Raw genomic sequence first — 72,089 nt, forward strand, 5'->3', positions numbered from 1 at the left:
TGGCAAGCCTTCTAAACAAGAGACAGAATTAAGTGTTTTTATAGTGGTAGCGCTAGTTGTCGAATTCATTGGAAAGACAAATGGATATCTACTGTATGCATCGAAAATAATTAGCCCCCATGTGTTCCATAAAGGACAGCAAATCGATGTAAATGCGTTGCCAAGGCCTATCAGGTCGACGTCTATTGAAACATTCCTGGCACAGCACTGCCTGACATCTCAGCATGTGTGACAGTGGGCAGTCACCTGTTCAATCTACTTGTCAAGCCCGAGATGTGTACAATGCTACAGCACTAGCTACTTATTTCTAGTGATTCCCCAATGTCCTCTACGTAATAATTTAAAAACATATTCGTGGAATGATGCAAGAAATGACTCACATTTGTTGATTAGAAGTATGCAATAAAATTACACCATTTTAAGAGAAAGGCTGCTGTGTTTCCCACAGTATTTGCAGATTAATATATCTGAAACTGATTTCGGATTATGAGGTCAAACTATCTGAATGAAACTCTTTAGGAATCGTAGTGACTGATCCTGTTCAGTAGCGTGTGCGAACCACTGATAATAAACGGGAATGGGTTGCAGCATATGCAAATCAGATTGATCAATCTGAAGTCAAGGAAGTTCTGATGCGTCGAATTCTGGATCATTTCCCATAGGTAAGCGAGACTGAGTGTCTGCGTTTGCATGTTATGCTTTAGAGCGAGAGAGCATTTCGTACATATAATTTGAAAGTAGTAGCGACCATCGTTACAGCTTCTGTGCTGTATGATAAGGCACATCTTTTGTGAGATGGAAAAGAGCAGTCTACAGCTTGTGATCTGTCATGAGAAAAAATTTTCTACCATGCAGATATTGATTTCGTGACACCATAGACAATGGTTAAGACTTTCTTTTCTGGCAGACTGCTGTTGGCTTGGACCTTTTTAAATATCTAAGATGTGAAAGCTAATGGGGCTTTCAATGTTGTCAACTTTGTGAGATAAAACATCCCCTGTTCAATATGATGACGCGTCAACTAAAAGCAGTACTGGTTTTTGGAGATCAAAATGAATAAGCCATGGATGACCAAGCAATGCATTTTTCAGCTTTTGTAATGATTGCTTGTACTATCCAGCCCTTTGAAATGGAACATTTTTACATTGGAGGCGAAGCATAAGAGCAACAACTTGCGCTGCATTCAGAGTAAATATGATATACACTGATAAGCCAAAACATTATGACCACTGCCCACTGCGATACTTGATGCTGCCTGGAGGTGTTGTGATCATGTCACATGGTGACAAAAGTATGTAAGCAGCGCAGATGTGGATGGAGGATCACCCTAGTGAAGATATAGGCTGCAAGTGAGGAAATCCATGGAGATAAGTGACTTTGACAAAGGGCAGATTATTATTATGCAGAACCTGGGACCACGAAAGCAGTGAAGATGGTCGAATATTAACATGTTGCTGTTGTGAGCATCTATGGAAAGAGGCAGAAGGAGAATGAAACTACCATTAGGCTCTAAATGGTAGGATGTCCACGACTCTTCGCAGAATGTGAGGTTCGGGGGCTTGTCTGCTCTTAAAATAGGATAGATGGTGATCTGTGAAGTATCTGCTCAAAGAGCTCAATGCTGGTGCGTGCACAAGTGTTTTGGATCACACCATTCATGATACATTGTTGAACAAGGAGCTCCACAGCAGATCATCCCTATTTGTTCACATGTTGGCCCAACGACGTCGTCAGTTTCGATTGCAGTGTGCAAGAGACCATCGGGATTCAACTGTCGACCAGTGGAAATGTGTCGGCTCTTCAGGTGAAACATGTTTCTGCTTCACTAGGTCGATGTTTGTCTCCAGAAACGCCGTCATCGAGGTGGATGGCGCCTCGAAACGCGCAGTGCGCCATGGACGCAGGTTGGTGGGAGCAGTATTGTGCTGTGAGAGACATTACCCTGCGCTTGCATGGGACTTACAGTAGTAATAAAAGAAACGCTGACAGTTGTGAACATTTGCATCCCTTTGTATTGAATGTCTTTCCCAACAGCGATGTCATTTTCCAGCAGTGTAGCTACAGTGGTTTGAGGAGCAGTATAGTGAACTCACATTGATGCTTGGTGACCAGATTCGCCTCATGTAAATCCTATGGAACCCATCTGGGTCGTTGTCGGGCTCCATCACTGAGAACGTAAATCAGTGTCCTGTTATATATGTGAATTACCTGCACGTAGATGTCTAATGCCACATACCTCCACAAACCTACCAAGAAATTGTTGGATCCCTGATACACATAATCAGTCATATATTCTGTTCCAAAGACGAACAAACAAATTACGCAGGTGGCGACACTGTTGTGGCTGATCAGTGTAGTAGGTCAGTTTACCCAGAACTGCCTGTAGTTCTTATGTATTTTGAGGAGGAGGTAATCTCCAGATGGCGCCAAAGTGCTTAGTCGATGGACAGGTGCCTTGGGCTCAATGAGATATCCCAAATACTCAGTTTCAGTACTGGAAATTGAACACTTCCGCAAATTACACTTAAGCCTGCGTCATTTACAGCTTTGAAAAGAGATTCTCAATTTCTGAGATGGTGTTTATGTGTTTGCCTGGACATAATGATGTCATCCAAAAAATCTGAAGATTACCAAACTTTCGCCACCACTTGTTCAAGAAACCATTGAAATAACACAGGAGCAGATGCGCTTCCATTTGAACGCACCGGTACTGACACAAGCTGACACTTGTACTGATCACCACAAAATTTTTAATGCCTTCATCCACAGGAAGTTGAAGGTAGGCATGAGATAAATCAGTTTTAGAAAAGAATTGTCCACCTGCTAGGTGATCCATAGGCTCCTTTATTTGTTGAATAATCATTTGACTCTTACCTATTGTCTTACTGTAAATGTAAACTCTGTCCACAGGCCTTAGCAGACCCCGCAGTACGGACCATCCGCGGTGTCATCCTCAGCCCATAGGCGTCACCAGATGCGGATATGGAGGGGCATGTGGTCAGCACACTGCTCTCTCAGCTGTATATCAGGTTCCGAGACCAGAGCCGCTATTCCTCAATCAAGTAGCTCCTCAGTTTGCCTCACAAGGGCTGAGTGGATACCACTTGCCAACAGCGCTCGACAGACTGGATGGTCATCCATGCAAGTGATAGCTGAGCCCAACAGTGCTTAACTTCGGTGATCTGGTGGGAACCAGTGTTACCACTTCAGCAGGGACGTTGACAACTATTGTTTTAAAGGTGGCCAAAAATCTAATTTTTTATGATGACCGAAGGAGATGTCCATTGACTATCAGAAATAGGTTTCAAGACACCAATTTGTTCTAAGCTGTTGAGTTCAGAGGCAACTTCATTGCGAATGGCTTGAGGCACTGGACGTGCATAGTAAAACTGTAGTTACGCATTCTCATTAAGTATAATGTGAGCGTGAAAATTCTTTGCTACCCCAATGTACCATCGAACCAGTGTCCATATTTTTCACTCAGTTGGTGTATGCTAGCAAGAGAAACTTGCATATGAATAACATGCACATTGTTCTTAATATCTAATCCAAAGAAATCAAATGCATCCATACCAAATATATTAAGATTTGTGTAAGGTTGAACAACTGTGAATGGCAAAGATACAGTCCAATTTTGATATCTTGATTTCAGAGTGCACATCCTGGCAGAGATGATTTCACCATTGTAGTCTGTGAGACACAGATGTGTCCCAGTTGCCCATAGTAGTTTTACTGAGCAGTGTGACTGACGTATCAGAAATGATACAGAGTGACTGCAGATCTGTAATAATATGAATAGTTTGCAATTTTTTCCTGAATATACTGTCAGTTCCAACTTTTGGAAGTCTGCTTTTATCTGTTTTGTGAGAGACAGAGTCGTTTCATTTTTGTCCATGTAAGGAGAGCCGATTGCAACTAGCCAACATTTGCATTCTAGAGCGTCGCTTTGTGAGTCATGTCCTTATGTCTATCGTTTCTGTGTGTATTGCCAGGAGTAGCAGGTAAAGATTCAGAATGTGATATTATATTAATCTCGATTTGCTCAAATCTAGATGGAAGTGGAATAGAGGGTGTTCCGATTTGTGACAGTGTAAGCATTCCACTTGGTGCAAGAAACAGTGTTTGCGAGCTTGTGTGACATAAAACTTGACACTCGACTTTGCAGCTCATGAACTTGCAGTATAAGTGACCAGGCCCCTTATGCCCATCTATGTTGTGGTGTGTGGGTACTGTCAACACGAGCTGTGTAGGGTAGAGCATGCTTAGAACTAAGCTTGACCAGTGCTGCAACAACAGGCACTTGAAAGTCAATTTGCGCGAAATCTTGTACTTCCTGAACTTCGATTACTTTAAGTACTTCATTGTACAAGGACTGTGATGCTTCAGAATCTCAGCTTGTATTCTGCTGTCTGCAAGATTCTACATAATGACATCGTGAAGCATTTCCTCGTGAAAAGAAGCTCCACAAGTTCAGTTAAATTTACAGTTCCTAGTCATGTCCTTGGGTTCAGCAATCTATTCCTTGTAAAACTGATGATGTGTATGATTAACTTTGAAAATAGTGGCAGCTACATGAATCTGTACTTCTAAAATGTCATCAAGTTTTCTAACGACTTCCCCATATGGTAGGATTTGGAGCTCTACTTAGGGGAACAGCTTAGGATGCAGAAAAAAGAAAGAACGTTGTGCGTCTCCTGTGATTCTGTAGGCTGTAAAGGTTGTTCAAGCTGGCTGCAGTACTCTGTTAATTCCTTTTGTTTTTCATCAGAAAGAGAAGGGAGGAACTGCCACCTGGTCACCAGAATTCTGTGCTTCAATAGTAGTTTGTTGTCCTTGCTGCGCATATAGCAGTACAGTAATGCTCGAGAATAACTCTCGAATTTGTTGGCTCTGAATTAAATATAACTGCAGAGAGTGTTCAGTCTCCAGAAGTTGCCAATGCATACGAAATTTAAATCACTTCAAGATTAGATATAAAGAATTCATAAACACTCTTATAATAATGAAAACCTAAAGAAAACCAGGCACTTTCCGCTGGTGGCTGTTTCTAGAAAAGAACAATTTCAACTCATTCCACCAACACTGAAAGAAATATTGGTTATTTTAGCATGCAGAGATGTTAAATCACCTTCCATAGATTTATGTAGTCACAGATCACAAACTCATCACTATAAATATCTGTTGTGTCCATTAGTGTAATAAGATGGATGAACACACTGGAACACATATAAAGCCCGGTCCACACGCAACGATCTGTCTGCGCAGACATCGGCGCAGATGTCTGTACATGCAAAAGATCGCTGCAAATGTGGCGTGTTCACACGACAGCCGGCCGAAGTGGCCGTGCGGTTAAAGGCGCTGCAGTCTGGAACCGCGAGACTGCTACGGTCGCAGGTTCGAATCCTGCCTCGGGCATGGATGTTTGTGATGTCCTTAGGATAGTTAGGTTTAACTAGTTCTAAGTTCTAGGGGACTAATGACCTCAGCAGTTGAGTCCCATAGTGCTCAGAGCCATTTGAGCCATTTTTTCACACGACACAAACCCCAATCTACTACTCGCCCGCCATCTGTCGGTGTAGAAAAGAAATATCAGTGGCAAGCGACTACGCTCCCCATAATCGTCAAAAATTTAATTCAGTTATTTTGAAATACAGAAATGGAGGAAGTTCTTTTGTGGTCTGTGTTCGCAACTTGTGTTGCAAAAAACATTCAGACCAACCGCAGGAAACAGAGAAAGCGGTAAAAATGGTGTATACAGTGGCTGCTAAAGCGAAAGCAGTTTTCTCACGTAAATTTACTGCGAGAGCTGCAGGGTGAACCTAACGACTGGCGAAATTATTTGCGGATGGATGTCGAAACTTATAATTATCTCTTAAAGCTTGTAATGCCTCAAAATGGTTCAAATGGCTCTGAGTACTATGGGACTCAACATCTTAGGTCATAAGTCCCCTAGAACTTAGAACTACTTAAACCTAACTAACCTAAGGACATCACACACACCCATGCCCGAGGCAGGATTCGAACCTGCGACCGTAGCAGTCCCGCGGTTCCGGACAGCAGCGCCAGAACCGCTAGACCACCGCGGCCGTGTAATGTCTCATACTATGAGAAAAAATACTTGTATGAGAAGGGCAATTTCTCCTCATGAACGGCTGGCGGTAACATTAAGATTCCTAGCAACATGAAGGAGCTACAAGGATTTGGAGTTTTCAACTGCAATATCGAAACAAGCGTTGAGTGAAATAATACCCAACACATGTGAAGCTATTTACGCTGTCCTGAAGGATGAGTTCATGAAGGCAAGTCAAGTAAATTAAGTCTGCCAAGTTACAGATAATATTTTTGATGTTGTAGACGTGTTTGAAACACAGTAGGCCTATATTATTAGAGATTATATACCTACATGGCCAATGAACTATGGTTTACTTTGTTTCTGAGTAGGCATTTTCAGTTCACTACTGTGTAGAAGCAACCTGTTACAAACTTTTGTTACAGGATACAAAACTCCACTCTGAATTCTAGATAGAGTTCGCAACGATTTTTTTTTTTTTTTTTTTTTTTTTTACTGTTTCTCTGTTTGCCGAGGCGTCAACTGCCCGCAATTTTTCAACTAGAGCATTGTATGCTGCTGTCTGTTTGTGTCGGTCACTATATTCTTTACTTTTAATCTCACACAAACATGGGTGGTTTCTATATATTTCAATGAATTCGCTTACAAACTCTCGAGAACACTGACGAGTATCAGCCATTTTAATGCCCTGTGCGTACAAATACTGAGCAAACAGCTGTTTCGCGCCAGATTTGCGGCGATCTCCTGTCCACACGCTCCAACTTGTCTGCGCAGATGTGGTTTGAACCCACAGATTTGAGAGGTTTCGCTCAAACCTCCAACTCCAACTTCCAGGTTTGCACACACCTCAGGTTGGTGCAAATCTTCTGTACACACGCAACGATCTGTCTGCGCAGATGTCATGTGCGCAGACATTTGCGCAGACAGATCGTTGCGTGTGGACGGGCCTTAACACTATATGAGAAGGATTAAAACATAACTGTATTTATTTACAATATATTCGATACAAGCACACATAACTTTGTTTCCTTGAGTCTCTCTGCAGTCTTATACTCTGTTCCACAGCCCCTGGTTACCAATATTCGCTAGCAGCTGGAATGGCAGTGATATCGAACTAAGTTCACAAAGTCTCACTGGCATGTGTTGTGTGCATAAGATATCACTGTACTATTGTCTGCAGTCTCTGTGTGATCAGAAAGTAGTCTAATAATAATAAAAAGATAATCCGAGGACAACCTGAGATGAAACTCTTGAGTGCAGCAGTTTAAAAAGACACGCAGAACAGTAACAATTGCAGTCAGTGTGGTGGTGTGAATACGGTGTCCTTTGGTGTCATGTGTAGCACTACATGGCGGTGTGCTGCATGATCTATCTAACAATGACTCATGACAGCCGATTTAAATGTTCCTTTTGCAAGGATGAGAGCAGCATGGGATACGCTGAGTGAGATCGACGAAGACACTATCCATACCATGAAAAACACATCAAACATTATTCACAAGCAACATATAGAGCTTTTTGCCACAGGATTTTGATTCCATCTAAGTATCAAATAACGTCAAAGTAAAATGTTATTGATGCAAAGTGTAGGTTGTAGATATCTGACTTCTTTTGTGGAAAAACTCTCGTGGAGAAAATACTCAGATCGTCAAGGAACATATGCAATGTGTCACTAAAACAAAACAAACAATAAAATGAAGACTAAGAAAACAATTAAGCATGAGATCACTACTATAACGTAACAAAGTGAAGCAAGAGTAGATTAACTTCCGATGTTAGCAGACGATACCATTCCTCCTTCCCCCCTCCCTCGCCGCACCGCTCTCGCAGACACACTAATATCAACGTCATAAACTTTCTCCCCGAGGAACCTACATTTTGAGGTCCCTTTTCCGTTCCGTTGACGGCTTGTGCGAATGCTACCACTTGAAATGCATTATGGAATGTTTTGACGTTCCGTTTCTTTACGTTCTGTCAAACATGAATCGACTAGAACCAAAGCCATCTCGTCTCACTAACTTCATCTCAAAATATTCCTTACGACAACTCTTGATGTCGCCCTTCTATTTTTGAAGGTGTATGTATATGCCACCATTTGAAACTGATTGTGGTATGTTTTTTACGTTCCTTTCCGTGACGACCAGAATATAGACCGAGTCGCATTCTGAGAAAGGTCTATGACGGTTATAAAATAAGTTTTACATTACTTTTTTTCAAACGTTATTTAAGAAGCAATTTGGTACTTCGTACGGTAGTAATCTAACAAAGATATTAAACCGTTCTTACGTCGAATTTTCCATTGATCTTTGCTTAAGTCCACGCCAGAGTGGTCAGTCTTCGTTTCCGCTGCCTTTGGAAAGGTCTTTAGCATCGCGTACCCGGCAGGTTGGCTTTGCGGTGCTGATACTGAAAAAGCGAGGAGGTATTTTAAAGGTAAAGATTGCAGCTGAACCATTTTAAATTGTGATAATTTTTGTAATGAGTGTGAGGGAAATTTAAATTTCAACTAATTAGCCATGGAAAAGGCCAATTCCGTTGTATGAAAACAGGCGAGGCAATGACGCCACCAGAATGGCGGAGGTATTCATTGGATCTATAACGCAAAATTATGTTTGTTGTATTTTCTGTAAAAATAGTTTAAGGGAGGTTATCGGCGTTATTAAATGTATATTTAAAGTAGATTTTGATGAGTTTTTAGATTGAAATATAGTCTACTTTAATTTTTTACTTTTGCCGCCATTTTTGTTCAGTAGCGCTATGATGTCGTGTCTCTTGCCGGAATTATCGACGAGATGTACTATTTCTCTCATTAAAAATTGTTTCGAAGGAATTTGTTACACTTCATTTCATGTACATTTTGATGGATTTCTGAGAGATTCAGTTGCAGTGGGAACTAATTTAGTTACCAGTTAACTATATCCTGCCAGTGGCCTATAAGTGTGGGAGTAAGATTTTTTGTTCTTACGATAGCCTTTTGTTGACCAAACTAACTACACAGAAAATGTATTTACTGCGAAGCTGATGTGGATTGGACATACAGGTTGCATTGTTAGGTCCCACAGCAAAAAAAAAAAAATTGCCACTTCATCGGAACTACAATTCGTGCGTTGAGTTTGGGAAGCTTATTCATAGGGGATCGTGTCAGTGGTTTAGGATTATCGGTACAATACTGTGGAAATATAATAAATCAAAATTATGTGTAGGGCAGGAGTTGGGCGGTGGCCGTTATGAAGAATGTGTAGTTGGGAGTAGCCCCCCCCCACCCCCCCTCCTCCTCTTTCCGTCGTTTAAAAGAGTAGATGAAATTTACCTCGTGTTCTGGTCAGACAAGTATATCGTCTGTGGCACATTTACAGTAGGACTATGGCTACAAATCAGCATTTCACATCTAAGATGTCTTTGTGTGGAGGGGGGGGGGCGGCGGCGGCAGAGTGTTGATTTACACTAAATCACATTACTGGAAGTATATTTTTGTTTAAGGGCTTATAATATGACAATCATGCAATGCTTCATACTAGTCCATTCGTTTTAAATTGCAAGAACCTAGAGGAAATGTGTAATACAAGTTTACACACAATTTTTATAGTAACTTGCGTACCAAATGAAAACAGATGATTGGCTGGAAGATTGTTGGTGACTTAAAGATGCATTTGAGTGGTGTAATGTGTATCTACCTTTATAATATTTGGCTTTAGTCATTTACCACTTTATTGGAATTGGGCATGTAGGGTACTAAAGCTGTTAATGAATGCTAAATTTGGAATGCTGCTTGTGCCAGCAGCCATCAAACAATTTGTTCCTAATACTTTCAATTAACTGACAGAATTAAGTTCCATCCTTGATTTTGATGTAGGCTAAATTGACGTGTGCTGTGCAAAAATTTCTTGTATATTCTGCACAATAAAGCTGTAGTCTCTTCCAGACCACTTTTTCGGAGACGGAAAAGTAACAAAGAAATCTTAAAAGTTTGGCATGCCACATATCCTAATCTAATGGAGCTAGCTGCTTTGGGGCATGGTAGTACAACTTTTTGTGCTCAGCACATGAACTATGCAAGTTAAGTTCCAAAAAGAATGCTTTTGGTGTAATCTCAGTTTCAGCTTCTCCGCTATATGGTGAGTGGTAACTTTTCATAATATTGTGAAATTTTTTTCTAATGTCTAAAACTGTTGCTTGTGGCAAACTGTATTGCCACCCTAGGGTCAACGAAAGTGTCAAGCTCCACCCATCGGTTTTGACCCATGACTTAAGGGTGTTGTGAGATGTGGCTTCATGACGGCGCAGAGTTAAGTTTGTGTGTGTTCATAGATGTCGTTTTGTTGCGGTTGGTGGTGTGTTCAGGTTGGTGTATTGGGTTCATTTTGGTATTGCTGTTTGTCCTGCAAGGTATTGGTTTAGACTGTGTTGTGCCAGGAATTTTTCATTGAGTTTCTGTAGTGTCTAAGTTATTGTAGTGCTGTTTGCTATATGTCTTAGGTTCGTTCGAGCAGTTACCAGAAAGCGCCAGACAACAGGCTGTATTGTGCATGCGCAGCTAAGATGACGTAGGCAGCCCGTGCTTCGTGCTTGCTCTGTTCATACGCTTTTCGTCGTATTTCTTGTGGAATTTTGTGCGTTGCGTGGTGGGGCATCACGTGACCATGTGCAGCGCTGCAGCATGTTGTTCAGCGGACATACTGAGTTGTACTTCGAGCAATTGTTTTATCATATCCCACACAGATAAAGGATGCAAATAAGGAAGCAGTTCTTGGCTAAATATCATTTCAAAATTAGAGACTCCACAGCTCTAAGTACCATAAAATTTTGCTAAGGGGTGACTTTGACAGATTTTTTTAAATTCGTTGTAGCATTTCCAACAGGTTTGCATCTACACAGCACTGCAAAAAGCTAGGATGGAATACAAATTTCTTGCAAAAAAAAAAGTTTCTTGTGTAGCTTACACCGGAATAAAGGAGAATAAATTTCAATATTCAAAATGTGAAAAAATTAACATGGTTGTCTGTGAGGCAAAGAAACTGTACAACTGACAGTTTATATTCTACTCTAGGAAGAAATATGAAGCCATCTGGCGAGTCAAAACGATAAAACACAGTATGTGGCCAGTCTAAAATTTAGCATAGAATGTCATTCTATAAATTTTAAGACGTAAGCACAAATTAAGAAATAACTTCAGGCCTAGAGGAAGTACTAGACAAGTGCTTTGTGATCGAAAAACACTGTTTCACAGAAGGCAGATTTGTGAAATTCTGCTACGGCTGTCATTATATTTGAAACAAAGTATTTAGTTCAAAACTATTGACCAAATTTGCCTACTTAGCTTCAAGTCAATGTTTATGTATGTTCGTACGTACATTGCATTACGAGATCTTACAGTGTCATAAAAGGAAAATAATATCAGAGACTACTCCAGCAGTATCAGAATTTCATAAACTATACTAAAATGCTTCATTCCATTCTAATTGCACGTTTCTATGTCCAGACGCACTTGGAAGTACCTGATATTCAGCTTTTCATGTGGTTTTTGTGATACCAATTTTCTTGGAGGTCCAGTACTGTATTCTCATGCTTGGTGCTTTATTATGGTATAAAGTCATTCGTCCCAGAAAATGAAAATTTGCACTTTATAATGAATGAGGTTGAAAGTAGCAGATAGTGCGGAATGAAACACTTAGTTTCAAATAAACTGCCTCAGTGGAAATAAATTAAGAGAAGCAAATTTCTCTGTAAAACAGACAGAAATAGCTTCATTAAGACATTGATGGTTGATCACTTATAACAAGGAAATCATATATCAGAAAATTGAAACTACGAACTTATTTTGGTCTTTCATGGTTATGAGAATGTATATTAATTCACCTGATGGTTCCCAGCCACAGAAATCCGTTTTAAATTCATTTGACGTGAGAGCTGTAAACAGAGACATGGAACACATACACAGGTCACATCGGGAAGGACCCCCCAGTATAACTCAGCTTGCTCTGCGCACGCGCGAATCTGGCAGCTTGGGCGTGCCATTAAAATTTTTCCGTATAGCTTCTGGCTACTTGCTGCTACTGCTCATACAGCAAACAGCCACACTTCAAGGAGCCAGAAGCGGGAGGAAGGCACTGCTCGTATGCGAATTCAGCTATGCGCACGAGCCCGCTGGCAACTGCTCATGAACCTCTTGTGTTCATTTGGTTAATTTAATTTGTGGCTGCTTTCGTTAGGTGTGGATATGACACTCGTTGGTGTGCGGAAATGGGGGCAATGCGTTGTCCCTTATAAAATTTTTGCAATTGTATATGTTTGTGGCTTTGTGAGATTGTAGCGGCTGACCTAGAGTGCAGCGCCAGAACTTTTTTGTGGTAAGTAGTCGTTCTTTTCAGTGTACCTATGTTTTGTGTGTTAAGGTGGTTTGTGGGGTACTTCTGTGTTGTTTGGTTGGTGGTATCGGTGTTCTGCTATCGTGACTTGCTGTTGACCTATGTAGGTGAAGGGAAGTGTCAGATTCCAATGCACGGTTGTAGCTATGGGTGTTTTCATATTCAGCTGCCGTTGAGCTACATACGTCAAGGGAAGTGTTACATTCCAATTTTGCTTGCCTAGGCATTCGTTTTGTGGTACCAATAATTGTGGCGGTGATGTAATTTTTGGAGGCTTATAATGTGGTATCGACAGTCACAGTTGAGCTGTAGTGACTGATTCCATAAGATATTGTGTTTAGTGGAATTTTGTGTTAATTTATTTCGTCGTTTTGTGTCGTTTGGTATGGTATTCTGTGTTTGTGTTTAAATTTAGTTATTTCCCCACTCAAAAACCCCCAATTTCCTTTGCTGGTCCCGTTAGTTTGATTATGTATTTGGAGGAAGATGTGTTGGTTTATCTGTTTTCATCTATGTTGTCATGTTTACATAGTGTCATTGGAGTCATAGTGAATGGTTGTTTCTGCCATGTTGGTGACGTCATTGGTCAAAGCAGATAGGTGGAATCGGATGCTTATAGTCCCGCCACCCTATTATTGATGCAGCTGGAACTGGAGTGACTGCAATTTCTGTTCTGGAATCCAGGCCAATGAAATGATTGAGCAGATCCATGAGGATATATGAAACCATTTTCAGACACACATAAGCAATGTGCTGGAACATTCGCTACAAAGGATAATGTATCATTTGGTACTCCCTAGAACTGAAGTTGCTTCTCACAAATTGACACAAAATGGTGATGCTCTCTAGTACCAAAAACTGTACATCTGTCCTCAAAATGCTCTTTATAAATTTATGTATCTTCAGTTTTTTTGTATATAAATTCAGTGCCGTGCACATTTGCTTTGGGCAATTCCATGTCAAATCAACAATTGCTACAACCTGACACTCAGATTTTTTGAAATTAAGTATGCATATGTTGTCGTTGTCTTCAGTCCTGAGACTGGTTTGATGCAGCTCTCCTTGCTACTCTATCCTGTGCAAGCTTCATCTCCCAGTACCTACTGCAGCCTACATCCTTCTGAATCTGCTTAGTGTATTCATCTCTTGGCCTCTCTCCACGATTTTTACCCTCCACGCTGCCCTCCAGTACTAAATTGGTGATCCCTTGATGCCTCAGAACCCTTCTTCTAGTCAAGTTGTGCCACAAACTCCTCTTCTTGCGAATTCTACTCAATACCACCTCATTAGTTATGTGATCTACCCATCTGATCTTCAGCATTCTTCTGTAGCACCACATTTCGAAAGCTTCTATTCTCTTGTCTACACTATTTATCATCCATGTTTCACTTCCATACATGGCTACGCTCCATACAAATACTTTCAGAAACGACTTCCTGACACTTAAATCTATAGTCAATGTTAACAAATTTCTCTTTTTCAGAAACGCTTTCCTTGCCATTGCCAGTCTACATTTTATATCCTCTCTACTTCGATCATCATAAGTTATTTTGCTCCCCAAATAGCAAAACTCCTTTACTAATTTGTCTCATTTCCTAATCTAATTTCCTCAGCATCACCCGAATTAATTAGACTACATTCCATTATCTTGGTTTCTCTTTTGTTGATATTAATCTTACACCTTCCTTTCAAGACACTGTCCATTCTGTTCAACTGCTCTTCCAGGTTCTTTGCTGTCTCTGACAGAATTACAATGTCACTGGCGAACCTCAAAGTTTTTATTTCTTCTCCATGGATTTTAATACCTACTCCAAATTTTTCTTTTGATTCCTTCACTTCTTGCTCAATATACGGATTTAATAATATCAGGGAGAGGCTACAACCCTGTCTCACTCCCTTCCCAACCACTGCTTCCCTTTCATGCCCCTCGACTCTTCTAACTGCCACCTGGTTTCTGTACAGATTGTAAATAGCCTTTCACTCCCTGTATTTTATCCCTGCCACCTTCAGAATGTGAGAGATTATACCAGTCAACATTATCAAAAGCTTTCTCTAAGTCTACAAATGCTAGAAACGTAGGTTTTCCTTTTCTTAATCTTTCTTCTACGATAAGTCGTAGGGTCAGTATTGCCTCACGTGTTCCAACATTTGTACAGAATCCAAATTGATCTTCCCTGAGCTCGGCTTCTACCAGTTTTTCCATTCATCTGTAAAGAATTTGCGTTAGTATTTTGCAGCTGTGACTTATTAAACTGATAGTTCGGTAATTTTCACATATGTCAACACTTGCTTTTGGACTGGCTCTCCCAAGGCTCAGTAGTTTCAATGGAATTTTGTCTACTCCCGGGGCCTTGTTTCGACTTAGGTCTTTCAGTGCTGTGTCAAACTCTACACGCAGTATCATGTCTCCCATTTCATCTTCATCTACATCCTCTTCCATTTCCATAATATTGTCCATCTGAGTTCTTGATATTCATACAAGTGGTTCTCTTTTCTCCAAAGGTCCCTCTAATTTCCCTGTAGGCAGTATCTATCTTACCCCTAGTGATATGCCTCTACATCCTTATATTTGTCCTCTAGCCATCCCTGCTTAGCCATTTTGCACTTCCCTGTCAATCTCATTTTTGAGACGTTTGTATTCCTTTTTTGTCTGCTTCATTTGCTGCATTTTTGTATTTTCTCCTTTCATCAATTAAATTCAGTATCTCTTCTGTTACCCAAGGATTTCTACTAGCCCTCGTCCTTTTACCTACTTGATCCTCTGCTGCCTTTGCTACTTCATTCCTCAAAGCTACCCATTCTTCTTCTACTGTATTTCTTTCCCCCATTGCTGTAAATTGTTCCCTTATGCTGTCCCTGAAACTCCGTACAACCTCTGGTTTAGTCAGTTTATCCAGGTCCCATCTCCTTAAATTCCCACCTTTTTGCAGTTTCTTCAGTTTTAATCTACAGTTCATAACCAATAGATTGTGGTCAGTCCAAATCTGCCCCTGGAAATATCTTACAATTCAAAACCTGGTTCCTAAATCTGTCTCACCATTAATGTAATCTATCTGAAACCTTCTAGTATCTCCAGGGTTCTTCCATGTATACAACCTTCTTTCATGATTCTTGAACCAAGTGTTAGCTATGATGAAGTTATGCTCTGTGCAAAATTCTACCAGACGGCTTCCTCTTTCATTTCTTAGCCCCAATCCATGTTCACCTAAGTTTCCTTGCCTTCCTTTCCCACTGTTGAATTCGTCACTTATGACTACTAAATTTGTCTCCTTTCACTACCTGAATAATTTCTTTTATCTCATCATACATTTCATCAATTTCTTCATCTGCAGAGCTGGTTGGCATATAAGCTTGTACTACTGTGGTAGGCGTGGGCTTCGTGTCTATCTTGGCCACATACTACTGTAGTAGGTGTGGGCGTTGTGTCTATCTTGACCACAATAATGCGTTCACTATGCTGTTTGTAGTAGCTTACCCGCACTCTTATTTTTTTATTCGTTATTAAACCTACTCCTGCATTACCCCTACATGATTTTGTATTTATAAGCATGTAGTCACCTGACCAAAAGTCTTGTTCCTCCTGCCACCGAACTTCACTAATTCCCACTATATCTAACCTTAACCTATCCCTTTCCCTTTCTAAATTTTCTAACCTACCTGCCCGATTAAGGGATCTGACATTCCCACACCCAGATCCATAGAACGCCAGTTTTCTTTCTCCTGATAACGACGTCCTCCTGAGTAGTTCCCTCGCGGAGATCCGAATGTGGGACTATTTTACCTCCGGAATATATTACCCAAGAGGATGCCATCATTTAATCATACAGTAAAGCTGCATGCCCTCGGGAAAAATTACGGCTGTAGTTTCCCCTTGCTTTCAGCCGTTCGCAGTACCACAACAGCAAGGCCGTTTTGGTTAGTGTTACAGTGCCAGATCAATCATCCAGATTGTTGCCCCTGCAACTACTGAAAAGGCTGCTGCCCCTCTTCAGGAACCACGTTTGTCTGGCCTCTCAACACGTACCCTTCCGTTTCGGTTCCACCTACGGTATGGCTATCTGTGTCGTTGAGGCACGCAAGCCTCCCCACCAACAGCAAGGTCCATGGTTCGTGAGGGGGAAGTATGCATATATTTATCATAAACCATGACACAAGTTAATTTTTTCACATTTTTCTGATGGAAAGTTACCGAGTAATGGTCCTTCAAAAATTGAAAAGATGACTAATTTTTTACTCGGGGAACAATGTTGTTCTGTTTGAAACTCTTGTTCAAATTAAGCTAGAACAATAAAATTTACTTCATTGGAAAGCTCTTTTAAAGAGCTTTTATATGATACCAATCATCATTAGTTTAATATATATATAAACAAATTGTTAAAAAAGACCGAATATTGAAAGACTGTATTTTTATGATTTTCAAAATATATATGTGAAAGATACACTTTACATCTACATATTCTGCAATTTTCAACTTGGGATGAGCATGGGATCACTATCAAAAGCAATTTTACTTTAAGGGTGGTGCTTTAAAAATTAGTAAAAACTAATTTATTTTAGAAATTAGGCCTACTTCTCAACAGCTTCTGTTGTAAAATGTGGAAATTAAAAATAACTATTTACAAACAGGCATCCTATTAGTGCACTTCTTCATACTTTGAACTAATCAGTCTGTTGCACATCAACATTTCTGCACTGGATAACTTATATGTTTGTCCCGCAGCAGTTTGAGGGTCCACGATTGCCACTACTTCCCTACTGCTTATGGAAAGAATGTCTGGATGACTTGGAAATGTAAAAGATGGTGTTGGTTGATGTGGATGTAAGAAACTGTGATTTCATCCTTCTACTGACTTTTTAAAAAAAAAAAAAAAAAAAAAAAAAAAAAAAATACACAGGTTAACCACCACAAGCAACATATCCTTTTGTCTTTGAATGGTATTGTATCACTGTCGGAAACTGTCACCAGTTCAATTTTACTATCATCAGAGTTTGAATACACTTTTGTCCTTGCTAAAAGGAATGAAAGTGTGAAGTTTTGTGTCCCTACAATTTTGCAGCATTTCTCAAATCTCTCCATAAGTTTCATTTCTTCATTTTTGTGATCTTCTTTAGTAGCATAGAAGTTCGTTCCTTCTATGTTATCCTTGGCAAACATATAAAGTTGTTTTGGTGTCATTATTTGATCACTGTATGGCCGTTGCAGACTTGCTAGAGCTGCAAGTCGTTTGACGGTGGCTGAAAAATGCCATTCCTTCATGATGGCACGTTTTTATAATGAGTTGCTGCTCCATCAGAAATAATATATTTTTCTTGGTTTTCTAGTGAATTTGACAGTCAGGAAGTCCATCAATTACGATTGGAACAAATGCACAGCAACGGTGTCATGTGTTAGGCATTCTGATATGATTACAAGACATGTGCTAGAGTTTGTTCCCATCCTTGTAATAAGCAACAATGGGATGAATCATTGCTTGCATGTTTGTCCAGTGATAGCCTTGAACTTCGTCCTGGATGACAAAGGAGTAATTCTCAGAAAAGTCACAGCTTGCTAAGATCTCGCCTTAAAGTTCATTTCTCAGTCTCTTTTGGAATGTTGATTGTTGACTAGCAACAAATGAATGTTGTGTAAGCGATTTTATAAAAAAAAAATCAATGAAGTTGTCAGATGATTTTATGATTGTTTCTAGAAATGTGTGATCAACGGAAACCATTGCTGATAAGTTATATTATTGTTGTTGTTGTTGTTGTGGTCTTCAGTCCTGAGACTGGTTTGATGCAGCTCTCCATGCTACTCTATCCTGTGCAAGCTTCTTCATCTCCCAGTATCTACTGGAGCCTACATCCTTCTGAATCTGCTTAGTGTATTGATCTATTGGTCTCCCTCTACGATTTTTACCCTACACACTGCCCTCCAATGCTAAATTTGTGATCCCTTGATGCCTCAAAACATGTCCTACCAACCGATCCCTTCTTCTGGTCAAGTTGTGCCACAAACTTCTCTTCTCCCCAATCCTGTTCAATACCTCCTCATTAGTTACGTGATCTACCCACCTTATCTTCAGCATTCTTCTGTAGCACCACATTTCGAAAGCTTCTATTCTCTTCTTGTCCAAACTATTTATTGTCCATGTTTGACTTCCATACATGGCTACACTCCATACAAATACTTTCAGAAACGACTTCCTGACACTTAAATCTATACTCGATGTTAACAAATTTCTCTTCTTCAGAAACAATTTCCTTGCCATTGCCAGTCTACATTTTATATCCTCTCTACTTCGACCATCATCAGTTATTTTACTCCCTAAATAGCAAAACTCCTTTACTACTTTGTGTCTCATTTCCTAATCTAATCCCCTCAGCATCACCCGATTTAATTTGACTACATACCATTATTCTCGTTTTGCTTTTGTTGATGTTCATCTTATATCCTCCTTTCAAGACACTGTCCATTCCGTTCAACTGCTCTTCCAAGTCCTTTGCTGTCTCTGACAGAATTACAATGTCATCGGCGAACCTCAAAGTTTTTATTTCTTCTCCATGGATTTTAATACCTACTCCGAATTTTTCTTTTGTTTCCTTTACTGCTTGCTCAATATACAGATTGAATAACATCGGGGATAGGCTACAACCCTGTCACACTCCTTTCCCAACCACTGCTTCCCTTTCATGCCCCTCAACTCTTATAACTGCCATCTGGTTTCTGTACAAATTGTAAATAGCCTTTCGCTCCCTGTATTTTACCCCTGCCATCTTCAGAATTTGAAAGAGAGTATTCCAGTTAACGTTGTCAAAAGCTTTCTCTAAGTCTACAAATGCTAGAAATGTAGGTTTGCCTTTTCTTAATCTTTCTTCTAAGATAAATCGTAAGGTTAGTATTGCCTCGCATGTTCCAACATTTCTACGGAATCCAAACTGATCTTCCCCGAGGTCCGCTTCTACCAGTTTTTCCATTCGTCTGTAAAGAATTCGCGTTAGTATTTTGCAGCTGTGACTTATTAAACTGATAGTTCGGTAATTTTCACATCTGTCAACACCTGCTTTCTTTGGGATTGGAATTATTATATTATTCTTGAAGTCTGAGGGTATTTCGCCTGTCTCATACATCTTGCTCACCAGATGGTAGAGTTTTGTCATGACTGGCTCTCCCAAGGCCATCAGTAGTTCTAATGGAATGTTGTCTACTCCCAGGGCCTTGTTTCGACTCAGGTCTTTCAGTGCTCTGTCAAACTCTTCACGCAGTAGCATATCTCCCATTTCATCTTCATCCTCTTCCATTTCCATAATATTGTCCTCAAGTACATCGCCCTTGTATAAACCCCCTCTATACTCCTTCCACCTTTCTGCCTTCCGTTCTTTGCTTAGAACTGGGTTGCCATCTGAGCTCTTGATATTCATACAAGTGGTTCTCTTCTCTCCAAAGGTCTCTTTAATTTTCCTGTAGGCAGTATCTATCTTACCCATAGTGAGACAAGCCGCTACATCCTTACATTTGTCCTCTAGCCATCCCTGTCTTCAAAGTTTGTGTAAATTACTTTCAAATTACTTAAAACTAGCCTTTTTTGTACTTGTAGTTTTTCTCCGTTATCTCTCACAAGTACAAATTCTTTTTTCCCATGCTTATCTCATCAGAATAATAAAAGTTTCTAACAATCAGCAGTAGTTTGATCAAGAGTCTTGCCAGGTTTTGGGTTTGGTGAAGACAAAATTCCCTTGTCCTTCACCAAATATTTTACTCTTCGAGCCATGTAATTTGTTACGTTAAATTCATCTTAAGCTTCTTAACACTCCAGCTTTTAGGTAAAATGGTAAGAATTTCCATCTGTTTACTTCGAGATGTACACGCACGAAATTTATCTTCTAGCTGACTGATCATCTCAGATTCTGCATGATCATGTCCCCCTTCTTTTTTGGAAGAAAGCAATAATACCTTTGTTTCAATTGTTGAAGTTAATTCAATTAGTTTTTCCTTAGGATATTTTGCTTCACACAGTCATTTCTCCTTAGTTGGCGATTCACCAACGGACTGCAAAGAAGCATTCAACTTTTCTAAGGCCTCACTTGCTGCAGTGTCTTGTACGTCACTATCTCATAAAACCTTTTCATGTTCTTGCTTCACCACAGAATACAGTAGATCATCGTTTTCTGTGCTAGATGTACCACAAATTTCTACTCGTGCAATTTTTTTACAGCAGTTGTCACACCCTTTTTGATTTAAAGTTAAGAAAGGTTTTCTTGCTGTCATCCATTGTGAAACAGGCTGTAAGTTTTTCTTGTGGTTATTGTGGCCCTATTCATTACATTGATTACAGCACAAAGATGAAATTTTAGGCATTTTATATTTCTCAAGTTAGCAAACTGATTAAAAAATGTTTTTGAAGTTGAATGCCCCAGCTTTCTATATTCAGTACTACACAATATTACTTCTTTAGTCTTTCACTTCCTGTAAAAAAAAATATTTCATTATGTTAATAGTATGAAAACATTAACTGGTTGTAGGCATACAAACTTACATTCTCTTATGAGGTTTGTACAAAAGTACCTTTAAGCTAGATTCAAAACACATTTCAGAGTTACACTTAATTTCACTACAGCTGCCTCACAACAAAAGAATGTGTGGGTCACTTTCAACCATAGGTGAAAATTGCTGACAATATTAACCATAGACAAAATACTGAATAGATCGCAGATAGTAACACCAAAGAATCATTTTATATATAATCTTTAAAATGGGAGATAGCTTCCTTTCTTCTTTTTTCCTTGTGGTTTTATAGCTATTAATAAATAGTTAGCACTAAAGTTTAAAAAGCAGTTACTCATTTCAAAAGTAAAATTTGTGGACTATGTAACAAAATCTAACAGTGTAATATTTTCATGTGTAGCAAAATAATAGACATTCACCTACCTGACTGTGATTTTGGAGAATCGTGGTAAACATAAAATTGCTTTTGATAGTGATCCCATGCTCATCCCAAGTTGAAACTTTCAGGATATGTAGATGTAAAAGTGTATCTTTCACGTATATTTTTTAGAGAATTTTAAAAATTCGATAAATTCAACAATGTTGTTCATAAAAACTGTGTGTAAAAACTAATATTAAACTAATGATGTTTGGTATGATATAAAAGCTCTTTTAAAAAGAGCTTCCCAATGAAGTAAATTTTATTGTTCTAGCTTAATTAGAACACGAGTTGTAAAGAAAACATTGTTCTGAGAGTAAAAAATTTGTCATTTTTCAATTTTTTGAAAGTCCATTACTTGGTAACTTTTTATCAGAAAAATGTGAAAAATAGAATTGCGTTCTGCAGCAATGCCAGAACTTGTGCATGGTTACTCCAACTCACTGAGATCTGATTCTCCAACTGCTGCAGTTTTATTAATAATTGCACCTTCAACTTGATGCATTTTTTGCTTTGCATGTCCTTTTGTACCCCTTGCACAAATTTGAAGTTTTAATGGTGATATTGCAACAGCTATTAAGCTTGCATTTAAATTGTGAGAAACATTAGTTTTGCCATCTTCGTCTGAGGTGAAACATCCATTTGTAAATATTTAATTCTATCAAATTCTTTTCTACAGGATGGGCACATTTTTGGGCTCGTTTAATATCAAATGTGGTTTTCCTGTTTAGCTGGTAAGCTGTTTCCAATGTGCTTGAGTGCAAAAAATTTCGAGCAGTATGATTTTTTTCTTGCCAAGAGGGTTGCAGGTTGATCTTAACAAAAATTTGTCTTTTTAGGAGTAAAGCTTCATGATGGAAACACACTAGTGTTTTCGGTGGTGTGTAAACCAGTGTTGTGTAAGCAATTATTGTTCCTTGACAGCTTTCAGTCCTTTTAGGGCACTGTCATTAAATGGCATGGGGATTCCACATTTCTAATAAGTAAATACACATGTTAGGCTCTAATTTGTGAAATAGCCAGACAATAGTTTGACAAAAGACTATGTCCATAATGCCCTTTCCTTACCACTTATGGCTTGTGAAACTATGGGACAGATTTGTTGAGACATGATGTGTTGCTCACTTTGAACTGAGATTATGCCAAAAGCATTGCCTTCTGAACTTAACTTTCTTTGTTTATGTGCTGAGAACATAATGTATCACTATGCATAATGTTGTATCACTATGCACAGAAGCATAGATTAGGAAAAGTGGCATACCAAACTTTGATTTCTTTGTTACTTTTCAGTCTCCTAAAACGGGGTAGTTACATAAATGGCTCTAGTAACTCGACCAAGTTATAGGTGAACTGAATCTCTGCAGTTCATGCAGGTCCCTCAGGTACAGACTAAATTTCATCAAAGTGGACATATGCTGAAGGTGTTTGTGGCTTTCCTGTTGTACACCGTTGCTTGTAATGATTCATGCCATGAATTGGGGCAAGGTGATGTAATGAACCAGGGACCACGTGTAGCAAGCCAGTGAGATCTCATTCGTAAATAAAGTTACATGGAATATTGCTCTATTAAGTCAGACTTTAAACATGTCAGTAGAATGTTGAGGAAAATTGGAAATAGGTACATAAGTAGGTTATTGCAGTGATGAACGTCGGGTTATGCTATACATCAGTCCACACGATGTTTCTTTCGTTGTGCGCAATTGCAGATGTGTGGGAATGAAAGGGCGTGCACACAAATTTGTGGAATGTACGCATGTGTGTTCTCGTGTCCACATGCTTCCTCATTGCACAAGCAGTCTATGAATCCACTTTTTTGCTTGGGAGCTTGCATTGGGTTTGTTGTGATGAAGAGGTGACAGAAAGAGAAAACAGGAAAGCGACCAATCAAAGAAGCATTATAACCAACAGTCACTATAAATACAAAATGACATTTTGTCTCCAAACTTCGGGTCACAGAGATTTTTGATTTTTCTCCTTGGGAAACTAGTGATAAGCCTGCTAATAAAATTTTGTTAGCGAGTAACTGGCAACTTGTATACTTTTTGAAGTATTTATTCCCCTTTTCAAAAGGGATTTTAAATTCTGTTAGATTTGTAGCTTATAATGTTCATTATTTCATTGTTTTATACCTGTAAGAAATGCTCAAGCTTGTCGTTATTAGTGTAATTTGTTCCTATACAATATTGCAGTTTGTCGATTAGCATTACACTGAAGAGCTAAAGGAACTGGTACACCCACCTAATATCTTGTAGCACCCTCGCGAGCACGCAGAAGTGCCACAATATGACGTGTCATGGACTGACTAATGTCGTAGTGCTAGAGGAAATTGACACCATGAATCCTGCAGGGATGTTCATAAATCCACAATAGTACGAGGGGGTGGAGATCTTTTTTGAACAGCACGTTGCAAGGCATCCCAGATATGCTGAAGTGGAAATGTTTGTCCTGGAGCCAGTCTGTAGCAATTTTGGGTGTGTGGGGTGTTGCATTGTCCTGCTGAAATTTCACAAGTCCATCGGAATGCACAATGGATATGGATGAATGCAGGTGATCAGACAGAATGCTTAAGTATGTATTGCCTGTCAGTCATATATAGACAAATCAAGGGTCCCTTATCATTTCCACTGTACGTGGTCCACACCATTACAGAGCCTCCACCAGCTTGAACAGTCCCCTGCTGACATGCAGTGTCCATGGATTCATGAGGTTGTCTACATACCTATACTCATCCCTCCGATCGATGCAGTTCAAAATAACTCATCTGGCCAGGCAACATGTTTTCACTCGTCAACAGTAAAGTGTCAGAGTTGACGGAACGAGGTGAGGCACAAGGCTTTTGTGTCTTGCATTCATCAAGGGTACACGAGTGGGCCTTTGGCTCCGAAAGTCAGTATCGGTTTCGTTGAACGATTTGCACACGGACACTTGTTGATGGGTCAGCATTTAAATCTGCAGCACTTCTGTCACATTGAATGATTCTCTTCAGTCATCATAGGTCCCGTTCATGTGGGATCTTTTTCCAGCTGCAGCAATGTTGGAGATCTGATGTTTCAACAGATTTCTGATATTCATGGTACACTCATGAAATGGTCATATGGGAAAATCCCTACTTCATTGGTATCTCTGAGATGCTGTGTCCCACTGCTTGTGCGCCGACTATAACACCACATTCAGTCTCATTTAAATCTTGATAGCCTGCCGATGACACAACAGCGATTGATCTAATAACTGCACCAGACACTTGTCTTATATAGGTGTTGCCGACTGCAGTGCTATGTTCTGCCTGTTTACATCTCTCTGTATTTGAATATGCATGCCTATACCAGTTTCTTTGGCACTTCAGTGTATAAGTACTGTTATTACATAATTGTGGCTTGTTCCATATCCATGCAATTCGCCTGCATACTAGATCAATGGGACACGAACAAGTAAATAAATAAAAATAAGTGATTATTCCTGAAACAGAGAACAACTTGAAGGTTATTAGTTGTTGTGAAGGTTAATTTACTTTCACTTTGTCATTTAATCATGAAATATGATATGAAGATTAACATCCTCAGAATCAACAAATTTGATAGTTTGAGATGCCAGAATCTGTTGGAATGGGAGTTATGTTATGCATCATAAGTGTGCTTCATTTCTGTTTTTGATTGGTTGTTGAGGAACTACACATACATCATGACTTCTTTTGTTCAGATGCCAGGCTCCTCAGTTACCTGAATATTTGACCGGTTTCTGTATACACTTTTCATAAATATTTGGCTTATTGTACTGTTTACTTACTTCGGAACTTACGGTATCTTATTCTTTACAGAAATATGATCAGAGACTTTTATGTAATATGTGACACTCAGGGCAACACATGTAGAATTATGCAAAGAATCTTCAGAAGTGGCATTCCATATTACTCTTTTGGCTGTAATCACCTGCTGCTTCCTTTGGAGTCAACAGAATTATTGCATGTAAATCGCTTTTCAGCATAACCCCAACACACTACACAATTAAATTTATATTGGCCCCAGCTGCCTGTTGTCTGCAAAAAGGTGCAGAGATTCCCACCAAAGGTGGCTAGCAGTGCCCTTTATGCACAGCCTCTATTTCCAGGAAATTATGCATGCACAAATGTGGATGCATAGTTGCTGTCGGAAAATTATGCACATGCACAAAGTTGAAAACAAAGGTGTTGTGTGGATGCACCTTTATTACCGTGGCAGTCGTATTTTCATGTTGAGATTTGTAGGCTTTGCCAACTCACAAGGAATTTTTCATGTGCTAATCTAGTATCTGTGTGCAAGACAGGTCAGTCAGCAGAGTTTTCTTTCATTCTTGTGTGTTGGATTTGCAGCTGACAACCAAATTTAGGGTAGAGGAGAATTTGATACTAGTTGTTGGGTTTGGTCAGTGACACAATGTTGATAGCTGCTGTGTCGTGACCAGTGACACAATGTTAGTTGCTGCTGTGACCTCATCTTTCGGTTTGTACTTTCAGTTTGGTTGTTAAATGGTGAAAACATTGAATGTGAAAGAAAAAAAGCCAGATTTTGATAGCTTGTTCTGTAGCTTAGCTTGTTGGAAAAATAATTGCCACCAATCACCAGATTGGCTGCATCTGATGCATATGAATTGCCAAGGTCAGCATGCAGTGGAGGAGCTGCACTATAACCCACTTTCCAAATTGTTGATCTGTTTCAATGTTTAACAAAAACAGAAAATGGAAAAAGAGAATTTAAGCTACTCTTTTTAAAAAGCTTATTTGTGAATGGTGTTATAGTCTCCATCAACAATCCTTAGTTGGATAGCATAGTTACACATGATTCACCATAGATAAAGTAATGAAAGATGCTATTTTGAAAACAGTTCTGGCTTGCTAGGACAAAATTCTCTTCTTAAAATGCTTTATAGTAAGATCGTTAACACTGCTGGTTAAAGTTCAGTGTTTAGCAAAAGTCCTAAAGGTTACCTCAAAGGAGACGCAAGTTTAACAGTGGAAGGTTCCATTTCGAACTGTTCAGTGCTGTGCACGTTCATTGTAGTTACTTGGCAATCTCTCTCTCTCTTTCTTAAAAATCATTATCCACACAGAAATGTTTCGCAATTAGCCTGAAATGATTCTTATTTTACATGTACTATGTCAGTCTGTTTAGCATACATATGAACAAAAGCAATGGTTTTGTAATTCCAGATGTCGCAGAATCGTAACTATCGCCGGAATGATAGGCAGTCTTACCAGATGAATGCCCCAGGTGGTGGCTTTGGTGGTAACCGACCATCCCAAATGAATGTAAATCCATGGGAAGGTGGTCTTGTACCTGGGAACCCAAGGGGAGGTGGTGGCTTAGCAGGACTGTTGCCAACTCCAACACAACAATCGAGCCTTGTTTCACAGTTATCTTCAACAGAAGCTCAGCTTGCTATTGCTAGCAATCTGCTCACAACACTTCTTAGACCACAGCAACCAGCACAACCACAGGTATGATATGTATTATTAGTGCCCAGAATTTTATGAATAACCTCAGGTTAACTTCATGTATTCACAAACTTTTCTCTGTAGTTACTGTGCCTAGTAGTGTACGTGAATATTTTTTACAAAATGGAAAAGTTCTTAGTTAGCAGAATTGTTAAGTATTGAGATTGAAATAAATGACAAGTGTTGTGGTAAATGTTGGTATTAGTGATAACATGATTCTTTGCCTCGAAAAATATAAGCACCTAATGTTAGTGAGAAAATTAGAGATGAAAAGGCTTGCACAGAATAGACTAATTTCAGGTGCAATGGTTGCACAAGAGGTGATAGTTTCAAAGAGGCCTGTGAACTTGACTTCCTCCAATGCTGATAAGCGTAATACTTCAAAATTTGATACTAATGTTTCAGTTGTAGTGCGTCATAACATCTAGCAACCTTAAGCACAAGCTTAATTGAGGAGTCAAGATGAAATATAATACAAAGAATATTCAGAAAGTAGTCAGTCCTCAGCATCAATACTCATATGATACAAAACTGATGGCGTTACAAAACTATCAGATACTACCACTGGTGATGAGAATATTGGTGCAATGACACTGATTGCGCCCCCCCCCTCCCCCAATAGAAATAATGAACAACTTCATAATGGAATGAGAGTTGTACTTAAATGGAACAAAAATCTCAGTTGTAATCTAAGTGGACACTTCTTTATAGTGTACCCAAAAGTGGATAATATGTATAATGTACAGTGTACACATGTAATGACTGGTGGGGGAAGGGAAAGGATGTGGGGGGGAGGGGTGTCATTATATATGCTATGTAGAAGTTGGACTATTGACAAGTTAATTCTTGTGACCTATTTGGCATTGGTGTGTCTCGTCAAGAATGGAGTGGAGAGCTACATCAGACTAGTATCAGGACAGAAGACCTAAACAGAATTGATTCACAGAAAAGTCTGTTCAGATCATGTAATCCTTTTGTATAGGTATTAAGATTAGTGGCATTAAATCAGCTTCTTGTGGACTGATGACCTACTTTTTACTAGTAGTTGTGTATAAATGTTAAACCTAAAGTATATACATTTGTATGATCAAGTTATCAGACTAACTTATGACATTCAGCCCACTATGTGGGAAATAAATATCCTCGCTACCAGTGTTTCTTAAGGTCTTGATGGAGGCATAGTGTAAAAGTAGTAATACTCTTTCTATATTATTTTGTCAGGCTTGCAGTTCAGTCTTCAGGGAAGGAATGTCAGATGAAAAGGCAGTTCATTCTTTTGGTTTGTGAGTAACTTGTAGAGTTCAATAAGTAGAGGACAGTAAGTGTTTGTCCACAATTTCACAAAAGCATTTTAAGTGGAAAGTTGGAACATACATGAGATTTTGGGAAAACCTGAATTCATCAATTCATGTCTAGAGAATTGCAAGCAACAGGATATAGATTCAAATATCAGTGCAATGTTGTAAAGTGGTTGGGAGGTGTTCCCATTGGGTTCTGTTTCTGTTGTCTCTTATTGTATTCGTCTGTAAAAAGTTCAGATAGTGAATAACGATACCCTCTATGGTGGAAGTTATTGGGAGAACCATGTGTAGTAATAGAACAGTGTGCAGTCAGCTCCAGATCCCTGGGATCTGGGTTGAGGTGGTGCTTGGTTCCTTCAGGTGTTACAAATTTGAAACAAATAAATCTTTGGATTGTTTAGAAATGACTATAGGCCTCTGGCTTGTAGCTAAGTTGAAGGCCTGAACCAGAAGCTCTGGCAACACTAATAACTTTTTTGTGACACAATTTTATGATCTTCAGTCCTAAATAGGTTGGGGTGCACTTCCCATAACAGAAGAGCTGGTTGTTGGTGTGGAATGCATGCAGGTGTTTTTTGGAATAGGGGATTTTTCCATCCAATCACAATAAACATTGTAACAGATAGTACCAAGATACTCTGGGGATGCCCCAAATAGATGAGAATTTCCCATTAAATACTAAGCATGCTATTCTCATGTGAGGTTTTTGGGAATTGATTGTACAGTTCAAATTTTACTTTTTAGTGTTGCAAGCAGATAATGAAGGAATTTACATTTTGTGATTGCATTTTTTTTCTACGTACTAGGTTCCTCCATTGTTAAGTCTTGGCACTTTGGGTCAACTTGGTAATATAGGCCAAGGCTTCAGGCAGCAACAGCAATTTGGTTCAGCTCCAGGTAGATTTCAGGACAACAGAAGACGACGGCTTGATTCTCGCAGGACTGAACCGTACAATAAGGTATGTCAACTGTGGTATAGAAGTATATCCTGTCAAGCTATTGATATACAAACAAGTTCTACAGCTATGGAAGTACGGCAGCTGGGGGGTGGCAGGTTTTTAATAATGTCACAACTATTAACTTACTGATATTAAACAAGTTGCCCTCCTTTTTAATTGGATTTTAGGCTCGAGTTACTTAAGGAAGCTGAAGCTTGTCACTCTAGCAGCCTCTTTGCTGGAACTTTGCATTCAGTGGCTTCATTGTAGTTAAGACATTTCATCTCGTTCATAAGATGGAGTATGCATGAGCATTTTTCTCATTTGCTCATTACCACTCAGAAATAACTCACATACTTCATTGGCAGTGGCCAGTGCCGTGATGTTGAATGTGACTTGAGGTCACTTCTGATCGGTTTCTAGATCTGTCCGTTGGGAGAATGTTGGCTATGAAGCAGGCATTCTCGGTAATAGTGCCTGCTTACGAACATCTGGATTTCTGGCCTCGAGATTACCAGCTGTGTACTGTTAACAGCCTTATATGAACATTAAACTAAGATGTTCCTTAACATTTTCATTTTTTGCATTTTTTGAAGCATTGATATTACAAATTCTTAATTCCTTATCTTCATTTTATTACACTTATGCCATGTGTATACACTGTTTCAGTGTTCTAATGTAAACAACTTCTATATGTTAATGCCTGTTTTCCTCATGTTTATGATTTAATACTACTGAATACTTCACAGTAAAAGCATCAGTTAAATACTTCAGCTTGAGTTGCTGTTAGCACAGCACACCCAAGACATGCTGTCATAAAATTTGTATGTTTGCAATCATGTACTTGCATTGCAAAATAACCTTTTTTTTACTTATATGTCAACTTTCTAGTTTCACATTTACATGTTATGTCACTCTGTGAAGGCTTCAATGAATTGTTTCCCTATACACACACAACCAACCACCTTGAAATTTGGCCATTTTAATTGCTTTGAAACTGTTCCCAGTTATTGATCCAGAAATATCCGGATCATCCTTTTTACTCAATTTGGCCAAAGAATTGTGGTTGTTGCTGATGTTGTTGCTAATTGTGATTACAACCCGTCCTTGCGACGTGGCAGAACGCACAGGGCCGTCGCTCCACCCCTTCGAAGGGTGGCCCCGAGCGCAAGCCGGGAGCTCAAGGGTTTCGCAGTCCTGTAAGGAAGTCCCGGCCAGGTGCGGGCAGCAAGCTTGGGGGTAAAGCTGATGACAAAGAGCATAAGGATAAAGAGGAGGAGGATAAGACAAATGGAGATGTGCAAAAAGCAGATGAAGAGGATGGGAAAAGGTAAGCAGAACTTACTGCTTCATCACTGTTCTATCTTACTGTTGTAAGTTTGTACCGTTCACTTCTGAATTCTCAGCATCTTGCTGGGATACCTTTCAATGGCAGCTTGCCATTCTTTCTGCAACATAATCTATTGCATCTTGGCTTCCCACTTTCTGTTAGTATCTTTGTGTTCCTGTAGAAGTAAATATCTGGTGGAATGCACACTTGTCTTCATACTTCTATTGACCTTAAGTATTATTGTGTGCAGACGTATGTATTATTTTTATTAAGTAACAGTTGCAAAAGAAATTGACAGCACTTGTTTCTGTTCAAGAGAGAAGAGTTCAACAACAAAACTCAGTAGTAATGCAGGCTTTGAAAGAAATTACTTTTTTAAATTATAATTTTTCAATTTTAATTTTAAGTGTTACTAAATTAAGTATAATAAGCACATAGTGTCTTACACTTGTTTCTGGTTAGCAGCAGTGTGCTAAATGATGTATGCTTGCCTCCATTAATCATTCTGCAGATTCCTGAATTACTGTTGGTTTAAAGTAATTTATGTCCAGCAGCTGCTGATTTCTGGAAAGCTTCAGAAAAATTTTCTGTAAATAACTTCTGAAAGCCGTTTGACTTTTTTTCCATTTCATGATAATCTTGCAAATTTGAATTTGCTTATTTTTTAGTTGGTTTTTGAATTAGTAATGTGGAAACACACTTCCATGACAGTAATGTATGTTAACCAATTTAATGTTATTGTTCAAAACATTAATTGGAAAAAATTTGGCCCATTATAATAGAAAGTTCCTGGCATCATCAGATTATATAACTGAACAGTAAAAGGGAAAAGTGTCTAAAAGACATGTTAACATGTTAAGAATCAAATATTTCATGAAGCTACCCTTTTGCATTGCTCTCTGTTTGACTTAGTTACAAGAGTTTCTCAACTACCACTTTTTGCCCCTTATTGGTATATACTTGTTTCTACTTAAAATTTATCTAAGAACGTTTCATAAGTAAGCCTGTAGATATGTGATGACTTTTAATTATGGCAGTTTGTATTGTTCAAACATTATCTAGACTATTTTGTAGTCTTGCGATCTGGAGGACAGTGAATCTTTGTTACATAAGATTGGGATAGACTTAACTGAGCAGCTTCTCACTAAAGTTATTGTGTTGCAGTTCTTATTGTTAACATTGGGAAGCTTACAGGCAGGGATTGAGCTGCTAGTAAAGTAGATAAAGGGCTTTACAAATGTGGGGTCTGTTACGTCAGTCAACTGTTCCTTATTGCACATAAGAAATGAATTGAGGATGATGCAGTTGATGCATAGTCATATTAAATCGTGTATGCTATTTTTACAGTGAACTGCAATAACTTTTCTACTAAGTTGTCATGTAATTGCATTGAAATAACTGTGCAGAGATTTGTGGTGAAATTGAAGAAAGTGCTATAATTGTAAATAATTTTGCTTTAATGTCAAATTGTCACTCAAATGAAAAATAAAGCTGGAAACTAGAAATCAAACTGTTTGGTGTTAAACAGGTTACTTCTAAACTTACGAGAACTTATTGCTCTTATGCAAAGTTGTGGAGGTTAATAAATTTTTCTTGATAGTGTTACAAATATTTCAACTAAAGCTTTTAATGCCATTCTGTTGGTCAGTGTTGCCATTTTAATGTTCCATATTGATTCCCAAGTTTTGATCAGTGACACTTCATTTCAGTGCTCATAAAAAATTTAACACTGTAAAATCATCATTAATTTTAAATTTTAGTGGAGGGTAGTAGCATAACAGTAACTGATTTCATTAACAGGGAGGAAGGTGAAGGAGGTGATGATAAGAAGAGAGATTGGAAAGAGGAAAGGAAACCAGAAGATGGAGAAATTGTGGAAGAAGAAGACAAAGGTGATGGTGAAACTGAAGAGGAACGAGAAGATGATGATGATGAGGTATATAAAATTAGTGCTCATTTTTATTATTAATTTGTTATGAATGTGAATTAATTATGTTTCCTTTTTATTAACAGGAAAAAGGAAATAGATACAGTGGTATACCAAATGCTCTCTTCTTCTGTCATGTCTGCAAAAAGCATATGTGGGATGGTAATGTAAGTACTTATTAGTCCTAATTCACTTGCAGTTGAAGAGTGAAAGATAAAATCTTACTTACTGTGGTCATATGACACACTGTTGAATTTTTACATTTCTAGTTAGTTTAATTCCATACACAGATTGTCTGTTGTGATCATTCTTAAGTGTGTATTTGCACTTATGCTTAAATTTGTTGAGACTGATATAGGTACACGAAGTTTTCAGACTGTATATAACAAATTATTTTAAGATATTTACTGAAAACAACATAAGCTTTCAAACTATATTTATAATTTTTTGAGGTTACTAATAATTAATTTTGTTTCAGTCCTTTGAAAGCCACTTGAAGGGCAGGACACACCAACTGATGATGGATAAGTTAGAGGAAAGCAATAAAATAAAGGTGGAGTTAATGAGACATAAATTAAAAGTGAGTACTATAATTAAACTTTGTGCAAACATTTCTCATAAAGGTAACACTGTAAACTGCAGTACAGACGTGGATGCCAAGTCTTTTTGGTTGGTTCCATTTTCTTTGGATCACAGTACTGATCTGAAATGCTGAAATGAAGTAATTTATATCGTGTAGAAGTGTGTCCCTCATTTAGCATGAATGGGTTACCAGTGTCTTTGTTCTATAATTCATTTTAAATTAGTTCACTATGTTGGCAACAGTATTTACTTAGAATCTGTTTCTGTTGTGCTGAATTATATAGTGGATTTACTGTTGTATTACATGATTGTTATAAGTATTCCTAGGTGTTCGAACATATGCCTTAAAGACTGTCATGGTTGGATTCTAATTGCACTTGTGCAGTGGGTGGTTTCTGTAGTTAGCTGAACTGCATGAAAATGAGGGTGCTGAGCAATGAAAATAGTGTTAAAGCATTGTTCTGAAATGTCCCTTCTCACTCACAATTCCACTTAATGTAATTCTGTACTCCCTCTGTAACTGTTATGCTGCTGCTTCATTTCATATGTGTAAATTGTCTTAAGTGTTGCCATTGTAAGAGCTAAGTGTGATTTTGAAAATGTTGTAGGTCTTTGATGTAACGAAATCTGATTGTGCCTTTTAACAAGTCAATTGTTCCACAGGTTGCTGAACAACAACGTGAAATAGAAATGGAACGCATGAAACGACAGGGAAAGAAAGTTCACATGAAAACTAGAGAATATTGTACAATGTGTGATCTACATTTCTATGGTCACCTAATGGTTCATCGCCGCAATGAGAGACATCAGGTTTGTGGATATCTAAAAATGTATGCGAAACATTAGGTCAGCTTCTACATCCATGCAGTATCTTGGTTGTTTTTAACATTTTCATTGGTTGGAGATCTTGAAGCTTCACTGAACCAATAAAAATTTCTCTTAAAAGCATTTACTTGGCCATGATAACGTTCTAATGAGAAATGAATGTCCCAAAGTTTGGAAGTAATCATTCTTCTGCGACACAAATATTAATAACTGCTGCAGTTGTGAAGATAGATTATTGAAGTGTTGACTCTACCTATGAAGTGAGACATGACACTCAAGTGTCCTGGGTTTGGCAGTAGTGCTCATCTTGAGTTAGAAGAATGCAATGCAAAAATTATTTTATTAAATCCTTGATGCCAACTGTGGTGAAATTCTTTACACACTGTCTGTGATGTCTCTTCTCATATTTTGATGAATCTCTAACTCTTTGTGTATTGGGAAAAGAATAGAATCACACTTAATTCACAACTTTTCGAAATAATAAAAAAGTGACATTGGTGGTGATTGGGCAGATTTAGTTTCTTATAGAAACTACATTGAAGCACAGGGATTGAAACATCAAATACTTTGTGAATCAAATAAAACTGAATATTACTGACACCTTTACTTCTGGTTGTCTTTCGGTGATTGCTATAGAATTTGCCTGCTGAAAGTAAGTGCTGACCACAATTTCCATCTTATGATTTATTAGTTGTCTTCGTTATGCCCTGCAGACATGTGCAAAACAGATGTGGCAATCTTCTATTGGGCTTGAGATTTGAACATTGGAAATTAATTGGTAGGAGAGGAAAAATATCCTTATTTTGCTAAATCTGGTGATCAGTAGACAATCATGACAGGTCACTTGTCTATTAGCAGTTGTCTTGAAACTTTTGCCTTTGTGTATTACCAGTAGATGTTGTGCTCTTCAGTCAGAAAACAGTTTGATGTGTGCAAGCATCATCTCTGAATAACTACTGCAACCTACATCCTCCACAGTCTGTTTACTGTATCCATCTCTTGGTCTCTCTGATTTTTACTACCCAAACTTCCCTAGAGTACTAAATTGCAGTTTCCTTGGTATATCTGAATGTCTTGTCAACTGATCCATTCTTTTGGTCAAGCTATGACACAATTTTTTTCTATCCATCTAATCTTAAACATTCTTGTGTAGCACCACATTTCAAAAACTCCTTTTTGGCTAAACTGGTTGTCTCCCATCCTTCACTTCCATATGTGACTACACTCAAGACAAATATCTACAGGAAAGATTTACTAAACAAACATCTGTTATTTGGAACTGCTTTCCTTGCAGTTGCCAATCTACATATTATATCCTCTCTGCTTGAGCCATCATAAGTTCCTTTGCTGCTCAAATAGCAAAACTAAATCTACTACTTCGTGTTGTTTCCTAATCTAGTTCCCATTGTGTCATATAATGTTTTGCTTTTGTTGTCTTATTTCCTACTTTCAAGACATAATTCCTACTCCAAATTTTTCTTTGGTTCCCTTCACTGCTGGAGGATGCTGGTATAGGCCATAACTCTCTCTCTCTCACTCTTGTCAACCACTGCTTCCCTTTCATGTTCCTCAACTCTTATAACTGTCGACCCCTTTCTTTTTTTTTTTTTTTTTTTTTTTTTTTTTTTTTTTTTTTTACGTTGTGAAGAGGACTTTGCTGCATGTATTTTACCCCTACCAACTTTAGAATTTGAGGGTATTCCAGTCAGCATAGTCAAAAGCTTTCTCTAAGTCCACAAACGTAAGTTTCTTTCCTTAACTTCTCCTGTGTCATAGGGTCAGTATTGCCTTGTGTGCCCACATTCCCTGGAATCCAAACTGATGTTCCCTGAGGTCAGCTTCTACTAGTTTCTCCATTCTTCTTTAAAGAATTAGTTAGTATTTTGCAGCCATGACTTCCTAAGCCCATAGTTGAGCAATATTCCCAACTTTCAGTAACTGCTTTCTTTGGAAGTGGAATTCACTACATTCTTCTTGGAGTGAGGGTATTTTGTCTCTCATACAGTTTACATGCCAAACGGAAGGGTTTTGTCATGGCTGGCTCTCCCAAGACTATCAGTAATTGTGATGGAGTATCACCATCCCCCCCGCCACTGCCAGTGCTTAGATTCTTCAGGGCACTGTCAAATTCTTCTCGCAATATTTCATTTTAGTCTACACCACTTCACTTCCTATAATATTGCCTTCAACTTCATCTCTTTTGTATAGACCCCCTTATAGCCCTTAAACTTTTCAGCTCTCCCTTCTTTGCTTAGAACTGGTTTTCCATCTGAGCTCTTCATATTGATACAATTGCTTCTCTAATCTCCAAAGTCCTCTTTAATTTTCCTGGAGGTGGTCTCTATCATTGCCCTAATGAAATATCTTTCTACATCATTAATTTTGTCCTCTTGGCCATTCCGGCTTAGCCATTTGGCATTTCCTATCACTCATTTTTTAAACGTTTGTATTTCCTTTCACCTGCTTCATTTGCTGCATTTTTAAATTTCTCCTTTCATCAATTCAGTATCACTTGCGTTATCAAAGGATTTCTACTAGGCCTTGTCTTTTTACCTATTTGATCCTGTGGTCGCCATTACTACATCATCTTTCAAAGCTATCCATTCATCTTCTGTTCTGTTGCTTTCCCCTGTTTGTCACCTCTGAATCTCTCAACTTCTGGTTCTTTCAGATTAGCCAGGTCCCATCTCCTTAATTTGCTACATTTTTGCAGTTCATAAATAATATATTGTGGTCAGTCGTCATCTGCTCCTGGAAATGACCTAAAATTTAAAATCTGATACCTAAATCTCTGCCTAATCATTATATAACCTATCTGAAACCTTCCAGTGTCTCCAGGTCTCTTCCACACATACGACCTTTGGATTATTAGTATTGGCGATGATCAGATTATGGTCTCTTGTATACCTTCCTGCAGTTCACATTCACCTATTTTCTTTCTCTTCCCTTTCCTACTGTCAGATTTCATTCCCCCCATCACAATTAAGTTTTCATCTCCCTTTACTTTGAGTAATTTCTTGCACCTCATCATACATTTCTACAATCTCTTCATCTGTGGAGCTAATAGGCATGTGAACTTGTGCTGCTATGGTAGGCATGGGCTTTGTGTCTTGATAATGTGTTAACTACTCTCTTCATAAGAGCTTACCTGTGTTCCTGTTTCCTCATTCATTATTAAACTCATTCTTGCATGACCCTTATTTGACTTCATATTTATAACCGTGTTCACCTGGCCAGAAGTCCTGTGCCTCCTGCCACTTAACTTCAGTAATCCTTGCTATATCTAAATTTAGATACTGCTTTTAAAATGTAATATAGGTGCATCATCATCAGTATACGTCTAGCTCTGCTCTGCTTTTCAAAATTTGTCACACAGTTCACTAAAATCTGCCTGTACTGCAGAACTGTCATCATGACAAATCCTGATGTGCCATACTTCTGGTGTCTGTGGCAGCATACAGGAGAATAGTCTTAAACAGCAACTGATATAGACCCACAGCCAGTACTTGTTAAATTGTTCAACATTGCAAGCACCAACAAACATGCACAAAAAATGTATTCCCATGACTTTTTTGAGGAATGAAATTGACTTAAGCATGATGGCTTTTCTACATTTAGCTCTCACAGGATGAATTACATGTCTGTTTGCAGGTGACACATGTAGTTATCAGGAAGAAACACATCAACATTCATGTTTCTGCCTGGTGCGTCGGCGACAAAACTTCCTAAGAAACTTAGTCAAGTTTAGCATTACATGTTAAAATCATGTATGTGCTATTGTGTGTGTTTTGAAAATTCTGATGTAGACTCTCATCTGTTTGTCTTGTGGCTATGCAGCCTCCATACTGTCAGGCCTATGTAATATCATACTTCGCTTTGATAAAATGATTAATCTGTCTGTAATGTATTTCTAAATTTTGTGATTTAATGGTGGCACCACTATCAAAACACAGCAGGATTGTCATTGCTTTTATGTTTTCTGTGCTCTGTGACATTTTCCCACGCACACAGTATATTTTTGATGGAAGTCAGTTATAATACACCAATTTCATAATCATTGAAGATGTCTGGGCTCATTTGTCAAGACAAAATACTCTTCAGTCCTTTAACTTTGCATGTCCATTGCCTCATGTTCTACCCTTAACTATTGGTTAGAGAAGTTATAACTTTTGTTGTTCAGTGATGTGGTCAGCCGTTTGATGTACTGAAATTTTCATTGGCTTCACTCACTAAATACCTCACTGTAGGAATGCATCCATTTGTTTCCAGTTCAGGAAACATGACATCATAAATACTTAAAAGTGAAAAACTGCCACATTGTGCATGACATTTAAATTTATGTCTGTGCTACTCCTAGCAATATATTTTGTAGACAGTCTCCACATATGCCACTAATGTACCTACAAAATTATATTGTATGACACACAGACTGAAGTACAAATGACTTTAGTCAAAACCAGTAGCCATCTATAGAGCAATGAAGAGGTCTTGTCATAGATATTTACAAAGTACAGTTCCATCATAAATGCATGAAGTTAATTGAAGTAATAAAATACACAAGTTGTGGGCAATAAGGACTGCATATACATTGAGAGACTTTATCTGGTGCTAATTGTGTTTTCTTATTACAGCAACTTAAAAAATTTCTCCATCCACGATGTCATCTGTGCAAAAAGGAGTTCCCTACCAGGATTGAATGGGACCATCACCGATTGACGCCACTACATCTCAAGGTAAAGATTTTAATGTCATCTTAAAGCTTGTCGCACACACTGTGTTTATAGTCAGAACCAAAACACCAAAGTTGTAATTTCTGTTGAGATAAACTGAAATTTAATGACAGTTTTATCATTAACTGTGGCACTAATTGTTGATTACATTTACAGAAATCTGCAGAAGCTCGTAAGCATCGTAAAGATGGCTCAGATGATGACTTTTTGCCAGAGGAGCTTGACTCTGACACTGGTAGCTTAGGTAACTTGAGATGAACATATGCGATGTACTAATTCAGAGTTGTGTGGATATTTAGTAATTGGGTTTTAATTATTCCAGATGATGATTTCAAGAGGAAAGATATTAAGGTTAGAACTCGTGAAGAGGAGGAAGAGGATATAAAAGAGGTTGATAAGAATAAGGAAGAAGGTGATAAGGATGAAAAGGGAGAGGGAAAACAAAAAGAGGGTGCAGAAGATCCCACACCAATTGATGAATTATCAGAATTGTCTTTCAGCAATCTGCGGACACGAATACCAAAATATAATCCTGATGTTCCAATTGGTAAGGATTCAATTAAATGCTGAATACAGGGAAAATTCTGTATTTAAAAAAAATAGTAATTCATGCAATACATTTAATTTTTGTAGGTCAGAGTGCACTCAAGAAACTAACAGGAATAAAATGCCGTGCTTGCTATCGTTTCTTCTTGAATGACGATGATGCAAAAATTCATTGCCGCACATTGACTCATTACAATAATTATGTTACTATGTTGAAAACAAAGGTAAGCAAAGATGCTTTTTTATTGTTGAATCATATTTTATGGCTATTTGCTGCTTGCTTAGTTATTTTCAGTGTTTTGACATATTGATATTTACAGGCAAGAGTAGTTGAAGCCAGAGAGAGGAGAGAGGCTATGGCAGAAGAAGCAAAGAAGAAGGCAGAAGCTAAGGAAAAAGCAGAAAAGGTGGGTTGGTAGATGGATATTTCAAACTGAGATTGTTTGTCTAGCAGTCAGTCAACATGATGAATTCTGTTGTGACTTGACATAAAAATCTCAACTTCTGAATAAGGTGGTGGTTTCTAAGTAGTGGAATAAAGATAGTGATACGAGCAGTCCAGTCTGTGGCCAGAGACAGTGGTCATGTGTGTATAAGTTGTGCTTGTGTGAATGTCCTGTTTGTCTAATTTAGAAAATTGGACTTAACAGGTGAAAAGCTCAACATGTGGCAGTCTTTGAGACTTTTCTCTTATATACGGTGAGAAGCAATCTTTGCTTTTCCTGATATGTTGATAACTAATCAGTGAATAGACAAGGTATGGAGTGGCAGACACATGATCCATTAACGATTTTCCAGTTGTGCACTTGTGGTGGAAGTGCTTTACACCATTGTGTAAGCAGGTATGCTCTTTACTGCAGAGTTGGTTCTGTTCTGCACATACTCCTTCCAGATCTTGTTTCACAGGAGCAGCTGACAGTATCGTGGGCTGCTCTGTACCTTTTTTGTCTAAAAGTTCCTTTTCATGCAGTTTTCTTGATCGTTTATTCCAGCCCCTTTACATGTGCAAACCCCTAATCAAGGGAAGGGTGGTACAGAAATTTTGAATGAGGAGAAGAAGCAGCAGCAGCACAGATTCTTCAGATGAAGAGATTGTGAAAAGTAACTTTAGAATGTCAGACCAGTCAGTGATGGAAAATTAGATGGCCGAAAATTTGTATAGTTGCAAATTTGTTTACAATGGTTGGAGTGTGTGTCATGAACAACATAAAAATCCTGACTAAGTGCAGGGGGGTGAGGTGGAATGGAATCTAAGGTCACATTGTCTTAAATTATGTGAAAAATGCAGCTTGAAGTGAAGTGTTTGTTAGTACAAAATTGAATTCCCTACAAGGTAAGTTTTAATTTTTTTCTCTGGGACTAATATTTTCTTCATTGCATGTTCACAAAGTCATATCAGCCCTTTCTCAGTGTGCCCTATGAAGGCAGTATGCAGGCACTACATAGTGAAAATCAGTCACTGATAATGTAATTCAAGAAACACACACAGACAGAATCTATGTAAATCTCTGAATGCTGCTAGAGAAATTCCTTAGCCATCCTGTATGCCAGCTGTAGAGTTCTTATGGGGAAGATAATTTCAACAATTAATTTAATACCATAATTGTACCATTTTTAATAATCTATGTGACTTTTCCACCCTCTGCAATACAGAAAGTTAGCCCTAGAAACAACGAATGTGACTTTTTGTAGGGAATTCAATGTGGTTTTGATTTTGCGCTGGGAAGTGTTTTTGCTAAAAGCTGTGGGTTGAGTTACTTGAGGAAGATAGTGATCTTTTAATGCCACATTCTCCCATGCTTGCACCCCACTGGTATATTTGTGTGGCACTCCCCATACCACTGTACCAAAATTTTAAACACTAATTTTTTCTGTTACTTGGCTTTTATCTTTGTTGGCTTGGCTGTAAAGGTGGATGAGAGGAATGCCATAAATCAAAAACATTTATACTTTCAAAACTGTAATGAAAATATTTACTTTGGTACCCTATAAATGCCCAAAATGTAACGGCAGTTCCTTGTAGTAAGAAAAATTTTGACAATCATGGCAAGTATGCACAGTGTATGAACAGACTGAGGTAGCAAGTGTGCTAAATGACTGACTGCTGCGAGATTTAAATTTCTTGTTTACTGTGGTTGTCCTCTCGCCACACCTGCATACTCGCTGGTAGGACATATGCTCAGTGTGTGGAATGTTCGCAGGTATAAAAGGTATCCCAAGCAACTTTGCATCAGTCCCATTGCTGTGTCTAGTAACTTGACCTGTTGAAATACTGGGTGTGTCTGCCACAATGTTCTGGTTGAATGAGTAAGACCTTCCCCTCCATAATATATGCCAGGAAAAGTTAAAGAATTTCAAAATTCTGTTCAGCAAAAATTATCTTTGCACTGAGTTGACAGGTGTTGGTATTGATTTAGTTTGGTGAATGAAAAGAAAAGGGTTAGCTGGCTTCAGTGAATGTAAGTTCCATCAAAGGCTTGTTGAAAATTTTCAGCAACTAATTTTAGTTGTGCATTTTGTCATGTGTGAGATGAATTCTTTGCTTATTCACATAATTCATTTACAGCAAGGCAAACGTACAAATGATGATGAGACTACAACCTATGAAGAAGGGAATGTGAAGCGCCGTAAAGTGATTAAAGAAGAGGAAGATGGTGAGGCTGGAAAGGGGGATGGGCAAGAAGAGGAAAAAGATGGTGAAAATGAGGAAGAATCAATGGATACTTCTGAAGCTGATGAAAAGAAGGTAACAATTTAGTGAAAAACAGTTCTAATTAACCTGATGATAAGATTAACACTCAGAATGCCCGCGAAAGGCAAAGCTCCAGAGTTCGAGTCTTGGTCAGGCACACAGTTTTAATCTGCCAGGAAGTTTCAAGATTTACACGGACGATTTGTGAGCTACTTAACGTGATGATATACGTACAGTGGGACTAGGCCCTAGGAAGTCAGATGACTTAAGGTCAGCACAGGTCGCCAACATGTGCTACGAAACGGTGAAGGTGGTGATTCTTTTCTAAAACTTAGAATCCTCAGGGAATTAGATTTTACTTGAAAAATCAGGGACTTTCAGGAAGTTCATAAAATCTCAGGAAAATCTGCATTTTGACCCTAACATTGAAATTGAATTTTGAGTTTCATAAATAACAAATTATATTAATATTATTTCATGAATTGTCAGTGCTTAAAAACTAGTTAAATTACTGTTTATGGTCAGGATGTAGCTCAGATGAGAGTAAAGGCATTATTGTGGAGGGGATTTTTTCCAAATTTGGGTAGCCATCCTGGTTATTATGCACAAAAGCATTGCACTGTGAATGCAATTTTAATTTCATTGAGCTGTCTCCCGTGTGAGAGGGGCAAGGCTTATTTCCCTACACCTGTTGTGCTGCTTCAAACTATACATTACTGTGTACTTACGTTCCCAGCATCCCTTGCAAAATGGCTAAAGTACATTACATCTAAAGCTCATTGCTTTTTATTGCTACTATATTATCACTAAAGCTTTGTGTTTACAAAGGAATGAGCACTCGTACAATGAAGCTTATAAATCAGTGAATCCTCTAAAAAATATTGCTCTATGTGGTTAGTTTAGAGTATAATTTATAGCAAAGAAATACGTGAAGGTCTGACAAAGAAGTCTTTGATAAACTTAGGCCAACTGGTTTTGTAAGTATTAAAAGAAAGGGTGGTAACCATGTTGACAGTACTTTAATGCCAAGTTTAGACAGGAACATGCTCATTGTCACTTTTTTGATGATGTGAAATATTTCAGTTCAGTGCTGAACTATGGAATTGACACATTTTAAAATTAGAATAGAACTTAAAAGTATGCTTGCATCACTTACATGCCATTGACAATTTGAAGTTTTGTGTGTAGTGGCACTCATTATTTTGTAACAAATTAAAACACACCATTCAACTTTTTGCCTATGGTCAAATGGTATTTGAGATATTACAGAAGATAATTGCTGTTCTCAAGTAATTGGATTAAAAACACGGGTTTTCTGTAGTCACATAGTACTGCTTTCATAGTGTCTGAAAGAAATCTTTAGATAATTATTATAAAAACTGATTAACTGTTCCCATTACTCCTGTTAAGTGTACTAATGCTCTTGGCCTGGTTGGGAAAAGCTTACATGATGTGTGACCAGAAAATTGACACATTTTCTTAGCTGAATTTAAATTAACTACAGTGGTCATGACATTTGGGTTTGTATTGGTGGAGTATTCTTGATGGAAGCTAAACCTTTGCTCTCAAATGTTAACTGACCTTTTGACAAACTAATCTGGTCACTTGTACCTACAGCCATATTTTGAGAGTTGTAGAATGAAGACACTGTTTGGTCCATGGTCCACTATGTACAATAAACAAGCAGTGGTGGTGGTTAGACCAAATACCAAGTCAATCCAGACTTTTGTGGCCCAGTAACAGAGTAATTTTCATTGTTAATGTTAAACAATCATACAGTCTGACTGTTCCTTTGTTCTACAGATACAATACACATATCTAGTTTTAAACTGGTGAATTGAGGTATACCCTAAAATTTTCTTAAGACACTGATCAGCTGGAACATTATTACCACCAACCTAGTATCGATATAAACCTGTCCGGGTGATAGCACCACCTGGTGAGGAATGACTGCTAATGAGAAACATGCAGGGTGTGTATAATATCAGTGAGAGTGCTGTTCTTGTTTAGAATGGGGAAGGCATGCAAACTGATTTTGATAGAGTGCAGATTGTGATGGTCCAGAGGTTCGGCATGAGCATTTTGGAAACGGTACGACCTGTTTTGTGTTTGAGGAGTGCTGTGGTGTGTGTCAACACGTGGCGAAAGAGGTGAAACTACATCTAGATGTAGTGGGGTTGGGTGGCTGCCATTCATTACAGGTGTTAGACTCGTAAGCTGGGCAAACTGGTAAAATAGGTCAGGTGGCAAACAGTGGCAGAACAAACATCAGATTTAAAAGCTGGACAGATTAAGTGTCTGAACACAGCAGCCAACCCATATGCATGTACCAATGTTAATACCTCGACAATGGCAGCAATGACAGAAATGGGCATGTGACCATTGGCACAGCATTGGATGGTCTGATGAATCCCGAAACGTTCTCCATCACACCAGTGGGAAGCACAAATCTGTCTGAGAGGAACAGCTCCTTGACACCTATACATTGGGGCAGACAAACTAGTGGCAGCACCATTATGCTCTGGGGAACATTAAAGAGTGCATCCATGGGTCCAGAGCAGCTCATGGAAGACACCATGATGGGCAAGGAGTATTGTATGTTGGTCTGCAGACCGTGTACATCCCCTTAGTGTCGTGTGCAGCGACATTTTTCAAAAAGATAATGCGCCATGTCATAAGGCCAGGTGTGTGATGGAGTGGTTTGAGGAACACTGACGAGTTCCATTTGCGCTGAACCCCTAACCGAATTGAAAACATTTGGGATGCGGTTGAATGTTTCGTCAGAGCTCATTGCCGCCCCACCCTCCCTGGAATTTATGAGAATTAGGTGACTCGTGTGTACAGGAGTGGTGCCACCTCCATCAAGCAACCTACCAAGGCTGCATTGCTTCAGTGTACTGGCTATTATGTAGGTGTTATAAGGTTCTAGCTGGTCAGTATGTACCAATAATGAGGAGATTGAAGAAATGTATGACGAGATAAAAGAAATTAATGGGACAAAAATTTAGTAGTCATGGGGGACTGCAATTAGATAGTTGGAAAAGTAGTAGGTGAATATGGACTGGGGTAAGGAATGGAAGAGGAAGCTGCCTGGTAGAATTTTGCACAGTGTAACTTAATAATAGCTAACACTTGGTTTAAGAATCATGAAAGGAGGCTGAGTACATGGAAGAGGCCTAGACACTGAAAAATTTTGGTTAGATTATATAATGGTAAGACAGATTTAGGAGCCAAGTTTTAAATTGGAAGACATTTCCAGGGAGATGCGGTCTGTGACCACCTCAGTTTATTGGTTATGAACTGAAGATTAAAACTGAAGAAACTGCAAAAAGGTAGGAAATCAAGAGGTTGAGACCTGGGTAAATTAAAAGAACCAGAGGTTGTAGAGGGTTTCAGAGTATTAAGTAATGATTGACAAGAACGGGAAAGAAATACAGAAGAAGAATGGGTAGCTTTGAGAGATGAAATGGTGTAGACAGCAGAGGATCAATAGGTAAAAAGAATAGGGCAAGTAGAAATCCATGGGTAACAGAAGAGATATTGAATTTAATTGATGAAAGGAGAAAATGTAAAAAAAGCAGTAAATAAAGTAGGTGAAAAGGAATACAAATGTCTCATAAATGAAATCAACAGGGAGTGCAAAATGGCTAAGCAGGGATAGCTAGAGGACAAATGTAAGGATGTAGAAGCATGTATCACTAGGGGTAAGATATTGCCTACAGGGAAATTAGAGAACTTTAGAGAAATGAGAACCACCTGTATGAATATCAAGAGCTCAGATGGAAAACCTGTCCTAATCAAAGAAGGGGAAGCAAAAACATGGAAGGAGTATATAGTGGGTCTATACAAAGATAGAAATTGAAACAAGGCCTCAGGAGTAGACTACATTCCATTAGAACTATTGGTAGCCGTAAGAGAGCCAGCCATGACAAAACTACTGTCTGAGCTAGATTTGAGAGACAGGCAAAACACTTATTTCAAGAAGAATATAATTATTTTATTCCCAAAGAAAGCAGGTGTTGGCAGATTTGAAAATTACTGAAATAGCAGTTTAATAAGTCACAACTGCAAAATATTAACACGAATTCTTTACAGATGAATGGGAAAACTGGTAGAACCCAACCTTGAGGAAGATAAGTTTGGATTCTGTAGAAATGTTGGAACACACAAGGCAATACTGACCCTAAGACTTAGAAGATATATAAAGGAAAGGCAAACCTAGCTTTTGACAATGTTGACTCGAATACTCTTTCATAATATTAAGGTGGCAGGGGTAAGATATAAGGTGTGAAAGGCTATTTAAAATTTGTACAGAAACCAGATGGCAGTTAAGAGTTGAGGGGCATGAAAGGGGTGCAGTGGTTGAGAAGGGAGTGAGACAGGGTTGTAGGAATTAAAAGCCATAGAGAAGAAAAACAACAACAAAAGCAGAATGAGAATAGTGGAATGTAGTCAAATCAGGTGATGCTGAGGGAATTAGATTAGGAAATGACAGCTGCAGCAGTAGATGAGTTTTGCTATCTAGGAAGCAAAATAACTGACGAGTCGAAGTTGGGAGGATATAAAGTGTAGACTGGCTATGGCAAGGAAAGTTTCTGTACAGGAATTTGTTGAGATTGAGTGTAGATTTAAGTGTAAGGAAGTCTTTTCTGAAAGTATTTGTGTGGAGTATAGCAATGTATGGAAGTGAAACATGGACAATAACTAGTTTGGACAAGAATAGAATATAAGCTTTCAAAATGAAAGATTGGGTGGGTAGATCACGTAACTAATGAGGTAGGTAGGACATGTTCGGAGGCATGAAGAGATCATCAATTTAGCATTGGAGGGAGGTGTGGACAGTAAAAATCGTAGAGGGAGACAGAGATGAAAGACAGAGATGAATACACTAAGCAGATTCACAAGGATGTAGGTTGCAGTAGTTATTTGGAGATGGAGGCTTGCACAGGATAGGGTAGCATGGAGAGCTGCATGAAACCAGTCTCTGGACTGAAGACCACAACAATAACAGCTTAAATAACGACATTCATTTGCAAGATCTTTCTGATTGACGTTGTGCTTAGGATAGTGGCATTCTAATAATATATATTTTTTGTTTGCAATATTTCATGGTACTCTCAAGGGGAGGGAGCTCAAACTGTTAATAGAAGCAGATAGTTGCCCCTTCAAAGTCTATAGAATGTCTCGTGTAAATATACCATAGGAAAAGAAGTAACTCTAAATATTTGTGACATATTTGAGCAATAACAATAGTCAGGGGCATAATGGAAGTGGTCAGGTGCACACTGTAAATTCTCCCCTTTGGGTAAGATTCCCACTGCTATTGTCATTTTATTATTATTCCTCACACTGTTTGTACCTGTTGTTCTAATGCTCACCACTTGCTCATAAGCCTTGTGCATCCTGAAATATTCCCCATGTTCTGAAGTTGATGAATGCAATTGTTATTTTTAGAGCCACCTTGTTCAACTTCTTTCCTCCAGATTTGAAGATGAATCGTGATTCCCGATCTCGGGAAAAGATCATGGGAACTTCATTTCAGAATGAGCATAAGTGTAATTGTTGCCCGTTTCAGATGAGCATAAGCATAATTGTTGCAACTATGTACCAGACGAGGACACCAAAGTACAAGGGAAATACTCATTAGGCTTGAAATTGCTGTCGTTCCATCTGTACTTCAAGAAGGAACCTGTTACATATAGAAGACTGCATGCAGTTCATATGTGGTGGGGGAGGTGGCAGAGAGAGAGAACATTCAAATTTTATAAGAAACATCGTGACAAAATAATAAACAGTTTGTGAGGAGTAACATAAAATGGAAAATCACTATAGGAGCTGGTATCGAACCAAAGGTGGCAGATCGACAGTGTGCATGCTTGACCACTGTGCTACAGAACTGACTAGTTCGTTGCCTCTCATCTGTTCACAATCTTGTTAAATCTTAAATGGGTCGTCTCTCTTCCTCTGGCCTACTAGATGAGATACTGTAGGAATTTGGAAAAGGGATTACCTTGCTTCTATTCATAGTTTGAGAAAAGATGGTCAGTCTTGTCCTGTGCCCCCTCCCCTTTGTCATTTTATTGGAAATGATTACTTCATGTGTTAATGTTAACTTCTGAAAACTCTTCCAGTTGTTACCAGGAGAGGAGAAGTATGATCCTCTAGAAGCAGATGCGGAGGGATCCCCTGAAGGTGGAGAGGAAGATGATGAGGGTGCTGAAGGAGCTGAAGGTAAAGTTAAGCAAGAAAATGAAGAAGATAATATTTGGGCTGAAGTAGACCATGATATTGGTACGCTTCTTGATACTGTAGAAGGAGAAGCTGAAGGAGAAAGCGGAGCAGAGGTTACAGAAGACGATTCAGCTGCTTCATCAAAGGCTGAAGGAGCAGGTGCAAAGGGAAAGCCTGGTACAAGAAAAGCAGCTGCAGGTGGGTCACCAGCAGCTGCTACACCTACAGGTGGTACAGCTGGGTCACCTGCTGCAGGAACACGTGGCAGTGGGGCTGCCATAAGAGGTGGACGTGGTCGTAAGCGCACCAAATAAGACTGAATTCCTCACTAATACAGACAAATGTGTTTGCTTGACTGCACCATCTTTTCAAAGACGGCAATATTTACCTTCAACACACAGTTACTTATTAGACTAATGATTTTTTCATGATATATGTATGTTTAAGTATTTGTGATGTGTGGGCCATTCCTTCTGCCTTAGACATGTGAAAACATGACCATTAGGTAGAGTTGTAATGCTGTTACTTCACTGGGGCCTTCCGTATATACATTTCCCAGTTGTCAGTAGTGTGTAGCTTGTTTCTTGATGCATAAACCAGAATCAATTTTAGAATTAATGTAACTCTTGAGCTTCTGACTAAATTTGTGAATGTAGTAATCAGTTTGTAAGACTGTGTTGTAAATTTTCTTTCTGGCTTTTATCGCTTTGTATTCCATAAACAATGCCCTTTTTATTTGCCATATTGAAGAAAGAGTGTGGCATTTGTGTAAGTGTCGTTCCTTCAGTTTTCTATTGTAATGTTAATGTAGGCTATTAAATAAAAGACTACATCTGTGACCATAATTTTTTGTAAAACTGTATACCTTTAGTCTTCCTACTAAAGAAGTGCTGCTTTTGAGAACTGTCACACAAAACAGATTAATGTTCCTCCTACAGACGTGCTGCGTCTGTGAACTGACACAAAACTGAGATTGTTGAGAATTCTGGTTGTAGTTTGGTTGGTGCTGTACAGTATAAGAGTAAGGATCTTGTGAGCTGTAGCACATGAGTAGCTGCACGTTGGAAGCTGACGTGAGCTTCCTTGTTGTGCATTATTCTGATAATTCATAGAGTGTAGGGTTGAATGTGCAGAGTTCAGTGTGCAGCTGAACACTAGGAAACTACGAGACTTACTTTTATGGTACACTTGCCTACATGCATTTACAGCCCAGTCCATTGACAGTTATGACAGTTACGACCTGTATCTGGCCCGCAAAGCACACAGTTTACGAAATAGAGGAGTGTAAAATTCTTGTGTTAGTGAAATTTCCTTCCTTGTTACATGCTAATCATGTTGTGTCCGTAGTATACATAAATAAAAGTTTAAATATCCATGAACATCTTAAAAGGCAAAGTGGATGTCCAGTCGATAAGGAAATGAGTGTACAAATGTTGCATTACAAACAGTGTGATTCAGATTTACAGTAGTTTTTTCGTACAATGAAAATTACCTAGTCATTTTTACTAAACTACTGTTCCTATTCAGTAGCAGAATCTTAAAACATGTAATACAGAAGTTGTAATAAAAGTAAAAGATATCTCACTGCAAGTAGTGCGCGTTGTTTTGTATGTGAAGCCGTTTGAAAATTCATTCGTTAGAAAGAGCATGTATATATTTAAAGATCATATTGCAATAATAAAACATCGGAACCTGTCAAAATGTGAGTCGAGAAAAACATTGGTTCCAGTGAGATGGGAATTGGCAACACATACCTCCTTACAATTCTGCACTTACTCGTTACACTAAACTGCGAATGAGTTAAGACTGTACTTGCCATCTCCTGAAAGCTGTAATTGTAGATATTAACTGAAAATTAATCGTAACGACTTCTAGAGAGACTGTCAACAGCATTTGAGCTAAATTTTAGCTAGTGTGGTGTCACAGCTACTGAGGAGATAATACCATGTGACAGGTGGTGGCCTTCCATCTCATTGGTTTACAGTCATACACAAGTGTACAGCTAGGGGATGTGTGTTTTGGTGGGCTCGGAAGTTCTCTTCTAGATGGCACAAACACATTGCCATCGCTGTGTGCTGTGTGGGGCACATGGCTGTACTGTGGATTTGCTTACACACACACTTGTGATACGCAATCTTACTGATCTGTCTCCCTGACCCCAACACATGCATGCTCCCATACCTCATGGATGCCTTTTCCACATTTACGTGCATTTTAATGTATTTGTATGTGTTTTCATGTGTCTATGTATTTGTTCCTTATTCTTTAAATGCTGCCTTAACCTTGGAATCCCCTCTCCCCAGTGGCCTAACCACCCCTCCATTCCGATCCCTCTTTTCACAGTGACTTTCACCTTTTCAGATTCCACCAGTATCGAGCCCTTACAAACCTGGTTGTGCAAAAACACACCCCCGTGGTACAGGCATCTCAGAAGCACTGCAATATATTGCTACTGTGCAATACTTGCTTCATATATCACATCACTGAAATTGAATCCAATGCTCGGCAGCACCTGGGGAGCATTCCAGGCACAACCTAAGTCAGTAATCCAACCTTCGTGTGAGGGCACCACTGTTCAACCCCTGACCTACCCATCGTGTTTATCCTCGTCCACCTCTCATACTAATCAAATGCTGCCTAGCTGACCTTTTCAACTGTTGTTAACCTTTCCACCAAAACCTGCAGCCCCACTGAAGTTTAAGTTCTATCCAAAGGCCTCACCATTAGCCCTAAACCAAAATTAAATTGTTGGGCTTGTCAAATAGACTCCTTGTCCCAATCCCTGCAATGGAAATGCCTCTTTGCCCCAATCACTCCAACCTAATCCTAATGTTGAATCCTGCCACACAGTTTATACCACCATACTTCCCCTTCCCGCTTAACCACACTCTGGTCACCTTCCAAGAATTCCTTACTTTCACTTCATCATCCCCAGGTTCCTTACTCAGAACATTGACCTTTCAGCAGAAGTCGTACACAACCACACAGCAAATCCTGATATGCATTCAAAGGTTCCACCACTGTGACTGAATCACAATTACTGCCTGGTGGAAGGTCTCTGCCAGTTATCTGACTCCTCCATCTATAAACTGACAGTGTGAGCCCATCCCATACATCCAACATAACTTCAAATCCTTGCTTAAAGCCTTGCCTCTGACATAATTTCATAGATGACTGCCACCATGTTTGTGAGTGTAGAAACTGATCAGTTTTCAATAAACTAAAAATACAGATCACCATTGTAATTGAGACTAGTTCACCTTATCCCTCTGAAAATAAAGTTAACATGTTGTGGGTAGTCTTACAATGTTGTCACTTGACAGGTGCATGTGAAGGTTGCAGAGAAGAAAGTGACATTAGTAACTACCATTTTGAGGCGCTATAAAAATGAGTGTGGGCTCAGTTTATTCTAATGCCATTAATGTCAAAATTTTGAAAACGAAGTACCAACAAGCCACTTCATTCCACATGCCCAAAGGCTATGCAAAAAACCACGTTTGCTCTTGACCCTGGAATTTTTATTCACTCTGATGACAAAGCAAATGTAAGTAAAGAATGAAAATTTCAATGAATGTGATTTGGGAATTACTTTTTTGGCTCTAGTCTATATTTGCATGGTTTGGACTGCATGCAATCCTCATTGCGTCATGTAAGTGTCTGGACAATCACTTAAAATATTTATTTTTTTGTGTAGTTCAGTTCTGAAAAAGAAGCTACAGGAAGGAAATAGGGTTAAAATAAACTGTGCACTGTATCACAAGTTTATTGCTAAGCATGGATCTCCAAAATTCAGTGTACTTCAGCTTTTCGTGATGTATAAATTAAGCTTCGAACTGTGGGTCACGTTGGAGTTCAGTTACTTCATTTATCAGATGTGTTTTACGAAGCTTGAGATTGCAGAATAATTTGAGATCACTGTGTTCAACATGCTAAGGGTTCTCTAAAAGAGTATGTACAGTCTCAAATATTTCCGATATTTGCAAGTTATTTTATTTACTCCAGTCAATCTCTCAAATAGGACACCATGTCTTGGTAAGTAATTTTGCCAAAGTGATCTGGACTGTAACAGCAGTTGCAAAATTAGGCAATTCTTCTCCTCAAGAAACAAATTATACAACTGTTTTTTGGCTTCAAATGCAAATATTTTACTAACAACTTGTGCAGTTATCATATTTAGTTCCCAATGAAGTTTGTTGACTTTTTGTGTGATACTGACTGCGAAGCTGCAAGTGCCACCATTCAGCATAATTTTCTCGACTTTGATTTCCTTTGGTTAGCCATCTAATAGCAGTATGAAGGACATCACCATAATAAGCCTGCAAATTTTTCAGAGCTTCAAATTTTCAGTGAATTAAATTGCACAAAAGAAATTTGTTTTTGTGATCTTCAATTTATTATTTGAAATCTGGCATGTCATGCCATCAATGTAGTGTAAATTTGATAAATTTAATTCATTCTTGGTGTTAACAATAAACTGTTTACACACTCACTGATTGACACCTGTCTGTTCACACTGATATAAAATTACTCAAAGGTAAGCAATTCGTTTGACAATTTTTATTGTCTTGGTTGTAATTGCTAATAATTCTTTTACTGTCCCCTCATTTGTACAGTAATGAACAAGTAATGAAAACTGAATTGCAATGTTATTTATGCATTGGAATTAAATGAAAGACTAAATTTTTTGCATAGTTTTATTAGTTACTCCAGGCATCCATATATTTTGATATATCTTCTATGTGGAAAAAACAGGTAGAGTCCAAAAGTGTAAGCTTATTTATTTCAGCCAATAATTGTTTGCTGTTTGAGAAATGTTGAAACAAGGTTTGCGTTATCACACGATGCATCAGTGGAAGTTTTTCCCCACCCTCCAAGAAAATTACATACCTCATATGAAGCCTTCATAACAGCCTCATTTTGCCCAACTGCTACTGACATAAAATTTATTTTGAAGATACATTGTTGGTTTTAGATGCACAATTATTTTCCTTTCTTTGATTTGACTATGAAGAAAAATTGCTTCAAATGGGCTATGCTTATTGTATAGTGGTGAAAGAAACTGTATCTTTTGAGTCACACGAATGGGTCCAGGCATATGAAGCAAATAGCAGTACCTTGTTTTGGTCTACTTATAAAGCAAAGTTATTCTTCCCATTTTTCTTGGAAATCTATTCTTTTCACTGGTTTTCCTTTTGGCCACTATTTTTGATGGTACACCATACTTTATATGTTCTAATAAAGAAATTACAAAGCAAACACATACAGTTATACACAGTGTGAAGAGTGCTCAGGTGCATCGAAGCTTATTGCACGACTGACACTGACAGACATCACAAAGTTGAGGGGGCAGGCGACACACTGCTTTCCCATTCTTCACATTTCCTGGTGTCTTTTGGATTCCAACTCGGATTGTATCAGTGAGAGCACTTTTGCAAAGCTAGGACCTACCCTCTCATATGAAAAACGGGAAAGATACCTTTGAAGACTTCTACATAAAACTAATAGATTCTGAGAAACAGCTATGCAATAAACGAAGTTGGAGTTTGGACTCCAAGAATCGGACTAAATATTTCAGGTGGACAGTTAATCAAAACACCAGCTTCCTATACACAGCATTACCAGCAAACAGTTGCTGACTGCTGCTTACCCTTGATGTCAGCACAGCTTGGAATTCAACTTCAACACAACACAAGCTTGGTACAATAGGCTGTGGGGTAGTAGTACTGGACCAAGTGACACATCAGGCAATCGCCATCGACAGTTGCACTGAATGTTCATTTGGCACATTTAAACAAGGCAAATAACAAATAAAACCATCAACACATTTTTAAAATTACTGTTAAGGTCAGAGCAAGTTACTTCAAAATTTAAACACTCATAAACCACGGCACTTATGGCCTATTACATATTTAGTGAAATGAGTCAAAAATTATTTACTCAAAAACTGTGATCAACCTGAAGAACAATTTACTAAAATTATCAAGGAAGTGTAGTCTTTCGTTACTACAGTGACTGGTATTACCAAAGTAATTCAGAGTGCAGGCAACAACAAATCAGATACCATGGCACACGATCACGTTACTTAACACTTTCAGCGCAGGCGTGCAACTCTCCAGTGTGGGCCAGTAACACACTGAAACGGCAGGTACCGCTTGGAGCAGATGCTCCTAAGCGCACCTGAGCTACAGGCTGACATCAAGACCTTGTAGGATCATGTCCTATACTGACTGCATGTGATGATGACACCTTAGATGCATTACTTCAAATAAACGTTGACTGTATTGTGGTCATGTCTTCAAGTCTGACACCTATAGAGGTGACAGACGTCATTCAAATGTTCGTGATTTGTTGATAATGTAACCAAAAATACAACTCAAACAAGCAACAAATCCACTGCATTCAGGAAAAATTTGGATTCCAAAATGCAAATTCTTAAGAAGGAAAAGGAAGCTGGGTTCATTTGAAATTATATTTACTTCAAATGCGCATTTTTAAGATTGGCTCTGATAGAGGTCGTCAATTTAGTAGCATGTTTGTTCCTGCTATGAGAGAATTAGCTGTCTACATTCATCACAGACGCCCGGATGTGTAGAAATTAGTAAGTGAAAACACACCCTACGTGAGGCTTTAACACAAAAGAAAACCTCCTTGTCTGAGTACTTGTGGAAAAAAGTCCTAACCTTCCACGTCATAAAAAGAAACCATGCAATGTCAAAAGGAATAAAAGTTGTCTTTGATAAACGGAATTTCCCCGATATTATCGCATTTTTGCTACTTATGGGAAATTACATAGTAGTTCAAGCAGTATCCAGGTTTGTCTGGGCAGGTTGTACACTCGTATGGTGTGCCAGTGCGCTTGCCTTGTTCCGCGCACTTCGTACGCTGCTTCCTCATAACTTGCTTCTTCCCTGCAGTAGCTTCCCGCCTCTGCACAACGTGTGTTTGTGATGTTTCTTGCTCACATTTCATGGAACGTCCATTGGTTGAAGGAACCCCTTTATAATGTTCATTCTGTAATCGTACAAAGTCATTTTATTTCCTGAGTATTTGTTGTACAGATATAGAGAATTGAAAACTAGCATGTCAATGACATGAAAGAAAAGTTTTTTCGGCCAGCGGATTGTCTTTTGTCCACATAAAGAATACGATAACATCTGATCTTGTTTCAGTCCCAGACATACACGCATTGTACCTAATAATAGGCAAAGGTTTCGTGACTATTTGCTGGCGCGCATTCGTCACTTGCTCCATAACATTTAGATGTTCTGTGGAAATGTAGGAAACCTCTTGTCGATCCTTTCATTTTTCAATCATAATTCCATTAGAATACCGCGCAATTCTCTCTCCTCTCCCAAGTTTTCCCAATACAACGTCTTCGGGGGTATATTTCCTATTTAATTCCAGAGTACCTTGTGGAAAGTTTTTAGGTTCAACAGAGTTGTAGCTAAATGAAAACTTATTATAATTGTCCAAGTAAATGTGATGACCAGCACGCAGCTTTTCTGCTGTCAAATGCAAAACGACCTCAGCGTAACCTCTTTCCCCCATATCTCCACTACTTCCTGTGTACGCAACGCACTTATCTTAATGCCATATTTATTACGTTTCCTTTTTATGTATTGTCTAAATGAGTCTTCCCCTCCAAAGAATCATTGATTCATCTACTGATAAGTCTCTTCCCGGGCAATACACTTGAGACATTTTCGTGTTAAAATAATCCAGTATAGGTTGTATCTTATATAAACAATCATCTGGTTTCCTGGATGTGGATTTTTTGCAAAATGCACAGCGTGTAATATGATCAAATACTGGTCTCTGCTTATCCTCATATTGCTCTATTGTCAAACAGTAGTTCTTCCTTCCTGTAGTCTTGTAATCGCGGATGTTTAACGTTAACCATATGTAACGAAACACCCAGGAAAACTAGTAATTCGCCTATACTTACAGGTTTCCATTTACAGATCCTAGATCCCTCTTTTGTATTTTTGCTCTGCAATATGTTGATTGCGTTATTGTTCGTTTCGTCAACTACAAGTTGCAACAATTCGTCTGTTACCAATAATCTAAAGAAATCCATAGGAGAATTGCCAGCAGGATGAATTTGCAAAACTTCTTCCTTCGTAAATGGGTGATACTGCATATTATGTGGTTTTTATGCCAGGACTCACCTGGATTATCTCCGTATGACTGGTCGGGCTCTTTTTCGTCATCGATTTCCACACAATTGTCATGATCCGTATCGTCAGATTCGGAACTGTCACGAAACAGATTCGAAAGCTGTGCTTCCACGCTATCATCACTCTGCAGTTGTTGTGCAGCCTCTAAATGACAATCTCCGTGGTAGGCCTCATCCTCACTACACAGAAAATTACTGTCGTCTAGTACACTAAGTAACTGTTCCTTTGTCAATTTAACACTTTTCCTGCACCTTTTCACATTTGAAGGTCCAGGTGTCAGTTCATTAGCCGCCACTACGAACAGTATACGTTTGGTAACTGACCACACAAAACAAAAGTTTACACACTGCAACTAGACTGAGTAATACGACAGTGAGCGCGGACGCTTATAAGCATCAGCCGCACTGGCTCGTTGCTTGTTTTGACACTTACCAGCATCAGCCGCACTGGCTTGTTGCTTGTTGTGATGCTTATAATTGTCAGCTGGAGCGAAAGTGTTAAATGGCAGGCTCCCTACAATGTAGGATATAAAATATACACATACTGTCTCTGGTACCGCGCGCCATGGAATTTGAATCCGTGTCAGATATGGACGTCGAAGACCCATAGAGGTCTCTACACCATCACGCCGCATGCTGTGGCGGCACTCGCCTCCTGGCCCGCTTTTAGTGTGAGGGCGCCACAGTGGAACACGTGGTCCCAGCGACCAACAGCAACTCCGCAGGTCCTGCCACGCCTTCCGTCAGTGCTAGCCCACGACCGTCCTGGTCGCAGTTACAAGACTGTCATTGAAGGAATTCTTGTACTTTCATTAATAGAATCAGTTTGACTATTTAAACACACAATAACAACTAGCCTCTCAGTAACTTGTAAGACTTAATGAAAAGACTAATTTAGAATTAGTGTGTCTGACAGACACATGTCTATCACTTCGGATAGAACTGTAACAGTAATGTTTTTGCAATTCATAGCAAAATATATCCAGGGAAAATTTTATCCATGTATATCTATAGTGATTGGCCAGCTTAACTTCATTGTGTGATATAAATACAATAACCAGGCGGCACTTAGACAAGGACCAGCCAAACTGTTTTCAATAGCAGTTAACACTGACAGTAGCAATCTACAAACTGAATGTATCAGCACTCCAGCCCCTCGTAAATGTTAATCATCACATCACATACAGCTCTCACTTGAAACTTACGTACTAAGCAAGTTAAAATTAACACAGTCAAGGACAGACTTGTAGGAGTAGCAATGGCCAGCCAAGAAAATGAAGTCAACCCAGTAGTAGATTCCAGCCATAATTTACAGCACAAGCAAGGACCTTACCCCCTTGCTTGTTCGATGAAAGCAGCCGCCGCAGATAGCAGTGCCAGGAGACTTGCAGGAAGTTAAATACACCAAGAGCTTCCCAGTAATGTGACTGCTTCCATGCCGGCGATATTTGCTACGGTGCTGTCACCTGGGTAAACAGCCCCTTTTAGATGTGCTCTTCCTGCTGCCTCGCACGGCGCCTGTACTGTCTGCCAGACTTCCCAAACGATGTTAATGCTAGGTGTCCCAAAGCAGAATCCTCGCTACTTGCTGGAGCTTACCCCTCGCTCCCGAATTGTCCCGGTAGGTGGCGCCACCGTGTGTTCCGCGCACACCACTAGAAAGATGACCTGTATTGGTGGCTGGAATATTGCTGATCGAGCCACACAGCTCATCCTCTCCCTCAGAAAACCGGAAACCCTCCCCCATTTGTCCATGACAAGAGCTCCCTCCCTTGACCTGAGAGATGTGGACCCGTAAGGTTTTCCCCATCCGACTATTCCGAACCAGCAAACTGACTGGGTTCAAGACCCCTTCACCTGACAGGGTCCCATGAAACGTGGTGATAATTTGCTCGAGATTTTGTCTCCCCCTTGCCCCCTGCCACAAAATTACGGATGAAAACTTGCCCCTGGCTGGACCTTAAATGGATGGGGCCTGTCATTGTAGTGCTGCACTTGTTTCTGGTGTGAAAGCTCGATATTTTTCTTTGCATGTTTCCAATTCTGCTGAATGAACTCGCTGGTCACCTCCTCGGGCAGTAAATCATTGGTGGACCACAAATTGGCGAGTGGGGAGTTCACAGGATAACTAAGCGTCAGAGAGAGAGGGGTAGCCGTACTCACTTTGTGGTGGGTGGAGTTGAAGACTTAAGTTCAACCAAGGGATTGTCTCATCCCATCTTCGCTGCAACTTCTGTGGAAGGCTATGAGAGTGGCCTGAAGACTGCGATTCACTCTCTCCGCAAATGAAGGTTGTCTGTAGTAGGGAATAGTAGTGACATGATGTATAGCACTTTCGAAACAATATCTCCTAAACTGCCGCGACACGAAAGCTGGGGTGTTATTACTAACAAGCGGCCTTGGTGGACCAAAGATTGAAAAAATGTTAATCAGATGGCGAATGGTTAAACCCGCTGTTATTCCACTACTAGGGATGAGCCATATAAAGCATGTGAACGCATGCACTACTACCAATATATATCTATTGCCATTCCGCATTCTTGGTAATGGTCCGATATAATCAATGAACACCTTGTTCATTGGTGCATTCTCCTTGGTAGATTGCAGCAACCCTCTCCTCGCCTTCGGGTTGGGCTTGGACTCCTTACAAACATGGCATTGCTCTACTAATCTCTGAATGTCCTTATACAATGTTGTCCAGGTTAGATGCTCCCGAATTTTAACAATAGTCTTGGCGACTCCCGAGTGGCCTCCCACTATGGAATTATGGAAATAATGGAAAATCACTGGAAGTAGTTCACTCGGCAGACAAATCTTAACCCTTCCGTCGCTCTTAGTTTGGTAGCATACAATGCCCTTTTCTATGCTATAGCCTGGCACCTGCTTTCCTTCTAGGAGCTGCTGTTTTATGGAACTCATGGTAGGATCCATGCCTTGCTTTTCTCTCTAACTGCCAAACAACTCCGGAACTTCAGTTAGAACACCCATAACCAAACTTACATTCCCTATGCCAGTAGTAGCCTGGTCTCCTTCCTGTCCCTCCTCAAACATCCGACCCAGTGCGTCCGTTCCCCTGTTTAACGCTGAATCTGAAGGAAGATATGCAGACTGCCCACCGGGTGATACATCTGCTTTTCCTGGGGCGGGCCAGTACCCAGCTTAATGCCTGGTTGTCAGTCTCCAGGTCAAAAAGTCTATGTTCTAGGCAGAAACGAAACCTTTCTAAAGTGAAGATTATGCCAATGCTTCCCATTTGTACACAGAATATTTCAACTCGGCAGGCAAGAGTGCCCTGGATGCGGATGCTATCAGATGACGTTCACCTTCATCCTCCTGGAGCAGCATTGCTGCCACCTCACAATTATATGCGTCCGTCTGAACAATAAAACGCTTACCAAAACCTGGTACAGCCAACACGTGTGGATTGGCTAAGGCCTCCTTAATAGCATCAAATGCAGATTGCTGGGATTCACCTAAATGAAAATCCACGTTATTCTTCTGAAGTTGGTTTAGTGGAGCAGCTATTTGCGCAAAATGGGGCACAAATTTATGGAAGGAATTAGCTATACCTATAAATTGGGCAACTCCCTTGTTAGTGTTAGGAGACGGAAACTTACGTAGATCCCTCGTTCTACCCTGTCAGTCCTCATGCCCCCTGCTGAGACCAAATGACCCAAAAACTAAATCTCCTTGAGTGCCAAACTTATCTTAGAAGGCTTGACCATGAGCCCAGCTTCCTGCAAGCGGAGTACGACTTGCTCCAAATGCTGAAGGTGCTCCCCAAACATAGGACTATATACTACCACATCATCAAGGTAATTATAAACAAACTTGCACTTGACATCCCCCAAGATGTTATCTAGCAGCCGAGACAGGACTGCCACGCCCGAGGACAATGTGAATGGCACCCAATTAAACTCGTAAAGGTTCCAGTCCATGCTAAACGCAGTGACTGGTTTAAACTCTGGATAATGGAATCTGGTAGTAAGCCTGGTTGAGGTCCAGGATGGTAAAGACCTTTGCCACCGCAAACCAGGTAAAACAATGGTGGAAGTCGGGCAACAGTACCAACTCCAAAACAACCTTCTGGTTTAATCGTCTATAGTCCACTACCGGGCAATACCCAGCCTCTGCCTTAGGCACCAAAAACATCTGAGAAGTGTAAGGAGAGGTCGACTTCCTGATCACTCCTTCCTCTAACATGACAACTACCTGGTGCAATGCCTCCATCTTCGGCGGTGACAGTCTGTACAGTGGTTGTCAAACTGGCACATCATCGGTCAAGCGGATATGATAACAAATTTTATCCATCACACCGAGCTTATTAGTCAGCACATCAAGAAAACGACTCAGAAGGGCCAATAATTCCTCTGCCTGACTACCTGGCAAGTGACTGAGCCCAAATTCAGAATCCTGAACAGATGTATTGTTTACCTCGGTCTGCCCCTGGCACGAACACAAACTAAACTTCTTCGCAGGTGCGAACCGAAAATGAAACATCCTACTGGTGTAATCTAAAACCAGACCCATCCGTTGTATCAAATCACAGCCCAGTAACAAATTAACGGACAGGTTTACCATCACTAACAAGTGAATCTGCCACGAAAACCCCTGTATCGATACACTTCCCTGGCAATGCCTACGAGGGGCAACCTTTGCCCATAACCGCACAACATCCCTCTGAGGTCGGTTGCAAGGGAGGTAGCTAACATACTGAATGATACATCTGATACCGTTGATGGTTCAAGCTGCCACACACTGGCTACCAACTGTTCTTATGCGATTCTTCGGATGCTCCTGACTAAAGGTGTCCCCGTTCCTTAACCGTCAGCTACTTGGGCGCAGTTTCCGTCTCTCCGGACAAGCACGGCATCAAATGCTCGAAACTCCCACAATGAAAACAGCTCCTATTTTCAACATCATTTATCTTTCCTTCAATATGATTAGGTTGCACCCAGGTAGTTATAGGTTCCGCATCTCGCACCCTAGCTCTCTTACTATCAGCAAAACGGAGCCCCTCAATCTGATAAACCAGTCTCAAGTTCACTGAAGGTAGTTGGCTTAGGGGCAAACATAACCCGCGACCTGTCCTCTTGTCTGATGCCCTGCAATAAATTCTCTACAGCCTCCCTTTACATTATACACTCCTGGAAATGGAAAAAAGAACACATTGACACCGGTGTGTCAGACCCACCATACTTGCTCCGGACACTGCGAGAGGGCTGTACAAGCAATGATCACACGCACGGCACAGCGGACACACCAGGAACCGCGGTGTTGGCCGTCGAATGGCGCTAGCTGCGCAGCATTTGTGCACCGCTGCCGTCAGTGTCAGCCAGTTTGTCGTGGCATATGGAGCTCCATCGCAGTCTTTAACACTGGTAGCATGCCGCAACAGCGTGGACGTGAACCGTATGTGCAGTTGACGGACTTTGAGCGAGGGCGTATAGTGGGCATGCGGGAGGCCGGGTGGACGTACCGCCGAATTGCTCAACACGTGGGGCGTGAGGTCTCCACAGTACATCGATGTTGTCGCCAGTGGTCGGCGGAAGGTGCACGTGCCCGTCGACCTGGGACCGGACCGCAGCGACGCACGGATGCACGCCAAGACCGTAGGATCCTATGCATTGCCGTAGGGGACCGCACCGCCACTTCCCAGCAAATTAGGGACACTGTTGCTCCTGGGGTATCGGCGAGGACCATTCGCAACCGTCTCCATGAAGCTGGGCTACGGTCCCGCACACCGTTAGGCCGTCTTCCGCTCACGCCCCAACATCGTGCAGCCCGCTTCCAGTGGTGTCGCGACAGGCGTGAATGGAGGGACGAATGGAGATGTGTCGTCTTCAGCGATGAGAGTCGCTTCTGCCTTGGTGCCAATGATGGTCGTATGCGTGTTTGGCGCCGTGCAGGTGAGCGCCACAATCAGGACTGCATACGACCGAGGCACACAGGGCCAACACCCGGCATCATGGTGTGGGGAGTGATCTCCTACACTGGCCGTACACCACTGGTGATCGTCGAGGGGACACTGAATAGTGCACGGTACATCCAAACCGTCATCGAACCCATCGTTCTACCATTCCTAGACCGGCAAGGGAACTTGCTGTTCCAACAGGACAATGCACGTCCGCATGTATCCCGTGCCACCCAACTTGCTCTAGAAGGTGTAAGTCAACTACCCTGGCCAGCAAGATCTCCGGATCTGTCCCCCATTGAGCATGTTTGGGACTGGATGAAGCGTCGACTCATGCAGTCTGCACGTCCAGCACGAACGCTGGTCCAACTGAGGCGCCAGGTGGAAATGGCATGGCAAGCCGTTCCACAGGACTACATCCAGCATCTCTACGATCGTCTCCATGGGAGAATAGCAGCCTGCATTGCTGCGAAAGGTGGATATACACTGTACTAGTGCCGACATTGTTCATGCTCTGTTGCCTGTGTCTATGTGCCTGTGGGTCTGTCAGTTTGATAATGAGATGTATCTGACCCCAGGAATGTGTCAATAAAGTTTCCCCTTCCTGGGACAATGAATTCACGGTGTTCTTATTTCAATTTCCAGGAGTGTATATAAGTCCAGCACTGTAATGGCAACACAAATTTTGTCAATATACTGTTCGAGGGTCTCAGTTTGACGCTGGACATGACAAAAATATTGGGCTGCCAAATCATGCTTAATGCATGGAGTGAATTTACATTCGATGATCTTCCGCTGCAAATTAGAAAGGCTACCCTCAACTCTCAATACTTCACTAATAATAATACTCAATAACCCCTTCACCAAAGGATAAATCAGTTGAAGAATAACTCTGTGGTCAACACCTAGTGCATCGGCGTGTGTTTCCAAATGTACCAGTAACCACAGAAACTCAACAACACGCGGCAACTCGTGTACCCCCAGAATGCTCAATCCCTTAATTAAAAGAAGTATAGGACTGGGTAACTTAGCAAATGGCTTGAACAATGGCTGCCCAACTTTTGTTAATTTCCCTGTCAGCACTGACTCATTAACCAGGTCTTGTACCAATGTACCTGCTCCTATGCTCTCTTCCCCCTGCAACCCTACTGCATTAGGATAGAACTGCAATACCATAGCTCTCTGATGCAACTCACCAATATTGGCCTTCTCTTCACTGGTAACCTTCAGCTGTTCTAAATATCCCAATCTATTAACCCAGTGAGTGAGCTGGGATTGAACCTCGCTAATCTGTGAACGGGAAGGGTTACTATCTGTCATAAACTCGAGGTTCTCACGCACACCGGAAAGCGACGCAGCACCCATGGACAACACCAAACCTACCTCACCAATGCCTTCCCCGGCGAGGCATACCGGACAGTGCAAAACTCCCCGCAAACATGCGCTCAGATCCGTCACCATCCCATCAGTTGGTGCCCCACATATCTTAAGCTTGTAAACTAGCTGCTCTCTCCCCAACTGGCTCAGTCCCAGACACCCCCGGCGCTGTGGGTGACTGGTTTTGTCATCCTGTAACAGAATATAGCCAACAGAGATTGATCACACAAACAAATACAAGTTAAGATAAATAACCTAATTTATCACCAGATATAACAATGGATGGTGATGCCTGACCCAGGGACCCAGAAACACAACCACGCTCTGCTACCTATGATGTGTCAGCACAGCATGGAATTCAACTTCTACACGACGACACAAGCTCAGCACAATAGGCTGTGGGGCGGTAGTACTGGACCAAGTGACACATCAGGCAATAGCCATCGACAGTTGCACTGAATGTTTATTTGGCACATTTAAACAAGACAAATAACAAATAAAACAATCAACACATTTTTAAAATTACCATTTAGGTGAGAGCAAGTTACTTCAAAATTTAAACATCCATAAACCACAGCACTTATGGACTATTACACATTTAGTGAAATGAGTTAAAAATTATTTACTCAATAACTGTGATCAACCTGAAGAACAATTTACTAAAATTATCAAGGAAATGTAGTCATTCGTTACTGAGGTGATTGGTATTACCAAAGTAATTCAGAGTAAAGGCAACAACAAATCAGATACCATGGCACATGATCACATTACTTAAATGGCAGGCTCCATATAATATAGGATATAAAATACACACATACTGTCATTGAAGGAATTCTTGTACTTTCATTAATAGAATCAGTTTCAGACTATTTAAACACACAATAACAACTAGCCTCTCAGTAACTTGTAAGACTTAATGAAACGACTCATTTAGAATTAGACACGTGTCTGTCAGACACACTATCACTTCAGATAGAAATGTAACAGTAATGTTATTGCATTTCATAGCAAAATATATCCAGGGAAAATTTTATCCATGTATGTAGTAATTGGCCAGCTTAACTCCGTTGTGTGATATAAATACAATAATAAGGCGGCACTTAGACAAGGACCAGCCAAACTGTTTTCAATAGCAGTTAACACTGACAGTAGCAATCTACAAACAGAATGTATCAGCACTCCAGGACTAGTAAATGTTAATCATATCACATACACATTTCACTAGATCCTTGCATACTACGTACTAAGCAAGTTAAAATTAACACGTTCGAGGACAGACTTAGTAGGAGTAGCAACAGCTTGCCAAGAAAATGAAGTCAACAGTACTGCACCCAGTAGTCTATTCCGGTCACAATTTACAGCACAAGCAAAACCCTTACGCTCTTTCTTGTTCGACGAAGCCAGCCACTGCAGATCCCAGTGCCAGGGGCCGTCAGGAAGCCAACTACACCAACAGCTTCCTAGTAACGTGACTGCTTCCATGCCGGCGATATTTCCTACGGCGTTGTCACCCGGGTAAACAGCCCCTTTTGGATGTGCTCTTCCCGCTGCCTCGTACGGTGCCTGTACTGTCCACCAGACTTCCCAAACAACGTTACTGTTAGGTGTCCCAAAGCAGAATCTTCACTTCTTGCTAGAGCTTACCCCTCACTCCCCGATTGGCCCGGTAGGTGGCGCCACCGCGCGTTCTGCGCACGCCACCAGAAAGATGACCCATACCAGTGGCGGGAATATTGCTGATTGAGCCACATGGATCAACCCTGTCTGCCAGATCACTTATGTATAGCCATAATAATATCATAAATGTGAAAGTGACTCCATCTATTATTTTTTCATGACTAAATCACATAACTTATTTTGATTAAATTTGGTATGGTGATAGCTTGAACAGTGTAGAAGAACATAGGCTACTTTAAAAAGCGTAAGGTACAAGACATCTATAGTAAATTTGTGGTTCTATGGGACCACACTGCTGAGGTCATCAGTCCCTAGGCTTACACACTACTTAATCTAACTTAAACTAACTTACACTAAGGACAACACACGCACCCATGCTCAAGGGAGAACTCGAACCTCCGACGGGGGGAGTCGTGCGAACCGTGGCAAGGTGCCTCATACCATGCGGCAAGACATCTATTTACTAACTTGAAGAATATAACATAAAATATATGTAACAATACTCCTTGAAGAAGCTATGTACTCTTTGGCTTTTGAAGTTTACTACATTTCTGGAAATGCTTTTATTGGTTGATATGTTCTACATAAGATGATTCACCATAATGAATACCAAGCATATGCAGTCCTTAACATGTTTAATCCATACTTCCATACTCTCATCAGTCACAAGAGTATCACTATTTAGCCACTAAGTCACAAGTGTCTTACAGTACAGCTTCTGAGGTGCTTGACAACTCACAATGACAGTGTCATTTAAATGTTGTTTGACAGAAAGACATCAGGTGGGCTTCTTTTGATTATGATATGCGAGCAGAGACATGGATAACAGGCAGACACATGAGGGCAGCTGATGATATTGCACATAGCCCTACTGTTGCTTACTTAGTGCCACTCATCACAACAAAGCTACTGCTATGTAAGCACAGGCATGGGTAACAGCTAGTAGATGACAGAGGTCCTATCACATTTTCCACATAGTTAGTGCATATGGGATCCACTCAACCGCAGAGAAGACATTGCTTCAAGCTCTTTTCTGGCCACAAGTGTACGAAGAATTATGGTAGTTTTTGAGAACTATGAGCTACTATAGATAATACTTGCCACAGACCACAGCTATCCAATCAGCACTGACAGACATACTAGCAGTAAAAACAAAAACAATAGGAAACCTCTAATGTGGACTTCAGAACTGCTCATTTCTTTCTATAACGTCAAACTGTCCGTTTGACAGGCTGTGACTTTAGTACACACTGTAAGCGACACACCATTATCTATTATTGCTGACAGGAGTACATAGCCACATGTGCAGTGCTTCAACAGTTAGTAGTCAGTGTACAACAACAGTTACTGTTTTCTTTCTCAAAAACTGACAATCCAACACTGTTACTGTTTTCTTTCTCAAAAACTCACAGTCCTTTCTGGTTCTGCCTTGTTCTGAACCCACTATCCAACGTGCTAAATAATACAAATTATTGGTATAATATTACTGGAACATACCAACACAAAATCACACATTTGCTACACATGGATGATCCTAAAACTACTGGCAGTAACAAATCAACAACTCAACCATTTACTAAAGATAACAGAAGTATTCAGCAATGATATAAATACGGTTTTTGGAACAGACAAATGTAAGAAAAATAGCATAGTCAAGGGAAAACACACTAAACAAGAAGATTACATACTGAATAACCACAGCGACTGCATAGAGGCGATGGGAAGAACAGGTGCCTATAAATATCTAGGATACAGACAAAAAATAGGAATAGATAATACAAATATTAAAGAAGAACTAAAAGAAAAATATAGACAAAGACTAACAAAAATACTGAAAACAAAATTGACAGCAAGAAACAAGACAAAAGCTATAAATACTTAAGCTATACCAATATTGACCTACTCATCTGGAGTAGTGAAATGGAGTAACACAGACCTAGAAGCACTTAATACACTTACACGATCACAATGCCACAAATATAGAATACATCACATACATTCAGCAAGAGAAAGATTCACATTAAGCAAAACGGGAGGAGGAAGGGGATTTATCAACATAGAAACCCTACAGGTGGACAATTTAAGAAAATTCTTTATAGAACGAGCAGAAACTAGCAAAATACACAAAGCAGTCACTCATATAAATACATCGGCTACACCACTGCAATTTCATAACCACTTCTACAACCCTTTAGATCACATAACATCAACAGATACGAAGAAAGTAAATTGGAAAAAGAAAACACTACATGGCAAGCACCCGTATCATCTAACACAGCCACACATCGATCAAGACGCATCCAACACATGGCTAAGAAAAGGCAATATATACAGTGAGATGGAAGGATTCATGATTGCAATACAGGATCAAACAATAAACACCAGATATTACAGCAAGCATATTATTAAAGATCCCAATACCACAACAGATAAATGCAGACTTTGCATACAACAAATAGAAACGGTAGATCACATCACAAGTGGATGTACAATACTAGCAAATATAGAATACCCCAGAAGACATGACAATGTAGCAAAAATAATACATCAACAGCTTGCCTTACAACATAAACTTATAAAACAACACGTTCCCACATACAAGTATGCACCACAAAATGTACTGGAGAATGATGAATACAAATTATACTGGAACAGAACCATTATAACAGATAAAACAACACCACATAACAAACCTGACATCATACTCACCAATAAAAAGAAGAAATTAACACAACTAATCGAAATATCCATACCCAATACAACAAATATACAAAAGAAAACAGGAGAAAAAATTGAAAAATACATCCAACGGGCTGAGAAAGTCAAGGACATGTGGCATCAGGATAAAGTTGACATTATACCAATTATACTATCAACTACAGGAGTCATACCACACAATATCCACCAGTACATCAATGCAATACAGCTACATCCAAACTTATATATACAATTACAGAAATCTGTAATTATTGATACATGTTCAATTACCCGAAAGTTCCTAAATGCAATATTACATATACCGTACAGTTAAAAGGAAGTGACGCTGGATCAAGGTCCACGTCACTTTCCATTTTTAACCAGACTTAACGTCTGAGAAAGTAAAGAAATAATAATAATAGGCCTCTGGTATGTTCTGCCAGTGGTAAAAGGTGATGAAAAGAACAAACCACTAATAGGGCTAACCCCCCTTTTAGTGTTATTAGTTGGTTCAGGACAGGACTAATGAAGCCTTGGACAAGCGCTGTCATGGTTAGGGACGATGCTTGAACCCTATGCCCGTCCACAATGGTAACGACACTGCTAGCCACACGGAAAATGATTTAAATCCAAATAGAGGTGTTTGGCAGGATATGTTTCCTGCAACCACTCTAGAAGGAAAACAAAGACAGAGGATGAGATGGTCAGATGAAGTTAACTGACACCTCATGTTCTGTTATTACCAAGCAACAAACTTAGGAACCAACACAACTGGATACAGATCACAAATATACACAACATTTATTACCAGATACCTAGTATTAATATTTTTAACAGAACAACGACTAGCTGATCAGATCCATGTAATAATAAAAAATAGCAGGATACCCCAGTCAGAATTAGAAAACATCAAACAACAAGTACAACAAATACTGGAACAAAATAACGTGCAATCAGAAGAAGAAGAAGAAAACACAGTAATGGACTCAAACATCCCAGAGCAAACAAACAAAGAACAACGTGCATCAATTAAACAATCAACATGTTAGATACAGAAGAAAAATTTCAGGTGACATACAAAGACACAAATACAGACATTAGACCATTCTTGCATAGACCACCAAATAACCCACAAGTCGAAACAAGAATAACAACTATCAACACAATCATGCACAACAAAATTAATGAAAATACAACTATGGAAGAGTTACAACTACTGGTTTATATAGGAGCACTCAGTACACTAAATATACACACTAGGCAGAGATCAGAACCAACCAACACACATAAGAAACCCACAAAACCAGCATGGCAACACAGGCTACAGATCAGAATAGAAAAACTGAGAAAAGACATCGGACAGCTAACACAATTTATAAGAAATGAAATATCAGACAAAAAATGAAAAAGGTTAGGTAAAATCTCACAACAAGAAGCGATAGAGCATTTAGATGAAAAGAAGCAGAAATTACAAGCATTGGCCAAATGACTTAGAAGATAAAAAAAAAAAAGTGAAAATAAAAGGAAACAAAACCAAACATTCAACACAAACCAAAAGAAATTTTACCAGACAATAGATAACACACACATTAAAATAGACAATCCACCAAACATAACAGACATGGAACACTTCTGGAGCAACATATGGTCAAACCCAGTACAACATAACAGACATGCACGGTGGATACAAGCAGAAACAGACACATACAAGATGATACCACATTTGAATGAAGAGATAATTTTGCAACATGAAGTCACCCGAACAATTAATTCTATGCACAATTGGAAAGCCCCTGGAAAAGATAAAATAGCAAATTTCTGGCTAAAGATGTTCACCTCAACACATTCACATCTAACTAAATTATTTAAAATATAAATAAAATAGAAAGAAACATTCCACATGGGAAAAATATATTAAAAACAAAGATTCCATGACTTACCAAATGGGAAAGCACTCATAGATAGACACAATAAAAAAATACACAAACACACACACAAAATTTCAAGCTTTCGCAACCAATGGTTGCTTCGTCAGGAAAGAGGGAAGGAGAGATGTCTGCTTGTGTCTGTATATGTGTGGATGGATATGTGTGTGTGTGCGAGTGTATACCTGTCCTTTTTTCCCCCTAAGAAAAGTCTTTCCGCTCCCGGGATTGGAATGACTCCTTACCCTCTCCCTTAAAACCCACATCCTTTCGTCTTTCCCTCTCCTTCCCTCTTTCCTGACGAAGCAACCATTGGTTGCGAAAGCTTGAAATTTTGTGTTTGTGTTTGTGTGTTTTTTTATTGTGTCTATCTACCAGCGCTTTCCCATTTGGTAAGTCATGGAATCTTTGTTTTTAATATAAATTATTTAACAGTTACATTGCAGACCCATACACAGTCCCTGATACACTTAAACAAGGAATAACTAATCTGAAACCTAAAGATCAAGCAGACACAGCAAACCCAGCAAAATATCGCCCCATAACATGCCTACCAACAATATACAAAATAGTAACTTCAGTCATTACACAGAAATTAATGACACATACAACACAGAACAAAATTATAAATGAAGAACAAAAAGGCTGCTGCAAAGGAGCACGAGGATGTAAAGAGCAACTGATAATAGATGGAGAGGTGGCATATCAAGCTAAAACTAAACAAAGGTCGCTACACTACACATACATTGATTACCCAAAGGATGTTTCAGGTCTATGTGTATGTGAACATTGGCTAAAAGAAAATCAAGCTTCTACTGTCAGAATAACAGGATTTGAAATGGTTAGTAGCTTCTGTAGAGAAACTTTTAAAGGGGGAGGAACATGCATTTATGTCAGACAAGTAATTTAATGTAAAGAAATCAAGTTCAGTAAGATAAAAAACATTGAAAAAGTATTTGAATATTGCGTTTGCAAACTTACAGACCTTAAAATAATTATTGTGTGTGTATACCGTTCCCCATCAGGCAACTTTATGGAATTTTTGAAGAGTGTTGAAATTCTTTTTAGTGAGTTAAGACATTCTACGGAAAGCATTATTGTACTTGGAGATTTCAATGTCAACTTTAAAATCAACTGTTTAAATGTTACAAAACTGACCAATGTCTTTTGTTCGCATAATTTAGCACCAACTATCTTTGAATACACTAGACATGGAAAGAACTCTGAAACAATAACAGACCAAATATTTCTTGACTTACATAAACTAGACAATGTTGTAGAAGTGATTGACACTGGATTCTCGGATCATAAAGCACTAAAACTTAGTATAAATAATGTACTCTGTAAAAATTCTAGGCCAAGTGAGTAACACATCCACAGGAGATGTATTAATGAGGACAACATTAGGATTTTTAATTCCTTGTTAAAAAATACAAGTTGGGATCTAGATAAACATGATAGTATAGACATGAAGTTTGAGTCGTTTCTAGCTGATTACAAACATAACTTTGAAATTGCTTTTCTCCTTAAGAAAATGAAAGTAAAAGGCAAAATTAACACATGGATAACACAGGGCATAAGAAAATCTGGAGAGCAACTCAGAATGTTAAGTAAAGCAGCAAGGCAAAATCCCACTTTGAAACAACGTGTTAAGTGTTATAGGAAATTATACAAGACAGTAATTACTGCAGCAAAAACGTTAAATAATGATTCATATATCAGTAGAAATAATGTCAACAAAAAAATGAAATCAGTTTGGAAAGTGATCGATAGTAACTTAGGAAGAAGCAAAGTAAGAAACAACAACATTGTTAATAAAACTGAGGACAAAACTATAAATGATCCATTACACATTGCCAATATATTCAACTGTCATTATACAAGTGTAGTTCAAAACCTCATTCGAACTCAAAGTAGTACAGACATCAGTCATAACATTACATTGAATCCCAAAACTATGTTTTTGTATCCTTTAACAGTACACGAGGTAGAGAATGCTATCAGCAAACTAAAAAATAAATTATCCTGTGGCACCGACGGCATTCCAGACAAAATCATTAAACACAGCAGATATATTACTCATCTTGTTCTAGATGTAATTAATGCATCTTTCAGTACTGGCACTGTCCCTAGAAAGCTGAAACAATCAATTATAAAACCATTATACATAAATGGGGATCGTTATGATGTAAAAAACTACAGGTCTTTATCAATGTTATCTTGTTTTTCAAAAATTATAGAAAGAATAATGTATGGAAGACTCTCTACTTTCCTAAAAAAAAAGTGGAATATTGGTCAATGAATAAAATGGCTTTTGAAAGAATAGATCAACTGAAACAGCTATATACAACTTTCTAAAACTTGTCCTAAATTCCATTGATGATAATGAAGTAAACTGTGGGGTCTTTTTAGATTTGTC

The 72,089-nt window shown here is 39.3% G+C and overlaps 1 protein-coding gene across 2 annotated transcripts; it reads left to right on the forward strand.

Annotated features, from left to right (window-relative positions):
- The first annotated feature begins 8,396 nt into the window (after positions 1-8,396).
- LOC124614010 (zinc finger protein on ecdysone puffs-like) lies at positions 8,397-48,749 on the forward strand. Of its 2 annotated transcripts, XM_047142826.1 has the most exons (16): positions 8,397-8,503; positions 26,518-26,805; positions 28,910-29,062; positions 30,163-30,371; positions 32,172-32,307; positions 32,385-32,465; positions 32,777-32,878; positions 33,544-33,690; positions 38,337-38,438; positions 38,592-38,679; positions 38,758-38,982; positions 39,069-39,205; positions 39,302-39,388; positions 41,548-41,727; positions 47,805-47,904; positions 47,986-48,749. In XM_047142826.1, exons 2-16 carry the CDS (start codon positions 26,518-26,520, stop codon positions 48,216-48,218), a joined length of 2,268 nt encoding a protein of 755 aa, XP_046998782.1. In that variant the 5' UTR covers positions 8,397-8,503; the 3' UTR covers positions 48,219-48,749. The 2 variants fall into 2 exon arrangements, with proteins under 2 accessions (XP_046998782.1, XP_046998781.1); XM_047142825.1 differs by having other exon boundaries at positions 47,805-48,749.
- Positions 48,750-72,089: the final 23,340 nt, after the last annotated feature.

This window comes from Schistocerca americana, chromosome 4, assembly GCF_021461395.2.
Source record: "Schistocerca americana isolate TAMUIC-IGC-003095 chromosome 4, iqSchAmer2.1, whole genome shotgun sequence".
NCBI lineage: Eukaryota > Metazoa > Arthropoda > Insecta > Orthoptera > Acrididae > Schistocerca > Schistocerca americana.

Bases quoted from the DNA above. Each gene is read 5' to 3' on its own strand.
- LOC124614010 (XM_047142825.1), top strand. From the start codon at position 26,518: ATGTCGCAGAATCGTAACTATCGCCGGAATGATAGGCAGTCTTACCAG. The intron at 32,879-33,543 runs GTGAGTACTATA...ATTGTTCCACAG, and splicing joins TAATGAGACATAAATTAAAA to GTTGCTGAACAACAACGTGA. The intron at 38,680-38,757 runs GTAACTTGAGAT...TAATTATTCCAG, and splicing joins CTCTGACACTGGTAGCTTAG to ATGATGATTTCAAGAGGAAA.